The 63,515-nt window shown below is 46.0% G+C and overlaps 11 protein-coding genes and 3 non-coding genes across 18 annotated transcripts; 5 read left to right on the forward strand and 9 right to left on the reverse strand.

The window, feature by feature from the left end:
* Positions 1–4,197: 4,197 nt before the first annotated feature.
* On the reverse strand, positions 4,198–7,173 carry LOC127771323 (beta-fructofuranosidase, insoluble isoenzyme 6). Its single transcript, XM_052297213.1, has 6 exons — positions 6,990–7,173; positions 6,836–6,844; positions 5,831–6,723; positions 5,327–5,730; positions 5,097–5,190; positions 4,198–5,016 (listed from the first exon to the last, which is right to left on the reverse strand). Exons 1-6 carry the CDS (start codon positions 7,141–7,143, stop codon positions 4,780–4,782), a joined length of 1,791 nt encoding a protein of 596 aa, XP_052153173.1. The 5' UTR covers positions 7,144–7,173; the 3' UTR covers positions 4,198–4,779.
* A 596-nt stretch (positions 7,174–7,769) lies between these two features.
* Positions 7,770–10,285, reverse strand: LOC127771651 (beta-fructofuranosidase, insoluble isoenzyme 5). 2 transcript variants are annotated; one of them, XM_052297577.1, is made up of 6 exons: positions 10,186–10,285; positions 10,047–10,055; positions 8,920–9,794; positions 8,428–8,831; positions 8,230–8,323; positions 7,770–8,152 (listed from the first exon to the last, which is right to left on the reverse strand). In XM_052297577.1, the coding sequence occupies exons 1-6, from the start codon at positions 10,265–10,267 to the stop codon at positions 7,940–7,942; spliced, it is 1,677 nt and encodes a 558-aa protein (XP_052153537.1). In that variant the 5' UTR covers positions 10,268–10,285; the 3' UTR covers positions 7,770–7,939. The 2 variants fall into 2 exon arrangements, with proteins under 2 accessions (XP_052153537.1, XP_052153536.1); XM_052297576.1 differs by having other exon boundaries at positions 9,996–10,055.
* Positions 10,286–11,046: 761 nt separating this feature from the next.
* LOC127770964 (uncharacterized) lies at positions 11,047–13,523 on the forward strand. Its single transcript, XM_052296724.1, has 3 exons — positions 11,047–11,290; positions 11,439–11,512; positions 13,258–13,523. The coding sequence occupies exons 1-3, from the start codon at positions 11,047–11,049 to the stop codon at positions 13,303–13,305; spliced, it is 366 nt and encodes a 121-aa protein (XP_052152684.1). The 3' UTR covers positions 13,306–13,523.
* Positions 13,524–13,990: 467 nt separating this feature from the next.
* On the reverse strand, positions 13,991–18,926 carry LOC127771652 (indole-3-acetate O-methyltransferase 1). The gene is made up of 3 exons (XM_052297578.1): positions 18,727–18,926; positions 16,146–16,303; positions 13,991–15,328 (listed from the first exon to the last, which is right to left on the reverse strand). The coding sequence occupies exons 2-3, from the start codon at positions 16,287–16,289 to the stop codon at positions 14,237–14,239; spliced, it is 1,236 nt and encodes a 411-aa protein (XP_052153538.1). The 5' UTR covers positions 16,290–16,303; positions 18,727–18,926; the 3' UTR covers positions 13,991–14,236.
* A 1,845-nt stretch (positions 18,927–20,771) lies between these two features.
* Positions 20,772–20,890, reverse strand: LOC127772385 (U5 spliceosomal RNA). Its single transcript, XR_008017376.1, has one exon. It is a non-coding gene; the product is annotated as a U5 spliceosomal RNA (small nuclear RNA).
* A 3,502-nt stretch (positions 20,891–24,392) lies between these two features.
* LOC127772386 (U5 spliceosomal RNA) lies at positions 24,393–24,507 on the reverse strand. Its single transcript, XR_008017377.1, has one exon. It is a non-coding gene; the product is annotated as a U5 spliceosomal RNA (small nuclear RNA).
* Positions 24,508–25,709: 1,202 nt separating this feature from the next.
* Positions 25,710–25,827, reverse strand: LOC127772389 (U5 spliceosomal RNA). The gene has a single exon (XR_008017378.1). It is a non-coding gene; the product is annotated as a U5 spliceosomal RNA (small nuclear RNA).
* A 588-nt stretch (positions 25,828–26,415) lies between these two features.
* On the reverse strand, positions 26,416–29,245 carry LOC127770356 (cell division protein FtsZ homolog 1, chloroplastic). Its single transcript, XM_052296026.1, has 6 exons — positions 28,913–29,245; positions 28,458–28,557; positions 27,962–28,191; positions 27,323–27,490; positions 27,021–27,254; positions 26,416–26,828 (listed from the first exon to the last, which is right to left on the reverse strand). The coding sequence occupies exons 1-6, from the start codon at positions 29,126–29,128 to the stop codon at positions 26,568–26,570; spliced, it is 1,209 nt and encodes a 402-aa protein (XP_052151986.1). The 5' UTR covers positions 29,129–29,245; the 3' UTR covers positions 26,416–26,567.
* Positions 29,246–31,060: 1,815 nt separating this feature from the next.
* On the forward strand, positions 31,061–35,055 carry LOC127770357 (uncharacterized). Its single transcript, XM_052296027.1, has 6 exons — positions 31,061–31,825; positions 33,150–33,255; positions 33,366–33,534; positions 33,624–33,811; positions 34,366–34,502; positions 34,714–35,055. Exons 1-5 carry the CDS (start codon positions 31,233–31,235, stop codon positions 34,483–34,485), a joined length of 1,176 nt encoding a protein of 391 aa, XP_052151987.1. The 5' UTR covers positions 31,061–31,232; the 3' UTR covers positions 34,486–34,502; positions 34,714–35,055.
* A 352-nt stretch (positions 35,056–35,407) lies between these two features.
* LOC127770355 (uncharacterized) lies at positions 35,408–38,847 on the reverse strand. 4 transcript variants are annotated; one of them, XM_052296022.1, is made up of 8 exons: positions 38,539–38,847; positions 37,425–38,007; positions 37,087–37,303; positions 36,904–36,980; positions 36,661–36,700; positions 36,297–36,354; positions 36,088–36,157; positions 35,408–35,949 (listed from the first exon to the last, which is right to left on the reverse strand). In XM_052296022.1, exons 2-8 carry the CDS (start codon positions 38,001–38,003, stop codon positions 35,716–35,718), a joined length of 1,275 nt encoding a protein of 424 aa, XP_052151982.1. In that variant the 5' UTR covers positions 38,004–38,007; positions 38,539–38,847; the 3' UTR covers positions 35,408–35,715. The 4 variants fall into 4 exon arrangements, with proteins under 4 accessions (XP_052151982.1, XP_052151984.1, XP_052151985.1 ...); XM_052296024.1 differs by having other exon boundaries at positions 37,425–38,012; XM_052296025.1 differs by having other exon boundaries at positions 38,281–38,847.
* Positions 38,848–44,169: 5,322 nt separating this feature from the next.
* On the forward strand, positions 44,170–45,328 carry LOC127771381 (uncharacterized). The gene has a single exon (XM_052297281.1). It carries the CDS (start codon positions 44,170–44,172, stop codon positions 44,938–44,940), a length of 771 nt encoding a protein of 256 aa, XP_052153241.1. The 3' UTR covers positions 44,941–45,328.
* Positions 45,329–45,513: 185 nt separating this feature from the next.
* LOC127770731 (zinc finger CCCH domain-containing protein 31) lies at positions 45,514–48,692 on the forward strand. Its single transcript, XM_052296544.1, has 3 exons — positions 45,514–45,714; positions 46,670–46,730; positions 47,673–48,692. Exons 1-3 carry the CDS (start codon positions 45,633–45,635, stop codon positions 48,457–48,459), a joined length of 930 nt encoding a protein of 309 aa, XP_052152504.1. The 5' UTR covers positions 45,514–45,632; the 3' UTR covers positions 48,460–48,692.
* A 246-nt stretch (positions 48,693–48,938) lies between these two features.
* Positions 48,939–51,920, forward strand: LOC127770730 (probable plastid-lipid-associated protein 13, chloroplastic). The gene is made up of 7 exons (XM_052296543.1): positions 48,939–49,255; positions 49,822–49,943; positions 50,062–50,145; positions 50,361–50,457; positions 50,713–50,929; positions 51,180–51,232; positions 51,588–51,920. Exons 1-7 carry the CDS (start codon positions 49,034–49,036, stop codon positions 51,696–51,698), a joined length of 906 nt encoding a protein of 301 aa, XP_052152503.1. The 5' UTR covers positions 48,939–49,033; the 3' UTR covers positions 51,699–51,920.
* A 465-nt stretch (positions 51,921–52,385) lies between these two features.
* LOC127770733 (VQ motif-containing protein 17-like) lies at positions 52,386–53,185 on the reverse strand. Its single transcript, XM_052296545.1, has one exon. It carries the CDS (start codon positions 53,102–53,104, stop codon positions 52,640–52,642), a length of 465 nt encoding a protein of 154 aa, XP_052152505.1. The 5' UTR covers positions 53,105–53,185; the 3' UTR covers positions 52,386–52,639.
* Positions 53,186–63,515: the final 10,330 nt, after the last annotated feature.

The following is a 63,515-nucleotide window of genomic DNA, read 5'->3' on the forward strand; positions in this document are numbered from 1 at the left end:
GTCTCAGTAAATCAAGAAAAATGGTAGAATCCATTAAAAATGGTTTTGTTCTCTATTTCAGTAGTCTTATAGCCTGTTTGCATTGTTTGCTTTGTATGTCGCTTAGATTCCGGCTCTTCCGACGCTCCGGTGTACTTCGAAATAGTCGCCGAGGTTCCTCCAGCAGCAGAGCAAGGCAAGTCATGCTTGTCACTTGAACATGTTGATCCTATATTGCAAATGCTCTATTGTTTTTCTTCAAATACTGCATCGTTTTATAATGTTATTATGGGATGTTTACCTATTGTTACAGCCATGCTATTTTGGTACCTTGCTCCTTTGTTAGCTTGGGTTATAACATGAATAGACGTTGGACTAGGAGTTGCTTAGCCATGCTTAGTTCAACTAGTACACAGTGGGGAAAATCCTATTAATGTTTAGACTGTTGGTTCTAATGGTATTGTTGGATTAGTGCCACCGCTTTGGTGTTGGTTAATTAAAATAAATCACATGGTGGGGCTGTGGGTGCATGGTTTTGCTGGTCGCACCCATGGCAGTTAAGGACCGGTTCGCGGGATGCCCTGGAAGAACTTATCGTACTTACCACAAGCCAGCGTGGGCAACGGCTGGGCTTGTAGTGTAGCTTTCCTCTAACTGACGCATCCAGGCAAGGGTGGGCGTGATGGAGCGGGGCGGGCCCTACGACGGCCTCTGTCGCTTCCGGATTCACCTAGGCACGAGAGGGGACTGCCCGCTGCCTTGCGAGGAGTGGGGATGAAACCTGAGGTGTGGTGTGCTTGGTTAGAGGGGGTTATGCGAAGGGTCCTGTCACGGCCTCTTTCCGGTATGTCGTGGTGGCATGTCAGCGCACGGAAACGTGTCGTGGGGCTGTGTCTTGTGGGTACAGTTGTACACCTCTGATCAGAGTAAAACTATTCGAATAGCCGTGCCCGCGGTTATGGGCGGTCAACCAGATTCACTGTGATTAGTCTCACCCTAGTTTAGTCTATTGAAATTGGATAGTATAGGTGGATGGTTGGGCCTGTCGCAACGTGGTATAGCGTTGGACAGTGGATGATTAATATTGATTAATTATTATGACTGTTTTCTTCTTTAAACTTCTGTTTATAAATGCTCGCTTTATGCAAATGAACCACTCTAGCTCTCCTTTGATAATTCCCTGCATCATACCCCTATTCCGGTATGACTTGCTGAGTACAGTGGGTAGTACTCAGTCTTGCTCTATTTTTCCCAACCCCAGAGTACGAGTATGTGTCAGATGGAGGTTTCTCCGAGGAGTAGGCTTCGTCCGTGCCGTCGAGGATGCCTGTGGAGTGGTGTTCCCGCTGCAGTTCTAGTCAAGGCTTAGCTCCTGTTGTCTTTCGTTTTTCCGCTGCATTTATGTAAGACGTTTATGATGTTTGTAAGACGTGGATCTGAATGTCAACATTGTCGTTTGTGTACCCCGGCCGGTCCTGGATGGGGATTTTAATGCACATTCTGCTTGGAATTCTATTCGGGAATTTCTGTGCGTGACAGCTGACAATGCAACACACATAGACATATATATAAGTTAGCAAAACACCTTTGAAATTATGAATTTCTTTGGTGAGTTGGTTAGCATCATGTGATCCTTTCACTCTACAGGTTTGGGTTCGGATCACACAGAGCCCATTTTTTTCCTCCTTTTGAAAATATTCCTTTGTTTTATACTTTTTTTTCACTTCTGTTCTCAAAATTTCCTATAGCTCTTATAATGAAAACTTTTGTTTTATATTTTCCCCTTCATTTAGAACTTGTAGTTCAATTAATTAATACTCCCTCCGTTTCAAAATGTTTGACACTGTTGACTTTTTAGCACGTGTTTGACCGTTTGTCTTATTAAAAAAATTGTGAAATATGTAAAACCATATGTGTACATGAAAGTATATTTAACAATGAATGAAATGATATGAAAAGAATAAATAATTACTTAAATTTTTTAAATAAAACGAATGGTTAAACACGTACTTAAAAAGTCAACGGTGTCAAACATTTTGAAATTGAGGGAGTATTAGTGTTTCATTCCATAGAATTCCATGGAAGTTGGCCCCTTCTTGAATTTGTTTCAAGCTCCGCCGCTGATCGCCATAATTCTTCCTGGACGTTTATAGAGAAACTACAACACGAAAAATCTGCAAACACCTGTCAATCTGCAGCGCCTCGGGTAGATCCTCCTGTTTTTATTTGGAAAATATCATTTGATGTAGGCCAAGGATAGGTTGCATGTCTCAAGCTGTTGGTTGGTGAAGCCCATAGGCCGTGACGGTTGAAGAAAATGTTTGTGTTAGTTTGTCAAAATGTTCTTAACACCAAAATCTAATTAAGTTATAGAAGCATTATCAATATTTTGTCAACATATACATATGTGATGTAGGCAAGTCTGGATAGCAAGGTACCCTTCCGCCCAATAAAAAAAAACAACATCTCTAAGGGAGGCCTAATCCGTTTCCTAAAAGTTAAATTTTGGGAATTAAGGGTAAAACCAACCCTTCAACGGGTTTCCAAAGGAGGTTCCAATATTTAGGCATATCCAAAATCCAACCAAATAGGAGCTAGTTTTGGGTACCTCTACACACTCCCAATTAAAGAAAAATCAATTTAGGAGGACCCACCAGTGATGACATGGAAGATTTTAAAGTTTTCTTTGGAATCACGTATTGGGATACTCTTGGAGATGAGGGTGATTTTTTAGCCCGATATCTTTTGGGATACTCCCAATACAAGACATCTCTTGGAGATGCTCTAGGATTGTTTTTTTTTTAAAGAGTAGAACTACCTTTTCTGTTTCAAATTACTCATCGTTCTAAGTTTGTCTTAAGTCAAATATTTTAATCTTTGACCATCCAAGGCAGTATAGATGGTAGTTTTGTCCCCAAAGCAGTATAGTTGGTAGTTTTGTCTGACGTGACAGTTTGACACATATCAACAGTGTTGAGTTAGTGTGGGTCCCACATATCAAGGCCTCGTCACCTATCTCCCTTCCTCCCCCTTGTTCCCATCTCAACGGCCACCACAGTCCCGTTGTTGGAGGAGCCGGAGGAGGCCGACTGCGGTGCCAATGGTGGTTGGGACATCTGGCGGTGGGGGGTTCATGATAGGCGGAGGTGATCATATCGTGGTTGGAGCATGAAAGAGATAGCATATGTGAAGTATTCTTGTTAGATCTTCTTGGCTTCCTTCTCAGTCTAGTCCATCAGTGAGATTTCGCACTCGGCCTTGGAGAGCCTCTCCAACAACCGGCTCTCCATATGAGAATGCTTCTTCGGCATGGGAGCTCGATGAGGCTGGTTAGTGCAGAGCTCGAGAAGGTGCTCGCCACGCCATCCCTAAGCCACCGCCGTTACTTCAATCGGGAAGATGCAGAAAAGGGGGAGAGTGGTGAGGAGAAGGCCCGTGATGGGCGGTGAGGAGGCCGGCGGCCGACGGCGGGTGGTGAGGAGGACGGTCGGCTGGCGGAATCCACCAACAGGGATCCAACGGGACACTGGCGACAGTCCCTTACCCACATGCAGCAACTCCCATCCCAAGGGCCGCCGCTGCCCAAGGTCGGGACGGGACGAGGGGCGGTGATGACTGGGTCCAAGATCTACACCAAATCAGGATGGGAAGTTGCTGCGTCGTTATTGTCCTCCTCACCTCCAGATCTACACACAGATCGAAACGTCCGACAGCGGCGCACGGCCGTGGCGATGAGGGAAAGAGGAAGAGGTTGCCGTGAGCCTCTACCCGCCAACCGCCGTGAGCCTCCTTCGTCAGCCCCACCGTTCTCCCCGCTGGCTGCCGCCCTCAGCCGTCGAGCCTGCACCCGCCGTGCACCTCTCCACCGTCCTCTCTCGACGACCGCCGCGAGCCTCTCCCACTGAAATGGTTGCTCGTCGCTGGCCACCTCTCCCGTTGGCTACTAAGGTGGAGGCCTGGAGAGAAATGAGAAGAGAGGGAAGACGGTGAACTTAATTGATACGTGGGCCTACACTGACTCAGCGGCGCTGACCCAAGTCAAATTGCCACGTCGTACAAAACCACCGACTATACTACCTTAGGAGTTAGGACCTATATTGTATTGGTTTTGGTATTTCAGGGACCGTTGTATCAAAAACGTTTTTGTTAAAGAATGAAAATCGAATTCGTTGTCAAGTTAAAGGACCTTAGATGAACTTATTCCTTTGCTACCTGATTTAGATCGATGAGCCCATACATTGCACCCGGTCTCGCCGTCCCGGTGAGGATTGACAGGTCGCCGAGGCACGATCAATGCTCGCCATCTCCAACACAAGTACACAACACATCCTTGCGATTCCGCCTATCGATCACACGCAGCCGGCAACCCAACACCTATCTGTTATCCTGTTCCCAACTGAAGTCACTACTCACAGCAGGCCGCTCGCGCGCGTCCACCTCATCCGCGCCCGGTAGAAACACACTGCGTCCAATCAATGGCTATTTCCTATCAGAAGTTCAGAATGAATGGCCATCGTGCATGCTGGAGTAAACAGAGTACTCCCTCCGTTTCAAAATGTTTGACGCTGTTGACTTTTTATCACATGTTTGACCGTTCGTCTTATTCAAAAAATTTAAGTAATTATTAATTCTTTTCCTATCATTTGATTCATTGTTAAATATATTTTTATATAGGCATATAATTTTACATATCTCATAAAAGTTTTTGAATAAGACGAACGGTCAAACATGTGCTAAAAAGTCAACGGTGTCAAACATTTCGAAACGGAGGGAGTACTATAGAGCATATGCCAGCAACTATTACTGCACTTGAGCAGCACATACAGGACCACCATACGAAATCAGCCCGTCGTCTCCAGCATTGACACTAGCCGTCGCGAGCTCCCATGCCTCCAGCTTGGACACCTTCACCGCATCTGACGCATTGTTGAACACGTACAGGTGGCTGCTCCCCGTTGCTACATGTTCAGGGTACACTCGAGCCGTCATGCACGTCCGCCCCCCACCGCCAAAACTCTCCACGATCGAATGATCGATCTGCCCAATTCGTCAGGTCGAGCATGTTATCAGTGCCAAATGTTTGTCAGGTGAGCGCTCAAAATGTGAAGTGAACTCACCAGGGTTCGAAGCGATATAGCCCTGTCCTTCTCTATGTCTATGTCCACGAATCCTCCGTGGGATGGCTTGTACACCCCTGCTCTTGAAGTTGACCTGTACAAATAGAAAATTGGCCCAAGAACAGACATGAGATCTCGACTAAACGTTTCAGCCTTCAGGCGGCCTGGCCCAAAATACGGGGATTTCTCCTAGCCCAGCCCGAGTAAGATGTCAGTTTTTTTACACTTACCGTGTCAGGTCCGTGCACAAGAGGACCGTGTACCCGTGCGAGAGCCTGAACACCCTGAAGAAAACGGCGGTGCGCTCGCGCAGGTCGCCGGATGCCATGACGAGCAGCCCGAACGGGCCGATTCCGCCGTGCACCGCCGCGCCATTCTCCCCGCACAGCGCGTCGGGGTCACGCAAATGGTCGGGGTCGAGGCGGTCGGCGCCCGCGAGGCTCGCGATCTCGAACGCGACCTCCACGTCCGCCTGCGAGCCCGCGATGCCGCCGATCTCGCGCAGCCCGCCCGCCTCCACCTCGTTTCCGCCGAGCAGAACGCCGCGTTTCCGCCTCAGCGTCTCGATCTCCTCCACCGGCCACTGCACCAGCTGCCTCCCGCCCTCGTCCAGCCACACCGCCCGCGGAAACGACTGCATAAAACAGATCGCACGATCGAGCCAGTGAGCACTGAGCACACAGGTTGCGATTTGCGTTGCCATTGTATATGTTGATCGTGACGGGCGCGCTGACCTGAAGGCCGGACCAGCCCTTGGCGACGTCGTCGGCCTCGCTGTCGGACTCGTTCACCCACGCCCACAGCACGCGCCGTTTCTTGCCCGCGTCGTAGAACGTCTTGGACGCGTACAGGTGGCCGTGGTCGATCCGCCGCCACCGCCGGTAGTCGTCGCCGTGGGCTTCCAGGTCCTCCGGCGGCACGGTGAACGTGTCGTCCGCGTCGTCGTACCGGCCGACCATGTAGTAGTCCTCGAGGGTGTCCGGCATGCTGACCTTGAGGACGTGCCTCACGCCGGCTCCGGCGCCGCCGCTCGCCGACGCGTCGAGGTCGAGCCCGTCCTCGCCGTGCTCGGCGACGGGGAACAGGTCGGGGCACTCGGCCATGACCGCGTCCCGCGAGGCATGCAGCGGCGCCGCGTTGCGCTCCCACCGCAGGAAGTCGGCGCTCCGGTACACGAGCGTCGCGCCCACGCCGTCGGCCACGGCGGAGATGGCGAACCGCCACAGGCCGTCGCGGCCGAGCCAGGCGGTGGTGGGGTCCCGGAAATTGTCCGGCGAGACGTCGGCGGGGACAGGGATGACCGGGTTGTACCCGGGCTTGGTCCACTCGCGGAGGACCGGGTCGCGAGGGTTCTTGGGGAACGCGACGTTCTGGACCTGCCGGCGGCGGGCGTCGATGCCGGAGTACATGATGACGGGCACGCCGTCGGGGAGGATGGTGACTGACCCCGACGCGCAACCATTGGCGTCAAATGGCGCTGTGGGATTGAGCGCGTTGTCGAGGGCGGCCCAGTTCACGAGGTCGCCGGAGACGGAGTGCCCCCAGGAGAGGTTGCCGACGTCCCAGAGCGCGCCGTGCGGGTTGTACTGGTAGAAGAGGTGGTACATGCCATTGTAGTACACAGGCCCTGATCATATTAAGAACAACCTAATGGTCACTACGCCCTAATTAAGGTACAAATTACCATGGATTGAAGAAGACAGAAATATGAGCAGAGTATCAGTAAAAAAAACACGTACCATTCGGATCTAATTGGTTTCATCCGTTCCCACATGGTTCAGTTCATCCAGATATATCCAAATGAAAATACAGTATACACTATCAGAGTACGGGAATTGATAGTATTTTTGGGCAAGAATTCACAGAAACTCAGAGAGGTAATTGCATACGCACCGTTCTGCCAGTTCTTGGCGGGTTGGAAGTGGTACGCCGTTCGGTCACGGTGGCCGTTTGCAGCGCAAACCGGAGGAGAGGAGGAGGAGGAGAAAACAAGGCAAAAATGGACGGCGATGGCAAAGACGGAGAGGGGCAATCCAGCCAACGCCATGGCCGAACAGTAGAGTGAAGCAGCAGCTAGCAAAACTATCAAACAAAACAGTAGAGTTTGCAAATTTGAGAAGACTTACAAGTCTCCGAGTTTAATACATGTTAATTAAGCACCTGCCACCATGTGCGCACTAATGTTTTCTTAATCACTGATGACCATTAGGTCATATAAAATGCGACGATATTTGTACGTAAGCATGCGGACCAACCTGTGATCGGTGCTAATCAGATCAGCTCTGCTGAGTAATTCAATATTTGTTTACTTCGGTGCATCAACCTACCACCATTGTCTTTTGACTAAACCTTGGCTGTCACAATTCACAAGAGATCCATTTGCCTCTGCTGCACTCGATCGATCAAGCGGCTTCTTTTGCAGGTGATTAGAATTTTCAGAGCCAAATGAAAGATTAACAATTCTTCGCTTGGCTTATCCTTATAAATAGAGTGGTAAGCCTACGGAAAAAACTCTGTATATAACATCTTTTTCCTGTTTTTACGGGTAAGTATCTTCTCTCCTACTATATTCAATGAAATTGGTGTTAGTGTCGGTTCGTTTAAAAACTTAAGAGTAATATAATCTACAATAGCAACATCCATCACTGTGTGAACTTGAGAACCGATCAAACATTTGTAACATACAACCTTTATTTTATCCTGGGAATAAGGCAATAAACCTCCAGACAGGCAGGCTATGGCCTTGAAGGTCGTGTGACTGATGAATGATAAATGATAAAATCGATCGGCCACAGCACAGTAACCATTGATCGAACTAGCCAAGCCATGCATACTAAGACGTTTCAGCTACGCGTTATTGCGTCCAATGCATCTGCAGAGTTCACGGTCGCCGTGGCCATCTCCCACGCCTCGAGCTTGGACACATTCACCGTGCCTGACCCATTGTTGAACACGTACAGGTGACTGCTGCTTGTTGCTGCGTGCTCAGGGTATACCCGGGTTGTGATGCACGCTCGGCCACCGCCTCCGAAGCTCTCAATCACCGAGTGGTCAATCTGAATTTTCGTTCGATTTCAGTTCATGCGCATGGTTTACGTACTGAAGAACTAAGATTTTAGTGACAGAATTTTACCAGTGTTCTGAGTGATATGCTCTTGTCCTTCTGTATGTCCACATCAACGAATCCTCCGTAAGCGTCCTTGTACACATCTGCTTTTGTCGATGACCTACAAGTATGCAATTTCAGCGAAAATTGTGCAAAAATTGGTAATCGTTTGGGTCACAAATTTTAAGTTTTAATTGGCTTGGAGGAGTTTCAACTTTCAATTACCTTGTGAGGTCAGTGCACATGAAGACCTTGTACTTTCCATGGTGTTTGAACACTCTGAAGAAGACGGCGGTTTGCTCCTGCAGGTCGCCGGAGGCCATGACGATGAGCCCGAACGGGCCGACGCCGCCGTGCGCGGAGGCGGCGCCCTTGTCCTTGCACAGCTTGTGGGGATCCAGCCAGTCGGGATCGAAGCTCTCGGCCTCGTCCTCCAGGTTCGGGATCTCGAACACCACCTCGACGTCGGCCTGGGAGCTCGCGACGCCGACGATCTCGTGCAGGCCGCCGGCCTTCACCTCCGTGCCCTGCAGCCCGACACGCTTCGTCCTTAGCGTCTCGATCTCGTCGACGGGCCACTGCAGCAGCTGCTTCCCGTCGCCGTCCAGCCACACCTTCCTCGGGAACGCCTGCACGGCAGCTCAAGATATTCAGTTCGTCGCCGAATCAGATCGATGGCGACGTCGCCGGCGTGCATGGTGGCGAGCGGGAGGTGACCTGGACGCCGGCCCAGCCCTTGGCGACGTCGTCGGCCTTGCTGTCGTACTCGTTGACCCACAGCCACTGCACACGCCGATTCCTGCGCGCGTCGAAGAACGACTTGGCGGCGTACGCCTGGCCGTAGTCGAGGCAGCGCCATCTCCGGCAGTTGTCGCCGCGGTCAGGCTCCTCCGGCGAGAAGGTGTCCCCCTCGTCGTCGTACCGCCCCACCATGTAGAAGTCCTGGTGCGTGTCGAACTCGCTGAGCTTGAGCACGTGCTTCACGCCGGTGCCGGCGCCGTTCGCCGACGTGTCGAGGCCGTCGGTGCCGTGCTCCGCCACCGGGAAGAAGTCCGGGCACTCCAGGACGGGGACGGCCGCCGACGAGTGCATCGGCGCGGCGTTCCGCTCCCAGCGGAGGAAGTCGGCGCTCCGGTACACCAGGGCGGAGCCGGCGCCGGCGACCTCGGCGGCGACGACCATCCTCCACAGGCCGTCCCGGCCGAGCCACGCCGTCGTCGGGTCGCGGAAGTTGTTGTTGACGACGTCGGCGGGGAAGGCGATGATCGGGTTGCAGCTGGGCTTCTCCCACTCGCGGAGGAGCGGGTCGAGCGGGTTCTTGGCGAACGCCACGTTCTGCACCTGCACCCCGCCGGCGTCCCTGCCGGTGTAGAGGAAGGCGGGGCGGCCGCCGGGGAGGACGGTGGCGGAGCCCGACCAGCATCCGTTGACGTCGAACGGGTCGGTGGGGTCGATCGCCGTGCCGAGGAAGGCCCAGTTCACGAGGTCGCCGGAGACGGAGTGGCCCCAGGAGAGCTTGCCGGTGTCCCAGAGCGGGCCGTGCGGGTTGTACTGGTAGAAGAAATGGTACAAACCGTTGTGGTACAGAGGCCCTGCCATTTCAACGGAAAATTACTGCAATTACTGGGCAATTATGCTAATCATAAACAAGACTACCTGATGATTGGCAATGATCATCCAAACTTTATTGTGTATGGTAAAATATGCTTAATTATGTGGACTAATACCTTTCGATTACAGGTTTTTAAGCTCACAAGAGTGAAGAGTTCGTGCATGGACTCATTCTAACTTACTGAATAATGGAAGAAAAGAAAATGACGGAGGAGGAAGAAGGGGCATCGTACCATTTGGATCTGTTCAGTTTCGGCAGCGGCAGTGTCCATCCAAGTTCAGAGATCCAAACACGATTTGACAAACAAGTTATAAACTTTGCCGTGATTGAAACAGCCAATGATAGAACAATAAGTGCAAGGTGTACATTACCATTCTGCCAGAACTTGGCAGGCTGGAAGTGGTAGGCAGTTCTGCCATCGTGCAGCTGCAGCTTTCCGTTCACAGGGCACATTGGAGAAGATGAACAGGACGAGAATTTGCATTACTATGGACGAATGACGTTTATATATAGGAGCCAAAAGTTGGATAAAACCCTTTTTTTTATTGACCAAGTTGCACAAGACTGCAAAATTATTGCCGTCCAGGTCTCCAAAGTTTAATACTTTTGTAGAAGACTTTGCCTTGTCATTATGATAGCACTCCGTCGTTTTCTATTTAGTGCTTACACCTTATCGATTAGATGGCAGCTAATCAGACATATCCTGAGCAACTCGGGAGTAGTTTGCTTCGGAGGAACTCAACATCTCGTTTACTTCGACGAAATTTCAACTGCAGTAATCAACAAAGAAATAGTTATCTATGACGCAGTGACTCAGCTCTTGTACACAGTCTAATGGCCTCTATCTGTAGGCACAAGATGTCTATTGGAAGTGTATACAGTCATTGATTTTTTTTCTTCTTTTGTTCTGAAAACTGCGTATGCCTAAATTTGATCGTGTACTACATTTTTGCATGATATTTAGCTCATTGTACAAGGTTTTGTTCTGAAGCTAAATATCATGCCAACCAACCATGATATCATGCCAAGAATTGTTAACTTTGGCCGATTCCACTCTTCCAAATGACTTCTTTAGGACTTTAGGAATAACAAATGAACCCAAGTTTTCCCCATATATACGGTTAGTAACTCCCTGAAATAAAAATCATCTTGCAAGTGTTGGGCTGGATTCCGGCCCAAAACGAGTTGCTGCACGGCCCAACGTCTATAGATATTTCTGCCCATTACTGCCGATGTGGACTCTATTCAGGCCAAAGAAAAAAGAAAAAAAAATTCCAAAGCCCCGCAACGCTGAGCAGAGAGAGGAAGAGGAAGAGGAAGAGGAAGAGGAAGAAGGCATCATGGCGACGGCGAAGGCAGCCACGGCGCCCCCCACCCACCGCGCGTCGTCGCCGGCGGCGGCGTCCCCGCCGTACCCCAGCGCCGCCAGGATCGCCGACTCCGACTGCTTCCCCCAGTACACCGCCTCCCTGAAGTGTATGATGCATCCGTCCTAATCTTGATCTAACTACCCCATCTCCTCGCCGCCTCCTTGACCCCCTTCGCAGTCATCATACTATGTGGAGAGCTCGGATTTTCACGCGTGTGTGGTTGATCTCTGATTCTGTTCGTGTTGGTTCTTCAGGTTTGGAGGCCAACCAAGACAAGAGCAAGTGCCAGCAGCAGTTCGACGACTATAAGGAGTGCAAAAAGAGAGAGGTATTGCTATTATCCTATTTTCCCCTAATCTGTCTAAAGTAAATAGTGATGGTACTGTATGATTTACGACCCCAATCGATTGTGCAAGACAATATGTTTTGTTTTCTGTTCTTGTTGACGGTTTTTTGTCTGGCCACATGCCTTAAGCACTTTTGGTGGATCCTAAATTATAACTTTTGGCACAGTTTGGCCAAAGATGACCCTGATTACCTTACCGGTGGCATTGGCATATTCACCATATTGTCCTGTTCGTGTATGATAATTCCCCTCTACTGTCATCATGTCATGTGGTGCTAATATTAGTGACTATATATGCTCTTCATGTTCCTACATGATCAGTGGCGGAGCCAGAATAAAATTATAGTGGGGGCTACTCAGCCTTTTGGACCTTCTAACAATCTTAGATAAGGTCTATTTTAGCCCCCTTGCAATAGATATATGGATTTAAATTTTAGGGGGTCTTAATGGGGACACTAATGATTCATTAGGGGGTAGGGGGGGTCTACCCCCCAGCCCCCACGCTGACTCCGCCACTGTACATGATATTGAAAAAAACAAAACTATTCAGGAAATTGTGTAGATGTAGAATGGCTCGGTATACAGCAAGAATTAGGATGTGCTTACCCAAAGGGCAGCGCGACATGGTGTGCCACACCTTCATTCAGTTCACCAACAAGTACATTGTTGAGCGTCCCTGACTCCATGGGTGTACCATTGTTAATCCTTCAAACAAACATTAGTAGTTATTGTTTCACCAGAAAAACGCTTGGAAACTGTTTCTGTTTAGAGTTTAATTTTATGGCCCTCTTTTATCACTGTGATTGCTTTTGTTCTTATCCTATCTTACCAATGCTCTTGTCTGTTAATTTTCCTCCTTCCATGTGCTGATAAAAATCCGAGGCCATTATATAAGATTTCCATAGACTAGTAAGCACTATTGACTTGATCTACACTTCCTTTCTCCTCAGGTATAACCAATTGTTTGCACCGTAGAAGTAGATATTTACAGTAGTCAGTTATTGAACCCATTACGAACTCACCATAAATTATTGCCTCTAGGTGGCCTGAATATTTTATCATCTTATGCCTGTCTATCTGAACCTTCAGACTCTCCATCTTCCCCATCTTCCTGAGTTAAACCTTTTTTTTTCTGATTCCAAAGCGCCCTCAATGTGCAATTTTAGTGCTTGTATAAAAAACATCACTTTCACCTAGAATTTCTCTGTGATGTGTTCTTGTTTGTGATGGAATATTTGCCAGAACACATGAACAACAATCTGCTACATCAGAATTGTTAGTTGATAATTGAACTCCTGTTACATCTCTCTCAAACACATTAGCTGATTCAGTAGTAATATTTGAGTCTGAAAAATACCTATGTAGAGAAGCGATAATGGCGTACAGGTTTAAATATTTGATACATAATCTTGGGCCTCGGCCTCTGGTCCCAGTGCCCATGACAAATCTATTCAAGTAAAAACTGGTATATGATCTTTACGTGCAAGTTGCGAGCAAAGTTAACTTGACTATATATCATAAATATATTCAGATGCTGGGATGAGCTTTATTTGCAAGAATGTTTTTATTTATCTGGACTAATGCCTATCAAAATTTTTCTTTATATCATAAACAAGAATGACCAAGGAGTTCTATATATGCTTGATCAATGATCACAACATTTTACTTCTCATACTATTTCCTCCAGTTGAGTATGCTTCATTTCCTTTGTATTTTATTATTAACAGAGGGAGGCTCGGCTTGAACGAAACAAGGGTCGGTCATTATTTGGTTGAGCAGTACAGAGGACCGATGTGCGATAAGATGTTAGTCTGAAGCACGTGAACGGATGACTTTTATTTCCTGATGTTCCTTTAGCTTGTGAAGTTAGAAACAGTAGAGAATTCTCTGCCTCTCCGGGTTCAGTGTGAAATGTAAGGTTTGAGACGATAATTTACTGTTTGGTCGTGACCAAATTTCCCAAATAAATGGTATTTCCAGAACGATTGCATAATCCTGGATCTTTGACCCACATATTTTGCTGTATAGTCACAGAACTCCCCAACACACCATACAATACATGTACAGTGCCAAGCGAGACTGCGAGAGGGTACAGCAATTGCTTCTTCCGTAGAATATTTTTGCTGATTTTTTTTTTCACTTACAGAATTTCCCTATGTGAATCATATTTGCGTAGTTGCGTTTAACCATGGAATCAAGCGATCTGTTTCAAATACGCACGCTCACTAGTACTCCGTTCCGCTTCATATTATAAGTTGTTCCGCTTCATATTATAAGTTGTTCGATTTTTTTTCTTGATCTAAGTTTTCTTTTAGGTTTGATGAAGTTTATAAAAAAAATAGCAATATTTATAATATCAAATAAGTTTTATTAAATTTAACATTGAATATATTTAGATAATATGTTTGTTTTATATTGAAAGTGTTACTATATTTTTTCTAAAAACTTGATCATATTGAAAGTGTTACTATATTTTTTCTAAAAACTTGATCAAACTTAAACAAATTTAACTAAAAAATAATCAAACGAGCTATAATATAAAAGAGAGGGAATACAACTACAAATCACTGTGCACGTGGACGTGCGGTACAAACGTACACGTAGAACTCGTTTCATTGGAAGCCAAGGAAATGAAAGAAAGCTGCAGCAAATTCGTGTGCAACCACTCAAAACGGGTTCACCGAACCTACTACTATGCGGATGCTGCTATACGCATCCGTTTGCGATGCTGTTATGGCGCGAGAGCGAGCAAACCACGTGGAAGAAGTGCATCTTCTCCACGAGCTCCCTCGCGTGCCTCGCCGCGCGCCGCTCCAGCCGCTCGAACAGCTGCGCGCCGCGGCGCTCGCCGATGTGCGCGTCCACGAGCACCCCGGCCACGGCCTTGCAGCTGTTCGCCATGGCGCGGCCGACCTCCGCCGCGTCGTCCGGCCGGTCCACCACCAGCGGACTCCCTCCCCTCACCAGCTCGAGCCTGTCGATCGCGAACGCGCCGTCCGCGCGCACGACGTCGCGGAACTCCTGCAGGCTCGGCGCGTACACCGGGATGTTGAAGCTGTCCCTCTTCTCCCCCTCGACCACGCCCTCCTGGACGAGATCGTCCCACGCGTCCTGGAAGTGCGTGCCGAAGAGGAGGCCGGCGCCGCCTTGGTCGGCCGGGTCGCCGGAGCTCCGGCCGAGGCAGGCGAGGAACATGGCGCCGCCGCGCTTCATCTCGCGCGCCCGCGAACGCAGGAAGCGGGCGAGGTCGGCCTGGAACTGGCGCTTGTACGCGGCGGCGACGGCCTCCGTGGCGCGGTGGACGAACACCCGCCCGCCATTGTACGCCGGCGACGCGCTGTCACCGACCTCCTCCGGCACCTGCGAGAGCCAGTGCAAAGAGAAGGTGGAGGTGAACACGTCGATGGACTCGCCGGGGAAGAGGCGCCCGTAGAACGTCCCGGGGACGCCGGCCGCGTGGTACGGCCGCGTCGCCGTCGCCGCGCCTTCGCCCGCGGCGAGGCACCCCTCGAGGCTGCCGGCCACCGGCGCGAGGAGCGGCGGGAGCAGCTGGAACAGCGTGTTGAAGTCGTTGCTGGGGAGGTCGGAGAAGAAGACCTGGAACTCGGGGGCGTCGCGGCCGCGGGACTCGTACGCCTCGGAGACGCAGCGGACGATGACGTCGACGATGAAGAGGCTGTTGCTGCCGCAGGAGCAACCCAGGTCGGCCGCCGTGAAGAGCTTGTCGCTGGACGAACGTTCCATCATCGCGTCCAGTGTCTCCTCCAGAAAGTGAAGCATGCGCCGGGCGTGCAGAGCCTATTTATAGCCAGTTTACAGGTTAAAAACTGACGCTATCAATTCTTAACCTGTATTATAGTAACTACCATGCATTTACTTGTACAGTAAAGTAGGACTAAATATTGGATGGCTAGCTACATCTGATATCTTGTGCAGGACAAAAACACTCGTCGTTTTGCACACATCTTCAGAAAATTTTTGAGTTTTTGTACTTGTAAAAAAAAATTGTTGCAGTAACTGAAAGCCATATTCAATATATTAAACACAAGTGTTAGACGATTGAAACATCCACATGATCATTTCATAGAGCACAAGGGTTCAGTTCAGATCCTAACTTTTTCTTTGCTAAATGTATAGTTAAGAGGAGTGGATTCTAATCCCTCGAGGGGATATCCCCTCGTATACATTTTTCTTCTAAATTCGATGCTAATAGTTGTGAAAAATTCTAAAAAAATTGATAATGTAGAGTATAATGATACCTACTAGTCCACCAAAATTCATGTTCAAATTCGATCTACACATCGAGAAACAAAAAAGACAAATTTAGATATAAACAATACGCTACTATTCATACGCTGAATTTGTCTTTTTTTATATCTCGACGTGTGTGAGTTGAGTTTGGACTTAAGATTTTGTGAAGTTGTATATATGTGTTGTATGAATGTTGTCAATTTTTTTCAGAATTTTTCATAACCGTTTAGATGGTTTTTGAGCAAACGAGAGAACATCCCCTCGAGCGATTAGAATAGTTTCCCTAGTTAAGATCCCAGTGATTCATTTCACAGGATTTGCCCCTGCTTTCTGTAAAGCTCGTGTTTGGAAACGTCGTACGTACCTGAGCTTGGGAGTTGTTGAGATAGCTGCCATCGCCGTTCCCTCCCTTCATGCAAAGCATGCTCGCCAGCTTCTTCATCCGAGGAGCTGCTGCTGCAGATACAGTGACGTTCTCTCCCTTCACTGACGCCATGGCCATTGTCATGGTGATTATGGCGACTTGTGTGCAAAAACAGAATTAGTCAAACGGATTAGTTCTTAACTCAATGCAGAGGCTCTATTCAGAAGAGATGGATATGGGCAGTGTGCCAGTGTGGAGTGGAGTGTGAAGCATGGTGGTCTCCATGCATATTTATACAGGAAGTTTAACAGTTAGTTTGCTTAGTCTGATCAAGTATGGGATGATGATAAGCATATTGCATATAAAAATGGTGCTATCAGCAATGCGACCTTTTAACGATATTCGAATGCGACAAGTGACTAACACGCATTACTTTATGCCCTTGCACAATTTTCGATTAATTATTAATCAGAGTCCATGTGACCCCAAAAGTAACGGCCGATTGTCATTTTGTCCAGTGAAAAGGCAGGAGATACTGATTTTGTTAGGTGGCTAAGCTATACTGTTTGTCTCGTTGATGCATGATGCATGCTTAGCTCCTTAGTGTTTGGTTACAAGGATGGGATGGGTTGTAACGAACCCACTTTTAGAGGTGTTTAGTTTAGAGGTGAGTGGGATGGGTTGGTCCCCTGGAGAAGAATATTTCTCTCAGATCCAGGACCAACCGATCCGGCCAAATGTGGCGGATGAACTCGTCCCACCTGGGATGAGCGAACGGCGTGACTCGCCCTCAGGAGACGGCGGACTCGAGCGAAGCAAACGGCTCGGGCGATGGCGGCGGGCTCAGCAATGGTGGCAGCGGGGGCCTCGGCGATGGTGGATCCCGTGGTGGGGATGGCGGCGGCGGCGGCGGATTCGGCGATGGGGACGGGTGCGGCGGCGGATCCGGAGGCGGGGGACTCGGCGACAGCGGATCCACCCGCCCGTCCGTCGTCGCGCTCCTATGCCCGCCTACGGGGCCTAACGGCGACACGGCCACAGGAGGCGAAGGAGAGGGAGAGGGAGCCAAGGGAGGAGAGGAGGAGGCGCTTGCCACTGGCGGCGGCTGCTGTGGTGGAGAGGGAGGTCAGGGCAGAGGCGGCGACGGCGGCCATGGTTGCTCTGCCTGCTCACGCCTCTCCTCCGCCTTCTTGTTGCCAGGTTGTAGTCGCGCTCCTTCGCCCGGCCGGCCGTCATCGGTGGTTGCAAACGGCGTCCATCCCATCCCTCTCTAGTCCCTTCAACCAAATAAGAAAAAAACTGGGATGCGTCCTATTCTACAAACCAAACACACGAGTGGAATCGTCCCAACCCTAAAATCAGGGATGGTTTTATCCCATCCCAACCCTAATTTCCTGTAGAAGTCTGATAATCTTTTGCATATGGGAGAAAAGAAAATGTAGCTTCTAATCACATATAAGTTGTGCTCGTCAAAAGAGTGTAATTAAATTAATCTTTGATACGACTATAATAACAAATTTTCATAATGAATAGATCATATTAAACCTTGATTCACGGTCTAATAGCCGGCCTAGCTAGCAAGCTAGCGACGACATGAAAACGAGCCTAGTAGTGTATGCACAAGCCTAACATAGCTAGGTCAAGTCGTTCCCGGACCCCGTTGCCATGTTGTGTAGTTCTACAAGTTTGAAGCCCATGCTACATGAAACTGCGTGCAGCTTGCATGTGATTACTTGTACTACGATCAAGCCCTGAGACCTGAATATGGCATCCAATAATATGTGTCGCCAGATTGACCAGCAAGTTAGGGAATCAAACAAGGCTCATAATCTGTTTGATTGAAACAATGACACCAATCACATTACGAGGCAAGATATGTTTTTGCCTGAACGCATCAGGATTTCTATGGACAATAAGCATTCGGTCGGTTGGTGCTCCTGCACACCTATATATAGGGAACATGGAGACATTCTTTATCAGCATGGGTGACTGACATCTAATTCTCTATGTACCTGTATCTTTCTGCCTTGACTAGCATCTATTTGATGAATCATAGCTTCGATTCGTAGCCTGGCCCATTTGTCTAGTTCTCGTTCTTTTCACTCTTACAGTCTCACCATGGCAGCTTAATTAATTGGGTTTTTTGTTGTTATCCAATTATATATCATGATAAGGGCTTCAAGTCAGAACAGATTGGTCTTGACCAAGAGAACGCTGCCTTGCACATGCACCTTAGTAACTGATCACTTAAGAAATAAGGATCATTATTGGACCTAGCACACGGCGCTATATAATGGATAGCCATCCAATCTATCTATAGGCTGCTAGGATCAAATTCGGAAATCTGTAGCAGCAATCGTATACAGTTTTTAACTAGTTATGTGCATTTGTTTTGAGGAATTGTTCCCGCAGATGAATAGACCAGATCATCATGCATACTGCTAGGTGGAAGGAAGAGTTGAGATCAGATTACTGTACTATGTCATGGTATGCGCATGCGCGTTCGGGACTCCAGTGTTTGTAGGGGAGCATTTCGTCGAGCAGCTGGTGAGCGGGGAGAGGTAGGGGAGGAATGACTTACCGATGAGTCGGAGAGTCGGAGGTCGAGGTTAACGGCACGCACGAAGCGGATACCCTGGGAGTGCTCCTCCACCGTGCATAGCGTGGCCGGCGTGGCGAGAACGCGGCAGCGGCACCGTCTCCGGCAGGAGCGCGGCCACCACATGCCGCCTCCGGCGGCGGCGTTCTACGCTCAGAGCTGACCGTACGATCGCAGTTAGACGGGTCAGATCGGTCCGGAAAAGAAGTGCCACGAGAATTTTGCAAAAGAGACCCTAGCACTGTGACTTATGCCCAAACGTGCACCAAATGGTAGGGATCCGATTCAGGTCGATCTTAAACCGTCCGATCGGAGTTGGGCGGATCAGATCGATGGGAGAGATCCTAAAATTGGGCCTTCTTGGGCCGTTTCTGTTTGACACGCCGAGCCCCATCTCGCCTCAAGCTAATCTGGACCGCGCAAGACATGTCGAACGGTCGTAACAGGTCCGACGGGGTCGGGGTTTTTAACTCCGAACGCCACGTTCGTAGCAAAAACGCCGCCACCGCGTCATGGCTAGCCTCGCCGGAGCGCCGCCTCGTCCTCGCCGTCCCCAGCTCCCCGCTCCTTCCTCCTCTTTAGCCACGACGCCACTGCACGCACCAACGGCAGATTCCAGATGAATCTTCTTCCCTTTGGCCATCACCTTCTGACAAGTGACAACAATGGTGGAAGAGGCAATTTCATCGACACATTATCTAAAAGCATCTCCAACAGTCTCTTCATTCCACTCTCCAAACCAAAATTTAGCCATTCTAATAAAAAAAAACTTACTCCAACAGTCTCTCTAACCGAATTTAGCCATCCGGCTGGCCAAAACCCTCTCTTCACTAGCCAAATTTGGCAGACTATTTGGCTGGCCAATAGTGGGCCCCACACAGCCCATCCTCCATCCCACACGGCAACCGAGCACGAGGAGGCATGGCCGCATCGGAAGGAGCTCGAGCACGGGGAAGAGCACGGCAGCCGCCGGCCCTCGCGCGGCGCGGCCCGCCGCCTCCGCTCGCCGCCTCTGCCGGCCCCCCTACGCGGCGCGGCCCGCCGCCTCCCCTCGCCGCAGCTGTCGGCCCCCACCGCGCCCACCACCGCTGTCCCCTCGCCGCTTCGCCGCCGCCGCCGCCTGTATCCTGCGAACGTGAGAAAAGAGGAAGAGGGGAAGGAAAGGGAGAAAGAAGAAGGGAGAGGCTGACATATGGGTCCCGGTGTCATAGAGTCAAAGTAGAGAGAATAGATGGAGAGATTGTTGAAGTGAACAGTTAGTTTGACTAGCCAAATCAGATGGAGAGTTGGCTATATGGGTATTTAGATAGTTCGATTTGGAGAGGTTGTTAGAGATGCTCTAATGTAGCCCTTGTCTAGACTCTGGAGATAAAAAAAAGTGGATGAACAATTAATTAGATGCATCGTGATGTGAACCAAGATGTCATTATGTCAGGACCAAGTTACCTCGTTGAGATATGAACTGCACCTTTTGAGTGCAGAAGAGCCCACTTCCTGCAGTGACAAGGAGACTGATCTCCTGGTGTCATCTCGACTTAAAGCATGCATTGAGCTGCATATGTCTTTGTACTTACTACTAAAAAACTACGCTGTCTACCCACAAACAGATCAGTTTGCTCTGGACTGTGGATCAGTATTAGCCAACATTAGTGTAGTCACAGCGGATTTTGACTCTAACTTCAGTTTTGCAGGCCTCATTCTGATTCCATCAGACAGACGGTTTTGTCTACTTTCAGTTTTGCAAGCCTCATTCTGACTCCATCAGACAGATGGTCTTGTTTTGAGGACTGATCACCACCCGAAGCAAAACCTCCATTCGCCTCTGCACCAGCAAATCGGGACGCCATCAGCGAGTTGTGAATTTGGATACAATTCTGATCGACATATCGTGAGAGTAAAACAATTCTGATATCACGTGACAGCGTGAGCAACTGCAAAGGCCCTTCGTAGGCTTCAATTTAGGTGACCAGACATAAAAAAAAAGGAAAAATAAAAATAAGTTTAATTTCATTTTGATAATTGTTGGGGTTCTCCTTATATAGAAAATCCCCTCAAAAAATTAGAGTATGCTGCTATTTGCAGCGAGCACACGGTATTCTTTAGTAAAAGGCGAAAGAATAGTTCGCTCTGTGCCCACTGCGCAGCTGCCTGTTTTTAAACGGCGGCCTTGGCTCTTGTTTTATACTGTTCCCAGTATCGTTCCGCATCCAAAGCAGCGGTATGGGACTAATCACTGGTTGCGCGACTCTTTCCCGTGGTGCCGTGTGCTATCCGTGGATTCGGGCCAGGCAAGATACAAAACGGCGCAGCGTGCATGGCCCAGGCAGCCCAACGATGCTGGGCTGGTGACGCCGCTGGGCAAGAGAGAGGAATAAGTTCACTTAGTGACCCTCAAAAGTGATCAAAATCTAATCCGTAACCCTAAACTACAAAACCAGATATCTCGACCCTCAAACTCTTAAAACCGGTGCAATTTGACTCCCTTGACGGTTTTAGAGGACGGTTTTGCTGACGTGGCGGCTACGTGGCGGTATTGACCGGGTCTCCTTTACACGTGGCGTTGACATGGCGTTTAGGTGGCATTTAGAATTAAAAATATGTGTGGGACCCATTTGTCATTGAAACACAAAAGAAATTGTGGGACCCACGTGTCCCTTCTCTGTCCCCTCCCTCCAGTTCCTCCTCCTTGCCGCTCCCTCTCTCTCTCAAGCGGCGGCAGCGGTGAGCAGCGAAGGTGCGGGCGTGGCGCGGCGGCCTGCGAGCGGCGGAGGCGCGGGAGTGGCGGCGGCAGGCACTAGAGCGGCGACGGCTGCGGCATCAGTACGCCAGCCAAGCGGTGGCAAGCAACAGCCGTCATCCATGACCCGACCCAGTGGCGAATCCACTGTTGGGGCTGGTTGGGGCTCCAGCCCCAGCTCTGGCTGCCAAGAATAGACCCTAGATATCTATGCTTAGTGAGTTCACATTGCCAGCAAAATTGACAGCAAAAAGCAAACGGCCAAGCAGTGATGACTCTTTAGCTGGAGAAGTTCAGGGTGAAAGAAACGATGTGCACGAAAATTTAATAGATCATTTGTAATCATTAATTATATTGTGGATTATTTTTACTCTTGTGTTCCAGTAGCTGTTGCAGTCTGCAGCCCATGACCTATATATATCTTCCAATCAACTTGCTCCCTTTATTCTTTATTCCATTTTTCTACCCGCGCAGGATTTTAAAATATTGTTGATATAGTTCAAAGATACTCCCTCCGTTTCATATTATAAGACTTTCTATCATTATCCACATTCATATAGATGATATGTCTAGTTTCATTAACATCTATATGAATATAGACAATGCTAGAAAGTCTTATAATATAAAAGGAGGGAGTATATGATTATTTTGTATTATGACTTTAAATATAAAGCCCCACCTCTATTTTCATCCTAGATTCGCCACTGACCCGACCAAGCCGCACCAAGCAGGATCCGCGGCGAGCAAGAGGCAGTGAGCAAGCCCAGCGGCGTCGCCCTTGCTGGACCACAAGGATGTTTTCTTCTCAATTCCAAGCTTGCTCTGCTACTTCGTTGGATCCGGCGGCCATCTACACGCAGCGGTAGGCTAGTAGCTGTCGTCTTGCCAAATCTTTCTGTCCCACAAATGCACTGAATCTTGCTTGCTGCAAATGGGAGGTTTTGGTAGATGCATTTCATTTGGGGATCTCTTTCCTTTGTTCTCTTTCCTTTTCTCTTTTTGATGCATGCGAATGATTTGTCCATGGAAAGGTGAGGAGTAGATTTTGGTTTTGGATGAGGGGTGATGCAACTATGCTAAGATTAGTTTTTTTTCCAGTAAATGCGCAAGTTAGCAGTAACTATTTGATGTTAATACGGATGGCGATGAAGCGAGGAGGTGGAGAAGGAGGTTGCGTGACAGTGGGCGGCGACGGTGACGGTGGATGACGTCGTGTCAACCGCACCGCGTGTGCCTCCCGCTGTCGCCGACCGCCGTCCTCCTGCTGCTTGCAGGCCGCCGCGCCACGTCCGCGCCTCCGCCGCTCGCCGCCCGCCACGGGAGAGAGAGAGAGGGAGCAGCGAGGAGGAGAAGGAACTAGAGGGAGGGGAGAGAGAGAGAAAGGACATGTGGGTCCCACAATTTCTTTTGAGTGTCAATGACAAATGGATCCCGCATATATTTTTTTAATTCTAAATGCCACCTAAACGCCACGTCAATGCCACGTGTAGAGGAGACCCGGTCAATACCGCCATGTAGGCGCCACGTCAGCAAAACCGCCCTTCAAAACCGCCAAGGAAGTCAAATTACACCGGTTTTAAGAGTTTGGGGGTTGAGATATCCGGTTTTGTAGTTTAGGGTCACGGATTAGATTTTGATCACTTTTGAGGGTCACTAAGTGAACTTATTCCCAAGAGAGAAGTGCAAAATGCCAATATTTTCCCTCGCTCGCTAGTGGGCTTTGTCGCGTATCCAACACATATAGAAGTCTCGAGAAAAACAGAACGATCATTTCTCCACGCAGCGTTTCTACATCGAGTAAAATTAATCGAATACAGGGATGACACGTATGAATTCGATAGAACAGTGTTATGTCTCATGCAACGAAAGGTAGCCAGCAATTCCCATCCTACAACGAACAATACAACAAATACCACCTGGTGCCATCTTGAGCACAACGTGCTGAACCTGAACCCCTGAATATCGAAGGCCTGAACCCTGTCTAGATTGTACATAACTACATACAAGAAAAATGAAGCTAACCATTATGTGCAACTGTTCAGCGTTTACACGTCCAAAAGAAATAACACTGAGAAGCCCGATTGGAACGCCAACTCTCTAATTCCCCAAGAATCATAGCAAGAATATTGAAAGATTGAGAAGATACGCAAAACGAGATGGGCCATTAGCGTATATTGATATAATATTAATTATTTTAAACTTTAAAAATGGATTCACATTATCTAATCTAGAAGTTGTCAATTCACATCCACAAATGCTGTCTTTAGTTCACACCAAAATTAGAAGTTTGGTTGAAATTGGAACAATGTGACGGAAAAGTTGGAAGTTTGTGCGTAGGAAAGTTTTGATCTGATGAAAAAGTTGGAAGTTTGAAAAAAAACTTTGTAACTAAACACGGCGAAAACTGGATGAAAAATTAGTTGTACGCATTGACTTACACATGCCAAGATGGACCAAGCTACCTCATTGAAATGTGAACGGCAATCATCTTTCCAGAGAGAGAGAGAAGTGAACTGCAGCTGTAGGTTGCAGAAGAGCCCTGCTACTTGGACACAGGAGAAACCTGTGTTGCTATCTTAACTGAAGCATTGAGCTGCAAATTTCAGAGTACTAAAACCTACAACCAAACAAATCGGTTTGCTCTAGACCTGTATGAACCAGTATAGCGAATACGTGTGAAGTCACAGCAGATTCTGATTCTGATTTTAGTTTTGCAACGTCTCTCATTGCGGTTCTATGGAACAGATCGCCAGCAGCACATCGGATTGTGAATAATGGACAGTTGTATCTCTACGAGAGAGGGAATAAGATGAAATCTTAAAACCTGCAAAATTAGAAGCGTATCTATCACCATGCCTACGAACAGATGAACAGGAGGTAATCAAATCTTGTTTCAGAATTGTTGGGGTTCTCCAAATCCTGGAAATCCCGTCAAAAAATTTGAGTATACTGCTAATTGCAGCGAGCACACGGTATTCTTTAGTAAAAGGCGAAAGAATAGTTCGCTTTGTGCCCACTGCGCAGCTGCCTGCCTCTCAACGGTGGCCTTGGCACTTGTTTTATACTGTTCTGGGAAGTGTTCTGCACCCAAAGCAGCGGTATGGTACTAATCGCTTCTACCTGCCACGAGAGCTCTTCCTCATATTCCGCCACACAATTTTGGGCCTCGTTTCGGCCGACTGAAATGGGCCTTGCCCCCACTCCGCCTCAAGATAATGGGCCTCCGTTTAGTTGGCGATGAAGCCCCTGAATAATTTTCGGTTAATCTGGGGCGCAGAAGCCTGATCGAACGGTCGTTAGAGATCCAAGGGGGCTCGGAGTTTAAAACTCCGACTCCCACACTCGTCTCAAGAACGCCGCCACCTCCTCACGGCGTGCCTCGCCGGAGCGCCGCCGCATCTTGGCTGTCACTTGCTTCCCGCTCCTTCTTCCTCCAAAACTCCCGGATGTCACACGCATCCAAGTATCCAACAATCCTGGCAGCCTTAGGTGATTGACCATCACCTTCTCCTGACAACGATGGGGAAGAAGCGAATTTGTTAGCTCATTGTCCAATCTAGAACTCGTCTAGAGATTCATTCACCTTCACAAAACTGGATGAACAACTAGTTATATACTCAACAACCGAGAAGCCAGGTCCAAGCTACCTCGTTGAGATGTGAACTGAAGCCTAGTGTTGGTGCAGAAGAGCCCTGTTCCTGGGGGCTGGGGCAAAGGATACCTCTTGCTGTCATCTCAGCTAAAGCATGCAAATCTTGGTGGTGTTTGAATGTTCTAAAAATGAAGATGAAGATTAAGTATTTCACGTAAAATAAGGTGTTAATAACATATTATTAATTGAGTTTTAATTATTACAAACTTGAAAAATGGATTAATCTAATATTTTAGAACAACTTTCATATAGAAAGTTTTCCCACGGAACACACCCTTTAGCCGTTTGAAAAACATGTCATTTTAATCCAAAAGTTTATCTCCCAAAACGAGTAGGGCCGACAGCCGTCCAGAGTACTCAAAGAACAGATCAGTTTGCTGAAGTGTTTTTAGCGTAACGTCACAAAGGATTCTATCAGCAACTTGTGGATTTTGACGAAGTAAACAACTGTATATAAGATGGAGAAAGAGTGTAAGACGTCAATTCTCTATTTCATACATAATTGTTGAGGTTTCTCCTTAGACAGGAAACCCCTTGAAAAAAAATATCAAATTTCTATTTCAAAATTGTTGGGGTTTGTACTAAGTTAGGAAATCCCCTCAAAAAATTAGAGTATGCTGCTATTTGCAGCGTGCACACGGTATTCTTTAGTAAAAGGCGAAAGAATAGTTCGCTTTGTGCCCACTGCGCAGCTGCCTGCCTTTCAACAGCTGCCTTGGCACTTGTTTTATACTGTTCCGGGAGAACGTTCTGCATCCGAATCAGCGGTATGGTACTAATCGCTGGTTTCTGTGGCTATGGCTTATGTATGGGCCAGTGAAGAAAACGGCATGGCGTGACGCAGCCCAGACGTGCTGGGCCGGGCAAGCACACCTGTGGAAGTCACTGGGTGGAATAGTTCATGCCTGTTTGGTGTTTGGTAGACCTCTAACTGCCAGCTCCGCTTATTTTGTGAGAGAGCTCCACCCAGCTTCGTTCCTATTTTAGATGAAGCTTCTGAGATGTACCAAACAGGCCCTTCATCTGGCCTCTGGGTATCCAACAAGAATGAATAAATGGATTTCTCAAGACACCAGAGCGATCATGTAGTCACGTGGCGTCTCCGTATGAGTAAAAATGCAAGATCAGTCAAGTGCAAATTCATCCACATCTACAACTCAATAGATTTGGCCAGCAAGTCGCGCCTACAACGAACAACTACCAAGTGTCGTCTTGAACATACAATAAAAATTCGTGACGGCTGCTGAACTCCTGAAGACCTCAACCCCATCTAGATGATACATACAATAAAAGTGAAGCTAATCACTATGTGTAACTGTTAAGTGTTTACATATCCAAAAAGAATAACACATAGAAGCCTGATTGGAGCGCCAACTCAGTAATTCCATGAGAATCTAAGGTACACAAACTACTAGTTTTCCTATTGAACCGTGTTCAGGAAAAGAGCCTCCGAGACCAAGTGGCGGCGGGCGCTGGTTGTACCGTCGCCGCTGCCACTGCTTTATGGGTGAGGTTCGCTGCCTTTTCTTTGGCCTCCATTATTCTTGCACCCTTGGGATCGGCCAAAAGGGACTTCTGAAAGGATTGTGGAAACCCTGTGGCAATGATCGTCACATGAATCTCACCAGTGTACCGGTCATCAACAACAGCCCCGAAAATTATATTTGCAGAAGGATCGGCCAAGCTTGTCACAATCTGCAAAAAGTGCATAAGCATTGGTCAAAACAAAGCACTTCAATCACCTAGGCCACATAATTCCAGTAGCCCTAAATTGTGGAGTATGATCGCGATAATAGCATCTTAAGTTTTTCAACTTAACATATTACAGTGCTATATCATACTTCTTCAAAGACAGTTCAAGACAATGGCAAGAAATATTACACGCACCTGAGAGACTTTGTTTACTTCTTGCAAGGTTATGTCCTTTCCACCAGTGATATTGTACACAACACCAGTAGCCGCCTCAATAGACGACCCGATTAAAGGAGCAAGTGTTGCCTGCTCTGCAGCTTCTTGGGCCCGATTTTTGCTGGAAGAAACACCAACACCAAGCATTGCAGTTCCAGAGTTTTTCATAACAGCTTTCACATCAGCAAAATCAACATTGACAAGTCCAGGTATCTGCAAAGTTTTCAGATGAGTATTGTGTGATCACAAGTTACAGCAGCATAGATAAGAAGAATACTTACTGTAATAATATCTGATATTCCTTGGACACCTTGACGAAGAACATCATCTGCAAGAAGAAACGCATCTTGCAAGGGCGTGTTTTCATCAACAACATCTAATAATCGATCATTTGGAATAACAATAAGTGTGTCTACACTCCTTTCCAGCTTCTCTAATGCTTCCAACGCCTGAAATGGAGAAAGACCAGATAAATTAGCTAGACAAAAGCAAAACAGCTTTAACAGACAATTATTTTAAGAAAAATACAAACAGCTAGTGTATAGAAACTAAAGTCCAACAGAACCAAATGGGTTCACATAGGGCAAATAACTACAAACTGTGTATAGCAACAGCAACTCAAACAAATATTACTTCGTTAAAAAATGCTAAATATTATTCTAAAGATCCTCTGCTACAAAAATTGAAGAGAGCTAGCAGAGGACAGGGCACCAGACCTTGAACTGAAAAAACAACAAAACACAGGTATCATACGTTGGCACATTATAACTACCAGTCCAATGATTAAAACGTGTTTAATCATCATCTTAAATTACTCACAGCTCCCCTAAGGAAATGTTTGTTCCATGCTTAACCAAAACTATTTATCAAATGTAACGCCACATTAATTGTATATGGGTGGAGAAGACTCAAACACTTGCCTGAAGAGAGCGCTTGCGTCCTTCAAAACTGAATGGATAGGTAACAACTCCAACGGTGAGATAACCGGCTTCCTTTGATATCTGAGCAACAACTGGAGCAGCACCAGATCCAGTACCCCCTCCCATTCCAGCTGTTATGAAGACAAGGTCAGAATCCTTCAGGGCATTGGCTATGGCTTCTTTTGATTCCTCAGCAGCTTGCTCTCCCAAATTAGGATTTCCACCAGTACCTGTATGCATGGAATAAATTAGCGACTGCAGTCAACATTTTGCTATTTTGAATCGAAATTTGCTGCCCTTAAAATATGTCATACTCATACATTTCCCACAGTTTATTAGTGCATGGAGACATGTGAATCATGTTATCGATACATCGTAGACAACCATCAGATATCAATATGTTCTTGTAGGCAGACTAATCAGCATGAAAGATGTAACATTTACATACAGAACGTTTCATAATTGTGTCAGTTCAGCAGAGAACAACAAATATTACCTAGTCCACGAGTTAACTGCTCTCCAATTTGTAGCGGGTATTGCGCTTGCGAATTCAAAAGCGCCTGGGAATCTGTGTTTATGGCATAAAATTCGATGCCCTGAAATTGTACAGTCCAGATGTTACTATTTGAGAAAACAAACAACGGTCATGCTGGAATTTCAGGCTAAACAATGCACTGGGTTCGCATTTCGTAGATGCTGATATAATTCAAAAGTATGATAAGTATACCACGGACACCAGCATTAATAGCGAATAATAACCCAACAAAGGTGCTCGTACGCTTAACTAGATAGGGGTATTACGCGAATGGCAGCATGGGATTGCACGGAAGGACGGAAATAAAGTCGTAGATCAACTTGTTCATCAGTCCTATGCTCAAATATAACTACCAAATGGATCTAGATGCCAACCGAGGAAGCCCAATTCCGTCAAGAAGGTTAGGCCCGCCCTACCTGGAGGCCGCTGCCGATCATGCGGTTGACAGCGTTGTTCCCGCCGCCGCCGACGCCCACGACCTTTATCCTCGCCGTCTCCACCGGCGCGAACGAGCACCGCACGGAAGCGTGGCGCCGCCGCGCGCACCCACGGGGCGGGGCGCTGCACAGATGGATCGGGCCGGTGAGGCGGACGAGGGCGGAAGCCGACGAGGAGCACGCCGCCGACGCCATTTGCTCCCCTCTTTTGGGGGAAATGCGCGCCGGAGATGAGGAGGGAAATGGGGGATCTACCGTGCTCTCCTCCTAGGGTTTTGAGGATTCGGGGGGTTTTTAGACGGGTTTTATCTTCTTGGCTAATCTCTCTAGCTCGAGGATGATTTGATGCGGATTAAAGCACATGATACGGTTGTTATGCTACTTCGCCCACCCTTGTTAGGTTAGCGTCAAGGTTAATACTCTAAATAAAATAACAATGTCGATTTGTATAGTATTCTGTTTTTTAATAGAGTAAGATTGACCAGCGGTACTAACTTGTCACGAGGTTTCACTTAAGTCCACAAATTTGCAAAGTGTACATTGAGGTCTCTAAACTTGGTTTATTGTATCATCCCGGTCCAATGCCTCGTTTGACTGTGGTCTTACCTATGTGGCACACCACGTGAACAATGACATGGATTTTTTTTATTTTTTCTCCCTTCTTCCTTCTTTTTTCTCTTTCTTCCTTCTTTTTTCTCGGTGGTGAGAAGTGGCACGAGGGGAGGGGTTGTCGCAGTGGTGAAAAAAGAAGGAAGAAGGGAGAAAAAATTCCGTCATCGTTCACGTGGCGTGCCACGTAGGCAAGACCACGGTCAAACGCAGCTTTGGACCGAGATGATATAATAAACCAATTTTAGGGACCTCGATATGCATTTTGCAGGTTCGTGGACCTAAGTGAAACCTACTGACAAGTTTAAGGACCGCTGGTGCATTTTACTCTTTTCAATATATTACGCTATTTTCCAGTTATTTCAGAGGTTCGATTATATCTCAGATTTATTCATTTTTCACTTAAACTTCAACAACCATGTGCGAAATGTAATTGTGTTGCTCAGTGCTCTCCCGTCCAATTTTAAATGTGGTTGTGAGTTTATCTTCGTCTTATTTAAAAAAATTATAAAAAATAAAAATAAGTCAGACATAAAATACTATTCAAATTTATCATATACTAAAAATAAAAATACTAGCCATAAAATTTTTTCAAATAAAACAGATTGTCAAATGTTGAATATAAAAAAGTAAGGATGGTTTATACAAGGATGTGCCATCACTACAGCAAAAGTAAGTTAGGTATCAAATATAACGCGAGACAATGAACATATTTATGTGTGTTACACGCTAATAAACAACTCATCGGGATTGAAGACTATGAGTTCAATATTAAGGTTTGACCTAGTTATGCCTCGTGGCTTTAGGATAAGAAAAACATTTTCAAGGTCACAATGCAATCTAAAAAAAAAGTCGCAATGCCACATATTAGTTTGACATAGATGGCATATGAAAATGATAATCAGTAAGATCCAATGTTCGTGTAACAAACTTCAATTCATCTTAAGTTTTTTTTCTTAAAAAATCACCTGTAAAATTTTTGGTTATTTTTTAAAAAATGACGAGTTATTTTTTTGAAACTAAAATCATGTTCGATATATGTGGAATTTTATTTTTAAGAACACTTTATTTCTTGGGCCGTCACTCCCAGGCAAGGCGCAGCCTGACATTATTTAGCCCGGCCCATCAGCCCATGAGCCCATGATATCTCTGCCCCACGATCCCTTCTACTCCCCGGAGCCGAAGAGACGTCCATGGAGACCCCACCAGCGCAGAAAAACCGCACACCCCCTCACCCACTCAACAACCGCATCCAAAACCATGGGCACTTCCGTAATTCCACGACTCCTCGTCTGCAGACTTTCCATCCGCACGGGCCTCGTACCTAGCCCCTCCCATGACAAGTGGGCCCATAGCCAACGTTATCCAATCCATGTCCCCACCCGTCATCATTAGGATAACAAAATCTAAGGTAACCTTAGCGAGTTGTCCTTTTCCCATCTTTTCCTCCCCTCCCCGACGAAACGCTCCCCTCTGCTTAACAATAGATTAGACCCCAAGAGGAGAGAGAGAGAGAGAGAGAGGCCGGAGGAGAGAGAGACAAAGGGGAGAGAGACCAGGCGGCAGAGACACAGAGAGGAGAGGGGAGAGAGAGAGAGAGAGAGAGGGGAGGGGGGGGGGGGGGGGAATCGTGCGAGGGAGGTGAGGGGTTTTTGGGCGAGATTTGAGTTTTGGCACCCTCCCGCGCGCCATGGTGTCCGACCAGGAGATCGCCAGCTGCGTCGAGTCCGTCCTCCGCTCGTCGGGGGGCGCCGCCGGGGAGGCCTCGCTCGCCGCCGTGCTGTCGCAGGCGGAGGCCAAGCTCGGCGTCGACCTCGCACACAAGGCGACCTTCATCCGCGACCAGATGGACCTCTTCTTCGGCCCGCGCCTCCAGCCGCCGCTCGTCGCCAAGGCCCAGGCGGCGGCGGCGGCTGCTCCTAATCCTCCTCCTCTGGTCGCCGCTCCCGCGCCTGCCATGCCGCAGGTGCAGGTGCAGGCGCAGTTGCAGCAGATGCAGCAGCAGCAGCAGCAGCTCGCGGTGCTCCAGCCCCAGCTCATATTCCAGGCCATGCCGCAGCTCCCCGCTGGTGTACCAGGCGGCGCCGCTGGGGCGGTCTCCCCGCAGCCTCCCGTGCCGGCCATGGCGTTCTACCCGCCGCCTCCTCTGGCCTTCCGCGTCACCAGCGGCTTGGCTGGGGTCGCCACTGGTGGGACCGTCTCCTTCCAGCAGCCAGCCCCTGGAACCGGCGGCACTGCTTCCCCCACCGCCGCAGTACAGGCCGCGGGCGACAACAAGGAAAGGTGAGCCACCGGATGAAATTAGGGTTCATTCCCCCAATCGAATCGAGATATATATGGGCAGAATATTTCCGATTCGCTCTTAAATCTAGTTTGGTTGGACAATTAGTTGGTTGTTTCGTTTAATTAGGGCTGCTAATAATAATGACTTTGACTTGAGATTACCTGTTTGCACTCGTGAATTGGCACCTCTAGCTGAGTGGGGTTAGGGTTTAGGGTTCAGTCTCCTAGCAAAGTGATTTTGGTTCCAACTCGTGTACACCAATTTATATACACTATAGCTTTTAGGACACATGCTTGGGATGCCGGTATGGTGGTATCTACTTTTTGACCATATACTATGTTGGTTGTGTAACCATCCATTTGTAGTTATGTTAGTTAGTTTCTATCTCATTTAGTTAACTGGTTGAATATAGTGGAATTTAGGCATGTTTTGTTTGACTGGTGTATTCTGTGTTGAGCTTCAGAAGGTTATAATTAAAAGAAAAGCACAATAGTCCGTTTTATATGTATTTTGTTTGATTGTGGTACCAAGTGCTTGAAGGATATTACAGCTGTTATCCTAGAATGTACAAAATGCTAAATTGGGCTTGCTTTATTTCCTAAGAAGTGAATCTGATAGTTTGGACTTGTGGAATCGTCAGCTTTCTTGCAAGCCACTAAATAGAACTTCCTGCTTTTCCCCCCTGTCTGGATACTGTTTTCTGCCCAGACTGCTCAGCGTGAACTTTTATCTTTTTTCAAACAATGACATTTTGATCCTGCAAACAAAAGGTACAGTCAATTAATTTTGGTTTGTGTCCTTTGGTAGTATGTTGAAAAGCTTTCTTTTTCTTGTATGTGTGTGAATCATAGTATTTGTAATAAAAAAAACATGATCGTTAACATTAGATTCATTGGATCTGTATGCTACATCTATTTTTCATGATGGGATTCTGTACACTGTATAGCTTGTACTGTTGACCTGTTGTAGTGTATTTCCCCTATGAACCAAAGAAATATGTTCCCACTTATTGTATACCAAAACAGAGCTCAATGTTATATAGGTTATAGTTCTTAGTTTTTGCACATTTTCTTATTCACAATCAGTTAAGATTTCTTAGGCCATATAAGTATTATCGCATGATATTATTCTCACTGGATAATATGCAAATGTCACGCTGAATCTATTTTGAAGCTGATATAAAGGTTATTTTGTTCTGCTTGAAGATATACTGGTTTAACCATTAGATTCATGTGTCCTTGGATTGTACATTGATTCAAACCTGTGGAATTTACTCATGCATGCAAACTGATTGGTTTATCATATCTGTATTATTTCCTCTAGTGCTTCAAAGCGGAAACGAGGTGGGCCTGGTGGTTTAAATAAAGTTTGTGCAATCTCACCTGAACTTCAGACTATTGTTGGTGAGACTGTCATGTCAAGAACTCAGGTAATCTCAGCTTTCCCCAATTGTATTAGAGAAAATGGCATCCAATTTAATCCTGTGATAAACTCTTTAATGAATCAACCGAGACAAAGTAACTTGCTTCCTCCATTCAGATTGTCAAGCAGCTTTGGCAATATATTCGGCAGAATAATCTTCAAGATCCTGATGACAAAAGGAAGATAATCTGCAATGATGAACTTCGTGTGGTTTTTGGAACTGACACAACTGACATGTTTAAGATGAATAAATTGTTGGCGAAACATATAACTCCACTTGACCCAAGTACGTTCTTCTGCTTCTTTTGGTCTAGATGTCGCTGCTAATGTTTTGTTCTGATGGAAGTTCCTAATTATGTTTTCTTGGTTCTGCAGAGGATCAAATTCGGGAAGCAAAGAAATTTAAGCCCTCCAATGTAGCCACTCAGCCTATGCCTCTGATTAATCAACCCTCTGTGGTGATTTCTGATGCACTAGCCAAGTTTATTGGAATGGAAGGCACAGTGCCTCAAGATGATGCTTTGAGGTACCTTTGGGATTACATAAAAGCAAACCAACTTGAGGTATGAATATGTTTTAACTTTATATTTATTGTTGCACGATATCGATTTGCTCTTTGCTTCTGATGGATGCAAGTTGGAGCTAAGTATTGGCTGCAAACGCTGGAAAACTTTCAATGTTTTGAAACATCATTGTATTATATATAGTTATAATTGTCCATAAGCAATAGTAGTATTATGGCAGAGACTGAAGAATAATCTGCTGGCTTGTAATTCACCACATTCCTGTTAATGTTAGAGACAACTGAAATAGTGTATTTTGTGTCAAGTTAAAGTGCTAATGTTTTATTACTACGTCTGTCTTTTGGGGGGGGGGGGGGGGGGGGGAAGCTGATTGCTTACAGACCTTATCTGATATGTAACACGGTTACTGGATATCTGTTACGCACTACCAGTGTAATTCTTGTTTTATTCTTTTATCCTAGATTAACCTGCCAAGTATCTTAGCAAAGTTGTGTTCTTTCTGTCTCCCTTGTAATCGTTCCAATCTTGAGAATGTGATCCTTAAAGTTGGCCAACTGATATGTGCTTTTTATTCATTTACTGATTTTACACAGGATGCTATTACTGGCTCAATATTATGTGACTCAAAACTTCAGGAGCTGTTCGGCTGCGAGAGCATTCCTAGTTCTGGATTATCAGAGTTGCTTGCTCACCACTTCATTAAGGAAACATAGCATATCCTCATTAACTGGTTAGTTTTCCTTTGTCAAGTGCCATAGCCACTAAATTCTTTGTTAGGTTACACCCGGCGAAAATTTTTCTTTGTTAGGTTACAATATATAAAATATTAATTCTCTACTAGTTTGACATTCCCAGTATGATGCTAGTACATCAGAGATTTATCTATTATCTGCTAAATTGATTTGATTTGTTTCGTTCTGTTCTGTTACCTGTCCATGCAGATCTAGGATTGCAGTGGTGCCAGATAGGCCTAACTTTACAATATGGTGTTCTTGACAAAAAAATGGACAGCTAGCTTATGTATCTTTTCTATGCTCTGGATTATGAAGTTTGTCAGAGAAAACCAGATTATTTGTGGTAGCCTGTAATTTTAATTCTACGTAGTGGCTACTGCCGCAGTACTTTGGTGTAACCTCTACAGAATTCGTAGCGTTAGTTTCTAAATGTCAAAATGTCTTTGGCTGACTATGTAAAGTTAAGCTTTTTATTTGAGTGCCAGGTTGAACTTTTTAAAAAGCTGTAATGGATTCACGACCTCTTGGTTATTGAATGTGTGCCCCCTATATTGGTGTATGTCTTTTAAGGCCAGCGCTGATTTATCTTTACATTCCCCTTTGGTAAAGAAGGGGAAAAGGAGAGCATTTCGGTGCTTGCATTATGAAGATGCGCGTGAGGACCATGTCCATATTCTTGATGATACTTCTACTGTTGAACATCAGTCCAGGTTGCTGCTGAAAGTTAAGTGCAAATCATTAAGGTCTTATTTCTTAACTATTGACAAATTAATTCAAGGTATCTAGTAGACAATCCACAACAGCATTATTGCGTTCTGTGGTTGATATCCATTTTGTAATTTCCATTTTCTGCGTAGGATGGTGTCATGGTGGTACACGTAGAGCATCCCAAGCCCATATGTGAATGTGACATGAGCAATATATTGCCACTTGAACTTAACCTGTTTTTTGCCTGCTAAGACCTAATTAAAACCATTAAGAAATGCAGTGCAGGCCAATTGAATAAGCCTAAATTTTACAACTCTGATCAAACTAGCTACAAAAAAAAAAAAATAAGCGCGAATCTGTGGATCCCACTCTCTTTCTTAAAATATCTTTTTGAAACTTTCGCCAACTACACGGGCAAAAAATAGCATTGTGCGTATCATACGTCGAAGAACCAGAACAATATTTGTCAAATCAAAGTGCCAAAACACAAAACGCAAAAAACTAGCTTATTTTGGACTGGAACCCGGCGTCGTCATAGCCGCTGCCAGCGACGGCCAGCAGCTGCACGTCGACGTCATCGAACGCGTCGTCGTCTCCGTCGCCGGCGGCGAAGGCGACGACGTCGTCCAGCTCCTGCGGTTCCATCACGCTCCTGCTCGCCTTCAGCTGGTCCTCGAACATCTTCTGCAGCCTCTTCCCCTGCTCCTCTATCCTCAGCTGCAGATTTCTCTGAATCTAGCGAGGCACACAAAATTCAGGCATAAAGAAGTTAGTTACATGATTATCAATGATGGCTATATAATTAAGCCGTTCCTTTTCTGAAAATTGTAAAGTATCTAGTGTCAAAGTGTTGGCAAATGATGGAGCTAGCACCTCTAGCTGTTCATGGAGGCGCCTCTGCACGTCGAGCTGAACACGCAGTGCTTCCGTGATTTGCATTCCACTACAGCAAAAAGGCGATTCTTGTTAATATATGCACGCATGATTTGACAGTAGATAGCTAGCAGCACTTGCACTCCATTGGGATTTGGGACTGGTTCGCAAAGCTATTACTACTAGCAGACAGAGAGAAAGAGAGATACGTTTTGGGGTCCAGATTCTGCATGTCATTTCCTGTTGCTCTTTTCTCCAGTTGCTTCCCTGAAAAAATTCGACAGTATAGCAGCAGAATGAGGACATGTGTCAGTGGATGAATGGATAGCGAAGCATACCAAACAACAGTAGTAGGATAAAAGCACGGCGTTGAAATGACCTAGAATAAAGCAACACAACGAACGAACGAATCCAGATCCTCCTGAACTCAGGGGATCTGGAATTTATGCTTATCTCTTACAAATGCTGCTACTAATGGAGGATTAACTTCTCTATTTCAGGATTCAGCTTAGACCCCCCCCCCCCTCCCAACCAAAAAAAAAAAAAAACAGTAACGAAGTTGTGATGGCTTACCTTCAGATGACGCTGGCATGTACTTCGCTATGCGATATTTCTGCACAGAAAGAAGATGAGAGAAAATTGTTAGATAACTACAGCTCGTTAATTAAACAAACTTCAACTAGATCAACCAATCCCTAGCTACAAATCGACATTAATACGATATCTGTTTGGTTACACATCTATGTCATCTGTTTAAAATCTTTCGTGTGTAGTTGATCAAGTGACCCTGCTTTCCAGTTTCAGAATTTCAGTTACCTGGAGATGGCTCTTGATGTGGTAGATCGTCAGGCCATCCGAATTCATCAGCTTCAGAATCCCCTTCGGAGTTGCCTCTGCATGCAAGAAGAAGAAAGAACTATGCGCCATGAGAAATCGTCATGCATGACAAAAGCTTCTCTGTTTTTTTTGTTTTGTTTTTTGCTGATCAAGAACACTCACTGTCTGCGCCGCCGAGCTGATTGACGCAGTCGACGAACCGCTCGTGCAGGTCCTGCGTCCACCTGATCCGCGTCTTGCTCGGCGCACCTGATCCGGCGAGGTTTCCGGTGGGGGTCACCGGAGTTGCCGCGCCGATGCAGTTCCTTGTCAGCTGATTCTCCATCTGGTTCTGCAGACTCGGCGCATCCATCGCCGGCAGAATCGGCTTCGCCGCCACCTTCATCGGAGTTAATTTTCAGATTACGATAAAAAAAATTCACAGGCATCTCAAAGAAAAGAATTAAAGACAAACAGTAGAATTCTTAGTAGAGTTCTGTTCATGATTGTTCCATGCTTACTTGAGGTGGAAACGAGTGGATTTTGGGTTCGCCGCTGAGAAGCCGAGTGGTGGGAGCGCCGGCGAAGAGCCCGTGGATTCTGTCCTGATGCTGTTGCTGCGACGGCGGCGGCAATGGTGTCCTCTCGCCGGAATCCCGCTTCTGCGGCCGGACGTAGTACGTCCTCACCGAGTGGTCCGCACGGAGGAGCAGCGGGTCGACCGGCCGGTACAGCTCGCTCTCCGACGACCGGAACGGCGCCTTGGCCGCCGCCGCCGCCGCCGTACCGAGAGCTGGGAAGTCGAACTGCGGCAGGTTCTCGGCGGCGTAGAACGCGGTCGCGTTGGAGCCGACGCAGGTCTGCGCGAGAAGCGACGACGGCGGCGACGACCTCGGCGCGTAGTACTCCTCGTGCAGCCAGCCGCCCGCGCCGTGCTGCTGGTGCTGCGCCGCCGAGCTCACGAGCCCCGGGTGGAACGACAGCCCGGCGGCGGCGGCGGAGCTCAGCAGGTGCGGCGCCGGCGAAGGGTCACATAGCGGCGAGCCGAAGTGGCAGTCGTGCAGCTTAATCTTCTTGGTGTTCATGATATCTTGCAACATTTAACTGAACTAACAACAACCGAATCACCATCAATCCAACGATTTCACAACCAACTCCATTAATTCAATTTACACATAGAACATTACGGTTACGTGAAGAGGCCAGATCAAACAGCGAAATTCCCACCAGAAATTAAAACAGAATTAGGATGAGATTAATTTGGAGGAGGAAAGAGGGATTAACGCGGCGGCGAAGCTTAAATAGGCTCTCGATCGAACGAACGGGAAGCTAATGGCACATACGATAGATCAATGGGAATTAATTGGGAATCCGCACCGGCCTATATTCGCAGGGAGGGAAGGAGGGGAGGCGTGGCACGCAACAACGGCGAGAATAATTCGACGGCGGTGCATGTCCCCGGATACGCACAAAAGTACAAAACCAATCTCCAGAATCGCAAAACAGCCGACGACGACGACGACCACCACCACCATCACACCATGCAGCAGCAGCAGCCGCCGGAGAAGGAGAGGACGCAATGCAATGCATGGCAAAAAGTAAGCATTATTACACACATGGTTGAGATGAACTTACAACTTGAAGGGCATCACATGTGCAGCAAAGCAAACACCACTGGAAACTTCCTGGTAAAACCAGCCCAATCTCTCTCTCTCTGATCTCACCTCAGCTAGATCACTTTCTGTATGCAGGGAAGGATTGGAATAATCTGAAGGAGTCCTGATAATCCCAAATGGAATATGAACTTCTCACAGTGGGGGCCTCAGCAAACAACTGACAAGAATATAAATATGCAAAGAGATGTATATATGTGTATGTATATAAATCCAACTGCTACATATATATAGCAGAGCATAAATTATCTCGCATGTCGGACAAGGCTAAGGTGACAAATAGCCACTTTGGTGCCCTCACCCTCGCTATCATTTTCTTTGCTTATCTGGTTCTTTTTAGTCTCCAGCTCTAGCTGAACATAATTTGCAAGCTTCAAACATATTACAGTTAGGATCAGAGGGGACATCTCTATGCTCCATAATTTGTGTGTTGCTTGTCTTTTGATGTCCCAACAAGGGTAGATAACCTGACGAATCATACAATGTTTCTAGTTTGAATCTTCTTGGACGTGATGTTTATTGGCCAAACGAAGCGGGTAAATTTTAGATCCATAGATAATCAAGTAAACAACTCTCTGTGTCACCATGAGGTAGACAAAGTAGTCAAAATAGAGCAGTAACTTCATCATCAGCAAAATAAACTGATCTTTTTCTTTTTTTTTTTGTGAACGCACAAGAGCCTTGTACGCTAATATATTAGAAAGAGCAATTCTACGGTCCTTGAGGAGATACCACGAGGTACCAAAATTTTAGTACCTCATGGTACCTCGTAGTACCTAGGTACCAAGAGGTACCAAATTTACAATAGAAAAAATAGTACCTCATGGTACCTCCTCAAGGAAAAAAGTTTGTACAACCGTGACCTACCGTAGCGGTCATGTGGAGTTTAAACGGGGAGAAAAGGGGATCAATGACCAGTTAAGCTAGGCAAAACCAGCCCCGAACAAGCAAAAAGGCAGGAAAAAGGACTATGGACAAGAAGAACTCCAAGAGGACTCGGCTTCGCTTCCACCCAGATCCTTTATTCTTGCACGATGCGATCAACCACTCTATCCACCTGGGAGATGAACCCATCGAAGACACGAGCATTCCTTTCCAACATGATATTCTAGGTAACAAAGAGGATGAAGGAGTCGAATCCTCTCCTAAGGTGATCAGGCAGCTACCGGTGAGTGCACTCCCACCAGAGTACCGGACTTGGGGGGTGGACTGTCGACTGGGCGAAGATAAGGGCAGTCCGACCTTGGCCAGTAACTTGTGCAAAACTTACTTTGTGAAGACACACTCCAACAAGATATGATTGGTTGTTTTCTGCTCCTGTGCACACATAGGGCACATGGAGTGACTATCCATCCCGTGACGGCACATTTGATCGGTGATCCAATATCGTCGCCGAAGTGCAAACTAAAGGAAAAGCTTGCACTTCATAGGACCAACACTATGCCATAGGAAGTCATCACATGTTAACACGATAACATCGATGCTTTTTTGTTTCATCTAATTCAATTGTCGTATAAGGCACCATTTTCTTTCTCGTTTGATCCTGTCATCTTTAAAAAAGGCTAGCATCCGTAAATTCAAATCTAAGTGATGACTTCTAGGTCCATATCATCTCACTCCTTCTAAGTTGCAATACACATCTGCATCGTCAGTCATTTTAGGCCCCCTTTATCAATGCAGATTTTAATCAGATGTTTTTCATTTTACTGTTAGGACTTAGGAGGATGCTGTACTGAAGCAAGATTCTAGTAATCAAAATTTTCAAGGTGTGTTGAATTTACACGTTGGCATTTCACCACCGCTTCACCTGATAACAAGTTCTCTTGAAAAGAAAGAATAGATGGAGATCAGCTTTGACATTCTCAGGGGTATCAGAAATTACATGCACTAGTACAACTGACAGATCAAATAATTTTCTTGAGCAAAGTTGTGCACCGATCCCTAACTAAAAACAAAGTCAAACCATAATAAAATCTTCTAACCATATTTTTTTTAGTGTTATGGGGAATCTACCGGGTCCACACATCCCTTCAGAAGAAATACAGGTGTTTGATGAGCATTGGACTACTCTTGTCTTTGGAATCTCCCTGATCAGAAACAAGAACGATAAATCAAGGTCGAAGCTGTCATCCTGAATTCCTGATCCTACCCAACAACAGACACGGACACTGTCAATTGTGAAACTGTCAATCGTAACGTCGATCGATCAAAACTGTATGCACGCACACATATAATCGTTATCTGTATATACAGTATACATGTAGCTGAACTCTGTATGCTCAAGTTGGTCAGGGTTTTACAGGAGTCTGACAAAAGAGGTGATAAAAAATGGGATTCGTCAATTCGATCAACGACAATACTTATGCAGTTGCAGATTTGGACATGCTGGTGTGCCAACGTGGAAAGATTAAGAAAGAATCTTATCTGGATAGGTATGTACATATACTGATATACATATACCTGGCTTTAATTTTCTGGTCTTTTGCTGCGCGCCGGTTGGTGCTTCGTGGGTGGAGGGGGATGGAATTCGCAAGCTCGTCTTCTGAAACCCTGAAGGGGCAGCAGAACATGCTCGCCTCATTGGCTCCTCGAAGGCTCGAACCTTGTTTAATCCCGTGGATTTAGGCCTTGACTCAGCTTCAAAAACGACATGGAAAGCCAAAATGCGTTTGTGTCAATCCCTGGCACTGCATCTTGGGCGTAGTTTAATCCCTGGTTTTATCGAAGATTTGGCAAATTGTGAGTAGTTAATGATGTTCTGTTGGAGGATTACTTCACCTGTCTCCAAGTTGTTCCAATCTGTCGGGATGAATGCACTGTACGCGAGGTTTATCTGAACTGGACGCACGCGGCTCGCCGAGTAATTTTCTTGTGGCTGCAGAAACAAAAAATGCACATCAGTTGTCAATGCCGCATCCGATTAGTTCGCCGCGCCGCGCGTGAACAGGAGTGAACTCCGGCCACCCACGCACCGGGGCTCCGCTCCGCCGCATATTCCCCTCTCCTAAACCAAAAAAAAAAAAAAACAAATTGGGCCTAACGACAGTTGCTGCTGATTTCAGATGGGCTATATTACTATAGAATTCTGTATGGCCCAAACGGCCTACGCGAATAGTGATGGGCTAGATACTCCGTGTCCCTGCAGGCCCACGGCCCGAGGACTACCTATGTATTTATTACTGACAAATTCCTTCTAAAAATTTCGATAGATGTAACTATAGTATATAGTTATTGTGGAGTTATATTGTAACTTGCATAGGAAACACACTATTTCCGGTAAGCAGACATCGTGGAACTGACTCTCCTCACATATGTGCACTGTGATTTTTTCCTTTCTCGCGTGCACAAATCTTGAAGCAAATCTAACAGTTTAAAATCATGTGAAGGTGCATACAAGTTATAATGTAACTATAGCAGGATAGTAATTTTACAGTCTTTGAGAGGTACTGGAACTGGAAGGTACCAATATTTTTAGTGAAAACTTGGTACCTCATAGTACCAGAGATACTAAATTTACATTAGAAAATATGGTACCTTCTTAATAGCCATAAAATCAATCATAGTAGGATTATACTTTATTTAATTTATATATGTTAATTCTTTAAAAAAATTATCTGACAAATATATAGCAAAATTGGAGCGGATTGCATCCAAGTCCTATTTTTTTCCTCCATTGCATTCTCTCCTTCGCGTAATAGGAAAAATTTTCATAAACACGCAAAATGATTACACATCAATATGGCAATAGGAGAAAAAAAACAATACCATTAACAGCGGCTTTATTGACATTCTAGAAGGAATTATCCTCGCTCATCCCCAGCACCTCGCCGTGCAAGTGGGCACGTCAAACTTACGCACGCGCACGCAGACGCATGCCGCACACAGACACAGGCTGCAGGCTCCAATCCAGCGGCAAGCGAGCGAGCGATCGAGCGCTTTGCATCATCTTATGATCGCATGATCTGCTGATGAGCACATTGATCCGGTACGAGTCCACGTCGTGTATCTCCTGCGATCTCCTCCGGTTACAATCACAACACCAGCCTCTGCGAATGATTGCCATTGCCATTTCCTCAAGTCTTCTTCCTCGCATATCTCCAATTCTCCACGGATGCAACGCGTGGTGTGTCACTGTTCCTTTGCAATTGCAATTTGCAAAGTATCCCAACAACTAGATTCCTACGACGACACAGAACTGGGCCTCACACCATCTCTATCTCCTACTGCTGCTGCAAGGGATGCACACGGCGAATGCATGAGCAGCCAGGTGCATGAATGCATCATCCACACCATCCATGTCAAGTGCGTACACAGTTCATCGCTCCATCTCTCTCTTGTCTGTTATCCAGCTGAACAATTGTAAGTCATGGACAATTATGTGGTGCGCTTTCTCATGGATCACCAACTTGGGAGTCTTGGACGCAACAAAACCGGGAAGAGAATTAGACCGGAGCTCCTGCTGTGTCCTACTGTCCTTCACTGAAACTGACTAGGTTGAGATACCACGCAACATTTACGTGGAGAAGTCTATGGGATTTCTTGATTTGGTTCTGCCACTCCTAAGTGGGAGGACTATCATCTGCAAGGATGACAATTTGATGTACTAATATTTGCTTCGTTTCCAGCTGTTCCCAGCTCGGTTCTGGTAATTAAGTGAGCCAGTACTAATCCATATTGCAGCTAGTCAGTGGCGTGCAGAAAGAATCAAACAACAGATTAAGGTCCATTTTTGTGCCAACAGGTACTGCGATTGTATTTCTGAATTTCTATAGCAGGCTTGCTCACAGAAAGTTGTTCGTCGCTTCTCTTTCCTTTGAGAAGGACATGACTGGAGTAAGTAATTAGGCAGTTAAGTCGTCAGAATAGTAAGAATACACTGAAAAGACCATGACTAGCTATGATACATCCAGTACTCTTTGTTTTCTTCGGATTCTCCAATTGATGATTTGTAACATTCATCCTACTTTGTTGCTGCTTGGAACGCTCCATGCATGTCAGCACTTGTCACTGCTCTGCATGCCTCCAGGGGCAGAGTAATTCAGTTAATTTTGACTTTTTTTCCATCAATCATCAAGATGAATATAATGTATATGACTATCACGTGACAGGCTAACAAACGATGTTCAGGGAATATTTTGACTTGAAGAATTACAACCAACGTACTAATATCTTCGTAAACATTGTGGGGACAAGATTCAGAAACAAAGATGAAATGTCTTCTTCGACGGGCCTAGAGCATAGCAGGCTGGTCCACTTATCGGAAGCATGCTCAGTTACTGACAGGCACCTCCTGAGCCTTGCTGATTTCTGTTCCCTAAACCCCTCAAGCACTGCTGTAATATTGCTCGGATGAAACAGTAACAACCTGCTGAATTATCTGAATCATTGACATTGTTCAGTGCTCCATTTGTCTGTTGCAGAACAAAAGCTTCATGGAGCCAAGGTTTTTTGGCCCCAAAGTCTTGAGACAGGCAAAGCATCCGATGAGACATGCAGTGCATCATTTTTTTACTTTTCTTTTTGACTACAAGTATTCAGTAATCAGAGTTTTACAGAACGAAAACGACGTAAGCTGTAGTCAGAGTTTCAGACTATGCAATGGTATTGTCGCAATTTATTTGAACTATGGTGGTATTTGGATACATGTAAGCTTTATAAGCCCAAGAGCTCACGCCGTCTAGCTCCACCGCATTCACCACCCCGATCCATGGCTCCATTGTTTCACATGGAAGCTCTGCTTCCGAGCTCGATCTCTCCCAAGCTCAATTCCATTCTCCACTCCCACATCTACCCGCAGGTCGGCCATGTCTTCCGTGCCCTCGCCAAGTTCAAGTCGCTGCTCCTCGACGTCGTCCGCAAGAAGAGGGCGCCGACGAGAGGCGGCGGCGGCAAGAAGTACGCCATCGGCTACCGCTCGAGACCGGAGAAGAGCAAGAAGAGGATCGCCAGCTTCATGAAGCTGCTGCGCTTCAACTGGGCCGCCGCCGCCGCCGTCACGCCGGCTCGCGCCAAGGATCTCGAGCTGCACTACCACCCGTACTACTACGACTACGACGACTCGACGTGGAACGTGGTGGTTCCGGCCGACGGCGCGGCGGAGGAGCTGCGCGGCGGCGGCGGCGACGACGGGGAGGACTGCGGGTACCTGTGCTGGCTGGAGGAGGAGACGTCGGCCGATGCATTGCCGGCTGCCGGAGAAGGAGAAGACGGCGGCAACGGCAACGGCGACGGCGACGGCAATGGTGCGGTGAACGAGATCGACAGGCTCGCGGAGAGGTTCATCGCGAGGTGCCATGCCAAGTTCTTGCTGGAGAAGCAGGAGTCGTACCGGAGGTACCAGGAGATGATGGCCAGGAGCATGTGAGTTCCTTTGTCCATGGAGGATTCACTGCACAGCTTGGTTTTGTGAAATAACTCTCTGTAACTTCTGAATTTGATCGACGACATTATGCAAGTACAAATGCAGTGTTAGCAGTGGGCAAGTTCATGTTGCAGCCTGTGCCCTGAATTGAATTTAGAGGGTTGCTTTTCGATCTGGAAGGCATACTTGCGTTAATGGTGGGGGTAATGTAAAACTCGAGTTAGGATAGCCCAAGAATTTCTGTCCCGAAAAGGCAACAATTATCAATCAGATTGTAAGTAGTTTGTTACCATCGCAATTCACAAGCAGTGAATTGTTTTTTTTTTCAAGAAATCAAGCAGTGAAGTGGCAGACAATGAGAAACTACGCAGTGAGGAAATCTCGAACCAAAATTCGATCTACACTGTCCAATACGAATTGTGGCCCAAAGCCCAAGACGTACACGACATGACGAAGACAAAGCTCTCCTCGAGATCCAATAAATATCTGACTCGGTGGAGGCCCAAAGCCCAACTACCCCATATGAACCAGCCGTTCCCCACGTCTCTCCTCTCTCTCGTCGTTAACCCTCTCGATTCCGCGGCTGGTCGCTTCCCCTTCCGCTTCCCTCCGCCAACCACGAGCTAGGGTTTCGATCTCGCCCCCGACCGGCTTCCCCTCCCTTCCCTCCTCCTCCCTCCGCGCGAAGGCTCGCCATGGAGGGAGCCGGCGCCGCCCGCAAGAGATCCCGGCCGGACACGGCCAACGGAGGCGCCGCCGGAGGGAAGCGCTCGAGAGGTACCCTTCTCTCTCTATCGCCTCATTATCCCCTTCTGCATTTGCTTGTGCGTACTAGATTTTTCGATGTCTTCTGTGCGCTATGCTGCTGGATCTGCAAGCCTCGACGCTCTCCTGGTAATTTTAGGGTTTGTTCCGCGAGCATCGAGCGAGTGCGCCGGGCTGATGAGCCCCAGTAATAAGATTAGAATAGTCAATCTTGTGCTCGGACTTACTATGATGAACCGTGATCATGAGTATGCACGTGTTTTCGTCAACAAGGACTTCGTAACCTAGCAGTTTGTGCTGATTCGGATGGTTTGATGGGCTATTTGAGTTTAATTTGTGAGTGAAATTCATTCAAAATACAACAGAACGTTTCTGAGGGGAGTTAGGGAAAGTACCCATGTTAAGTGTGTAGGATTACTCAGATGATTACATAGTCCAGGACAGCCAGTTAGATTGGTGTTTCCCTTCAAGAAGCAAAAGAAAACTGCTTAATAATTTGGAAAGGTAGTTTATAGATAGAACAGGTGAGCCCTTACTGCTTAAAATAAAGTACAAGAAATGGTGTATGGTTTGAGCTGTGGGCCTGTCTGTAGAAACTAAGGACCATAGTGCTAGCGAGGCCCTATTCATATATAGACAAGAAATATGTAGCACTATTGATCGAAACTATCTGCAAAAGCATAGTACCTTGTGGCTCTTATAATCAGAATGGGGCCTGAGGATGCTCCAAATGAGGTTACAAGAAGAAACACCTGGACAAATGATATTTACCATCTGCGAAGCGGTTGAATGTAAATGTGAATGATTTCTGCAGGATAAATCACTGTGAAATATCATCAATATCATATCAAAATTATTGTTTATTCATCACATTCATTGGACACAAATTTTATATGTTTACTTCATTAGAAGATTAACAATGCAACTTCTAACAAGTGAGAAGATGTAACAAAATTTTATGCAACAGAAACGGAGTCATTTCAAACTGGTCTATCAAGCAAATCGAAGCCTTGCACCAAGTTTTTCAGGTTACAATCTTAACCTATCCAAGATAACATCAGAATAGTAGCTTCTAATATTCACTATTTATTACAGTTACGAATTAATTTACCCTTGCAAGTTTTTTTTTATTCAGAAGCTGTACGTCTAACACTAGACATATTGGTCCCCCCTTTTCTAAGATAGTGTATAGATGCATGGGTGCCTTAAATTCAGTTTTTTGCTGATTGAATCGTATTTTCAGTAGATCTTGCTTGCCTATTAAATGTCCAATGACTTATGGATTATTAGATATAATTTCTAACATGATAAAATGGTTATTATTCTGAGTTATGTTTCTGCATATTGAAAACGGTTATTATTATCATCTGCTCCCAGAACAGCCCCTGGGGAAGTTTGATGTGTAGACCTTGAATGGAATGGAATCCTTGTTTTAATTAAACATCAACAAGCCTTACAAACGTGATGGCCATTGCCACTGACATGGAGTCTTTTAGGCGATGACTCCCATTTCCAAATGCACTTGTATTTATAAAAATTGCACAGGACAAGCATTGAAATTGATCGTCTTAGTATAAGTTTAAACTAAACTTGTTATGCAGTTATGCTGTTTCCAGGTTTAGCTTATGTATCTATAAGAAAGCTATGCTGCTGCTTATTGGTGAAATACTAAATCTGTGATATAATGGAATGTTGAATTTAAGTTACAGATTCTAACCAACCTACTGTCCTATGCTTCCACATGCACTATTTTGTGTCTCAATACAGTTCCACGATTGATTGATTGATTTGGTTCTCTCTGATTTTTATTTTACTTTTTAGGAAGTTTGTTGGCACTAGTCAATGTCTGACTTTCTATGTAATTATGTATCTCAAGATGCTTTGTGTTTATGCAACTTGGACTGAAGCTACACTGTAATTTTGTCTTTTGGAATGTAGAAGATTAACATGTTATGTTTTGATTTATGCAGCACTATCGGATGCCCTTTTGGCGAGGGTTGTCATTTCTCGCACTTTGTCCCTGGTGGGTATCAAGCAGTAGCAAAAACACTCAATCTAGGCAACCCAGCTGTGCCTGCACCGGCAAGAGCTCCTATGGATCATGCTGCTGGTGGTAATTCTCATCCAGCTTCTTCTGGCAAGACACGCATGTGCACCAAGTATAACACTGCAGAAGGCTGCAAATTTGGTGACAAGTGCCATTTCGCCCATGGTGAGAGGGAACTTGGCAAGCCAGCTTACATGTCCCATGAGAGTGCCATGGCTCCTCCTATGGGTGGTCGATATGGAGGCCGACCTGAACCACCTCCACCAGCCGCTATGGGTCCTCCAGCAGGAAACTTTGGTGCATCTGCTACTGCCAAGATCAGCGTTGATGCCTCGCTTGCTGGTGGCATAATTGGGAAGGGTGGAGTCAACACGAAGCAGATATGCCGAGTAACTGGGGTCAAGCTCTCAATACGTGACCATGAATCAGATCCAAACCTGAAGAACATTGAGCTCGAAGGCAATTTCGACCAGATAAAGCAGGCAAGCAACATGGTGGGTGAGCTCATTGCAACAATCAGCGCGAGCACACCAGCCAAGAAACCTGCTGGTTCAGCAGCAGGAGCAGCACCAGCAGGCCGAGGTGGCCCCGGGGGCAGGAGCAACTACAAGACCAAGCTGTGCGAGAACTTCGTGAAGGGAACCTGCACGTTCGGCGACCGATGCCACTTCGCTCATGGCGAGAACGAGCAGCGGAAGGGCGCTGCTTGAGAGCCGAAACGCATCTTGGGCGCGGCGCACTAATTCTCCATTGCCTTTTGTGACTATATATATCTCTGCATCTTTAGGTGATTAGCCTGTTGTATTGCGATTTTATATATGGATTGTTACGTTTTCGGTTCAGCTTTTGATAGATGTCTAAGAAGCAAATAACTTAGTCTTTCTGGGGTGTATGCCAGTGTAGAGCTCCCTCTTTCAGTATCTTCACCCTCACTTTATTCATCTATAGTAGTTTCATCAGTTGAGGACAGTGGAGTTCATTTTGCCCAAAACTGAGACCCTTGAACAACTTGTTGGATGATGCTACGCTTCTCTGAACCTGTGCCAAAAGATAAACTAGCACGATTGAATATGCGTACTAGTATGACTTGGAAGTAGCCAAAAAAATATTCAGGAATCCTGCGAGTTTGAGGAAATCGGGAATAAAATGTCAGCCCCATATTTGATTTTTCCGCTATTTTCTCCCACGGTTTCCACGTCGCGTGTGCATCTGCAACTCATCTCGGCACCACCACGCCGCTCTTCTCCTCTCTCTCTCTCTCTCTCTCTCTCACTCAGGTCCCGCATGGCCGCCGCCGCCGCCGCGGCGCTCATCACCGCCGCCTCCACTCCTTTCCCGCTGGTCTCCTTCCGCAGCCGGCGGGATGGCCACCTGAGCCTTTCGCCTCCTCGCCGCCCCGGCGCCGGGCGCTGCAGGGCCTCGGCGCCGACGTTCCAGGGGGGACCCGCCGCCAGCTACGCCCGCGAGATGGAGCGCCTCTCCGCCAAGGAGTCCCTCCTCCTCGCCGTGAGCTCCTCTCTACCCTCGTCTTCTACTTGGGAATCCGCTAGTTCTGACCTACCCTTGCTCGTACTACCTGGTACACGCAGGAGTATCAATTCCATTTTCCTAGCAAGTGCCATTTCAACTAGCAACATGATTGATTAGTGTGTACACGGAACAAGTATTGATCCATGCATTTACTTATCTCATTCCACTGCCGTGTCTAATTGGAGATGTTTGTAATTCCACAACTTGCTAATTTGCCATCATGCCTTCAGCGTTCAAGCGTCTTTGGAGAAGTGCCAACAAGAAAATAGCGTATAAGTACCAACAAGTACTTATGAAAAAATAAAAAAAAACACTTACTAATGAAAACCTCGATTCCACAGACCCACCAATGAGTATATGTATTGAATTGTGCATTCTCAACATTCTAAAGATGAATTGTGCATTCTCGAGTTATCTAAGAAGAGCTGTGCATTCCCATCTTTTCAGAAGAGTTGTGCAATATCAGTTTGTATCAATATTATAGCCAATTGTGAGCTTCATGTTAATTTCTGAACTAGGATATGTAAAATTGCAAATTTCAGTTCAGAGATGCTGGAGGGTTTGAATCCTTGGTTAGTGGAAAGACTACAGGGATGCAGAAGATTGATGTCAATGAGCGGATTGTTGGGCTCGAGCGTCTAAACCCCACTCCACGGCCCACAACGTAAGTGTCCAGCTCAGAAAATTTATCATGTTCTGCAGATCATTTGTAGTTTGATGACCATGCTTTTGGTTGCATGTCTCCAGGAGAACTTCCATAATTTGTCTGTTTCACTTCACAGATCTCCCTTTCTGGAAGGTCGATGGAACTTTGAATGGTTTGGTGACAGCAGTCCTGGAGCACTTGCAGCCCGTCTTCTGTTTGAGTATGTCCTATTGCTGGATGCAATTGATATTTGCAAATTGAAATTTACATAATGTTCTGAAATTAAGTTGCCAGTTACTTATTTTTCTGATTATGAGTTATGTATTATGTATAAAATTGTCTTATGTTATGATGATCAAAATGCATAATTCCATGATGATCTTCCTCTTAATAACATAAAAATCTAACTACATAACAAATATCATCTATCTGTAGGAGGTCACCTACAACTGTTGCACACTTTACAGGACTTGATGTCCTGATCAAGGATGGATACTCCAAAATTTCTTCCAACGTGAAGTTCTTAAATACGGTAATTTCAAAAGATGAAGCAGTTTAAATTTAACAATTACACATTTTACAGGACTTACCATAATTTATCAACATGCAGGATTGATATTTTGCACAGACTCTTCTTGTTGCATTTATTTGTAGTAGATTACATGGAATATCTTCAATAATCTTGCAAGATTAATTGATAACTGGGATTTGTATGTTTCTGTTTTTGGCAAACTCTTTTGTCACACTCATGTTGTCACAATTAACTAGCAGCCTTTGATGTATGCAGGTGCAAAGCAAGTTCCTGCTGACTACTCAGTTGTCTGTGGAGGGTCCTATTAGGATGAAAGAGGAATATGTCGAGGGCCTAATAGAGATCCCTAGGATCAGAGAAGAAACACTGCCTGATCAACTAAAGGGTTTCTTTGGACAAACTGCAGGTGCTCTGCAACAACTCCCTGCCCCCATAAGGGACGCTGTTTCAGAGGGGATTAAATTGCCACTTAGTAAGGAGTACACTTCTCATTTCCATCTGCAGTATTTCGCTTATGCTAAAAGAGTTATAACTTTACCTTTAGTTTATATTTTTTTCTCATTTAAGTTTGACACAGCTTGCCATATTTTCTTAGCTGAAGCTCGGTATAAACAACGGTTTGATATTTTTTGTTCTGGTCATGCTGGCATTGGTCAACGTGATAACTGCGGAAAACACTTGGATTAGTTACTTAGAGTTGATGCCTTGTTTTCTTATGGCAGATGGGATGTTCCAGCGCCTATTCATGATTTCTTACTTGGATGAGGAAATACTGGTACGTTTCTATGCACACATCCGGTGAAGACCGCAATCATATTGTATGACATTTAGTTTGTACTAGTGTGCATTCAGAGTCAAACAAAATATGATCCTTATCCCTTTGATCTAAAACCCAATTTACACTTAATTAGTAGGCTGCCTTAGCTCTCATGTACACAAAAGTGTGAAATCAATTATATAATCCACACTGTATCATATATCCTGCACGTTTACAAGTCTGGTTTGAATGAATCCTTTAATATAGGTAGTATAATCATGTCTCCTGAGCATACAATGGATGGTTTTAAGTCTTAACTGTTTCAGCTAATGTTAATGATAACTCATCGTCTTCACAATATCTTCTCTTGCAGATTATCAGAGATGCATCTGGAGCACCTGATGTCCTAACAAGATTGGAAGGGCCACAGCCAAATTCAATTGATGGCACATCAGACGCAGTGCTGTCAGAATATGAAAGCTAGTGTTAATTGGGTGCACTAATTAGAACGTCGTGATTAGTTTTTTGTTCTTCTGTTCAGCCACTTTTCACGCTTGCACATACATAATAACTGTAGTGCGTAACAGCATCCACTTGAATGGATTAACTTACCTCCTTTCTTGTGAGCAGAGTACATACTGATACTGCTCTTCAGGATTTGTTATGGCTGTCAGCTCATGGAATAAGATGAATATCTCGACATAAACATTGGACTGGCAAACCACTTTGAGCAGGCCTCCTCCCAGATATGAACAGGCAAACAAATCTGTCTCTGATTTCCAATAGCACAAACTAAAGCCTGCTCTGCTCGTATCAGCAGTTGCAGGCTTGCAGCATCAGTGGGGTCTACAGCAACCACTCCACACGTCAATGACGCAAACATTTGAAACAGCCAACTGTTAATGAGATCGATTTACAAGCATAGAGGGTTCTTTCTTTTTAGTCAAGGGCAATGTTCTACAGAGATCACTGGGTAATTCTCCAAGAAATGATGTTTACTTTCTAATAATGAGAAACCATTAGGCTTCTCCCCATTGCATTGCAGGTCCTAATTTTGGTTCTATGCACGACAGGTTAGCCCCAGACACTTTATCAGAAAAATTCTGCCGTGTCAGACAAAAGCTGGAAGCTACTAAAACCCATCTAAATAAACGAAGAAATGGGTGTTTCTATTCCATTTTCACTCTATCAGTTATGTAGTGTATTTCAAAGAGTCTTCAAAAGACAAAAATGCAAAGAAACTGAGGAAGATAATATTTGACGCTTCATCAACGCAAACAAGGAAAATAGGAGATCTCCATTATATATTAATCAAATCTAAAATCATGTCAGGAAAGGCGAAATCATCTAAACGCGAGGGATCCGGATCAATGATCTGGAGAATTCAAGGCTATGAACTCCAATGCATGGATCACCTGATCGGATTCATGAGAAACCAACAGCATCCATGTCGATGCAAGAGCCACTCTGTAGCCACTGTAAGAACATGTCGTTCCTGTCGTCTTCCCCGAGCGCGTGCAGTAATCCTCCCGACGCCTCCGCCTCCGCCTCCGCCACGGCCTCCTCCACCTTTATTTCCGCCTTGATCGTCGCCGCCGCCGCCGCCGCCGCCGCACCGGCGCCGTCGGCGACAAAGCCACCCTCGTCGCCAGCGGTGTCGCACGGGTCCGGCTGCGACGACGCCGCGGCGGGCCCGTCGGCGGCCGGCTTCCCGGTGAGCCGCTGGACGAGGTCGCGGAAGTGCCTCGCGTCCGTCTTGATGACCTCCGGCGCCAGGACGTGCACGATCTTGATCTTCCTCGGCGGCGCCTTCGCGATGGCGTGGGAGAGCTTGTGCGTCGCCGACGACGACGAGGCGCGGGACTGGGACTTCATGGCGTGGTGCTTCATGCCGAGGGGAGTGGCGTCTCAGCGGCTCGCCTCTGGAGAGAGATGCAAGAAGGCAGAAACGGAAATGGCGGTCGGTGCTTGTGACAGACGAGAGGTGGCAGAGCCAGAGCACATGCCGAAAGGGTTTGGCTTATATAGGCAACCCTTGTGGATTTTTAGCCGTTGGATGAGGTGAGCCTGCGATCCAATGGTCCATATATAAAAAGTTTTTTATATATATTTCGGTGGTACAAAGATAAGCATGATTTTAATTGGTATGGTTTCAAAAGAGGAGTTCAGAATATTTTTTCCAAGGAACAGCTCATCTGATTTTCAATTTTTGAATGACATGATAGAGGGATTTTCATACCTAGAGTTTCACCTAAACGAGTATGGTGGCCCACGTAGATTGCGCGGCTAGCATCATTATATTTTTTCTCTCTCATATAATAGCGTATATGTTTTCTCAATTTATTATTAAAATATATTAAAATGACAACATAATTTTAAATTTTGTCCTAACTTTATGAAACTACTAATGTGTAATATTTATATTTTATATACGTGTTAGTTATTAATTATTTTTAATATCAAATTTTAGTTATTTCTAAATTATATTCATATATGGACTCTGACTCGGCTTTCAATACTTATTATTTTTTAATTCCAAATTTCATTATCTGTAAATTGTATTTCTATATAGACTATATAGAATCTTCTTCCAATATTATTTATTTTTAATTCTGAATTTTTATTATTTTTAATTGTATTTCTATTTGCACTCTAAACTCATCTTTTAATATTCTTTAATTTTTAATTTCGAATTTTAGTTACTTCTAAATTGTATTCCTATATTGACTTTTGACTCTTCTTCTCATGTTTTTTTTTATTTTTAATTTTAGTTATTTGTAAATTGCATTTTTATACGGACTCTAAACTCTACTTTAAATTTTGTTATGTTTATGTTTATTTCGAATTTTAGTTTATTTTAAATTCCTATATAGACTCTATACTCTAGTTCTAATATTCCTTATTTTTAATTTCGAATTTCTATTATTTCTTAATTATATTTCTATATGGACTCTATACTCTTCTTATAATATTCTTTATTTTTTAATTTCTAATTTCAGTTATTTCTAAATTGTATTTCTATATGGAGTCTGTCAGGGTTACGGGTTAGGTATACCCCTTACCCTTTGATATGCGCCACATATCGACATGGCATACCCGCGCATACACGGACATTATCTGCATATACTAAGGAAATCTTCCACAGTATTTAAGTCCTACTCGGACAAGACAGGGTCATCGGTATATCGTGTAGTGTCCGATGTCTCCGAGTTCTACTTGGAGACCACTTGATCTGCGATATAAAAGGGACCCCCTGGGAGGACCTAAGGCATCGAATCTCATAGCCAACACAACCTCCACAGCCTACAAAGTCGGAGCTTGCAAGAGCCACATTGCCGGGGATCTAGTCGAATCAACTCGATTACGATCCCGCAGGTTTCATCGAGTTCCATTATTCCCTTTGTAATCTGTGGTTTTCCATCATATAATCCCATATCAACTGGATTAGGGCTATTACCTATCAAGGGGCCTGAACCAGTATAATCTTTGTCTTTTGTTGCTTGATGTCGTACTACGTAGATCCTTGCACCAACGTACCCCAATACCCTCTATATCCGGTCTACGGGTATCGCTCGTCGACAGAATCTAGTTTCCTCTTCCAATATTCCTTATTTTTTAATTCCGAATTTCAACTATTTCTAAATTGTATTTCTATACATGGACTCTGTTTTTCTTTTTCTTCGATTAATATTAGAATTTCTAGTCCGTGAGAGCAAACGTGGAGGTTTTTTTTCTATTCCTCTAATAAGTTAATAGATAGTTATTGAAAAATTTTAGAAAATGTTGACAAGATAAATTAACATGGACATACCGCTCCACAAACATACATATTAAAACTCAACACCTACAAGTTATAAAAAAATACAAGTTAAGGCCTTATTCGTTTTGAAGGATTCCTAAAGGAAATCTCAATTCCTTTGGAATAAACACTGTTCATGTATTCGGTTTGTAGGATTCAAAGGAAAATTTTCCATAGGAACACTATGCCAATCCTCCAAAAATCCTCCAAAATATACTAATTCCATAGGAATGAAAACATCCACTCCAACCTCTTTTGTTTAGCTCAGTGTAGGAAAAATTCATGTGTTCCAATCCATTGTTTTGCACGTGCATTCCTACACTATTCCTATGTTTTTTCTATTCCTGTGATTTGAAAATCCTGTGAACCGAATAGGCCCTAAACTTAAACTTATACGTACCATCATAGTCATATTTGATATTTTTTGTAGATGAATTTTGCTACAGGACATTGCAACTTCACGGTTTTACTTGTATGACACTGCGTGAAGTGACTTTTGGGGGAAGACACACTCAAAAGTTGGATATTTGCTGGTGGACACCGCGCTTATTAAAACAATAATTTCTGGTTGAACAGAGAAAAAAATCACGTGAAATATCAAAAATGCCCTTTGGTCCACATGTCAGCTTTCCCATCTCTCTTTCCGGTTTGGGATCATGCAGGAGTCGATCTTGCAGGCGGCGCGCGGAGGTGTGGTGCTCGGCGCGGCATTCTTCGGAGCTCGTGGAGGAGTTTGCGGCGGCAGTGGCGATTCCATGTGGAGGAATCGACGCCGGACTTTGATGATGGCGGCATCCGGTGGAGGAGTCGACACTGAGGGCTCCGGAGGCGACAACGTTCCCAGGCGATTCCTGAGGTTGGCGGCGTGGTGACATCTTTGCAGCGACATAGAGCCGGTTGTGCGCGCGAGGTCACCCGCCACAGCCACAGCCGGTATCATCAACAACAACGCAGGTGGATCGAGGCAATGGTGACTTGGGAAGGGCCGCCAGTGACACAGTACTACGCCACCTCCATCTTCGCCGCGCGCGCTCCGCCCACTGGTTGCCCGCCGCTCGCGGGTCCTATGGCTCGCCGGAGAAGAGAGAAAGGAGACAGAGGTAAGGAAGAAGACAAGAGAGGAAGAGGAGCAATTTGGTCACACCGTGTAAAAATGTGGGTCCCCTCTCGCCTTGTCAGTACAAATACTAATTTAGTGGATGCAGTGTCCTGTTGCAAATAACTATATTTACATAGTGTATTCCCCAAAAATTATTTCGTGCGGTGTACTATAGTTAAAACCATGAAGTCGAGATATCCTGTAGCAAAATTTATCTTTTTTTATAACTTCTATAAGTCGAATTTAAACTTGTATGTTTATTGAGTAATATTTTTCATATAATCTATTTTATCATTTTTATTTTAAAGTGATATTCCCTACTAGGACATCTTTACTTCTATGATTGATTCTACATCTTGCATTGTGTCATTGTGTGATGTGTATAAATATATATTTATATGTTAACAATCTCTTTTCCAAAAAAAAAAATATCTATGTACACGCGCATGTATAGATGATCCATCTCTTTGTTTCCGTCACTAATTTCCTCGTAATATATTTCGCACAATTATGATCCGGCGCGCCGCGTGAGAGGGGAGCAGGTGAGGGCGCCGGCCGAGGCTAATTGGCTCGAACAGTACCCGCGTACGGCGTACCACGGTGACGCAAGCCGCCCGCTGAGCCATGGCGACGCCCCACCTGCAGACCTGCAGACGCTTTTGGTGTGAGCGATCAGCTGGAGACCTGGAGTGCAGCAGCCGCGATGCAACCTGCCGCGCTTGGCGCCGATCCGAAGGCGACCGTGGGCGAGCGAGCGGAGACGGGTCGTGGTGACGCCCGCGCGCTCGTGCGCGCTTGGACGGAGAGGAGACGAGAAAAGCAATCCGCTCACGCTCGTGTGGGCTAGCTATGCATGCTATACTGCCCTGCCCTGCGGGCAGTGCGGCTAGCACGACGTGAGGGCGTGAGGCGGTGGTTGGTTGCAGACTTGCAGTCCTCTGCGGCCCAAAACTCGTGTTCTCTCGGGGTATCCGATCATGTACACCACACAGCTAGCGAGCAATACTACACTAGACAAGCTGGTGAATCTTCTCAGGATAATGCAGAATCATTTCGTTTGGAGGAGGGACTAATCTCAGCACCCGATCAATCACAGAGCCTCGATCAAGCGGAAGTGGGTTTTCGTCCCTCGAGGTGACATCTATAGATGGCCAAATGGGCCGCCCGGCACGGCCCAGCCCAAGCACGGCCGTGCCTGGGCCAAGGCTTGTCGGGCTGGCACGGCCCGACCGACACACCGGGCCGTGTCGTGCCAGCCCACGGGCGGCATCCACGGCCCAAACACGGCCCAATACTACTCGGGCCGTGCCGGGTCGGCCCGAAGGCACGATGGCCCATCGTGCTTCCTCACAGAAAAAGTATATTTTTGGTCCCTCAACTCTGTGGGCTGTGTTTAAATGGCTGGAAAATAAGTCTATTTTGTATACCTCTTATCTTGGGCTTTGCCTTATATGATTATTTAAGTCTATTTTAAATTCCTATATTTTTTTATTTGACCGGGCCGTGCTGTGCCGGCCTAGCGTGCCGAAGGTGCGGCCCAAGCACGGCCTATCTGTTGGGCCGTGCCGTGCTTGGGCCGGGCCAAACAGCCATGCTTTGGGCCAGGCCGTGGGCCACGGACCATATGGCCATCTACAGTGACATCATCTCGTTTTATGCATATCGTTTAAAAGGTTTTATAAAAAAAATTAAAAAAAATCGTCAAGATAGATCAATATATGATATATCTTTTTACAAACATGCGATCTAAAATTCGACTTATACAATTTTTAAAAAAACAAATTTGACCGTAAATAACTCATTCTATGCATAGTAAAATTTGTTATTTTTGTTTCTAATTGTATAAGTTGAATTTGAATTTGCATATTTGTGAAGTGACATATCACATATTGATCTATCCTACAATTTTTTTTAAAAAAATTGATAACTCTATAAGTGATATGCAAAAATGAGAGAATATCCCTTTTAAGGGATGAATTGGGTTTTCCCGATCAAGCCGAGAACACAGTACCTCACGAAAAGCCCCGGGGCGCACTAGGACAGCAGGACTCTACACATGCGTCATGCATGGTCGGGAATACGTATAATGGAGGATCAGGACATCCACGGCAACGACCACCGGAGAGCGGATATATTTCGCACAATTACCCGGCGTGCAGTGCCACGTGAGAGCGGAGCAGGTGACGCCGGCCGGGGCTAGTTGGCTCGAGCAGCAACGGTGACGCAAAGCCGCCCGCGGGCGGCGGGGCCATTGCAACGCCACCACATAGACGCGACAATTTTGGTGTGAGTGAGCTGCAGACATGTGTGCAGTGCAGTGCAAGCAGCCGAGGTGCAACCTGCCGTGCTTGACGCCGATCCGAGTCGTCTCGTCCGAGAGCGCGCACACTCGCGGAGACCGTGAGCGACCGAGACGAGTCGCGGTGACGCCCGCGCGCTCGTGTATGATGGAGAGGAGAGAACTTATCATACACTTTTGTGACTTGCGGGGCGCGTCTCACCGCGGAAGTGTTTTTATTCATGAAGGCCCTATTTAGTATCCCAAACTTCTCCCGTACTCCTAACTTTCTATCACATCTAAAACTTTCCTACTCACATAAACTTCTAACTTTTTTTTCAAACTATCAAATTTTTCTAAACTTCTCCCCAATTTCAATAACTAAATACAACTGAAGTGTTTTTCCCAATTTTGTCATCTCTGGAACTTGATCCAGAATTGTGTTCTCTATACTTTTCTTTCCACTGCATGTCTGCTACTCTGTCAATGTATCAGCATCTTCGCCCCAGATGGGTAGGGAGTAGGACTGCTTTAGGACGGAGGCAGATATGTGCGAGGAGTCCAAAGTTCAGGGGTGTTTGAACTTTAGGACTTATGTTTTTAAGAGAGTGGCTAAAGTTTAGCCCCTCTCTCCCAAACACTCCTGATATGTACGACGAGTCCGAAGTTATGTCTTATGTGTGGGGGCTTACGCGTTATGTTGAGCTCGTTTGAAGGAGATGGATACAAATCTCCTGTGCATGAAAAACGAAATGGCCCATTAACATATAATTAATTAAGTAGTAACTATTATTTTAAAAAATAGATCAATATAATTTTTAAATTAGATCAATATAATTTTTAAATTAACTTTCGTACATAAATTTTTTGTAAAAAAAACGTACTGTTTAACCATTCGAAAAACGTACATGCGGATCACGAGAGAGACGGGTTAGAAACACACACTGCCGAACACAACCATGGGATTTTAATCTAAACATGTATGCCTAGTAGTACGTAAAAATATATGCTGCGCATAACTTGTACACGGGCATTTATGACTAGTAGTATGTATGCGTGCAAGTATGCTAGTAGATATAGGTAGTGTTCTTTTCTTCTAAAGATAAAGATAAAGATAAAAATAAAGTGTTTTACGCAAAACGATACGGTATTAACGTATGATTAAATGAGTTTTATTTATTATAAACTTGAAAAATAGATTAATATGATATTTTAGAGCAATTTTCATATAGAAAGTTTTCGCATGAAACACACTGTTTAGCAGTTTCAAAAGCGTGGCAAAAATATCTAAAATTTTATCCACTCTTTGTATTGGAAACGAACCGGACCATAACTTGCATGCACACAATGTGATTTTGTTTTAATCTAAACATATATGACTACTTCACCCATTGTAACGCACGGGTATTTATGCTAGTAGGAGTAAAAAGAGTAATAAAAGGGTTTTATATGGTCTTATGATCGAACTGGTGGTGCGGCCAGTCGTTCCTAATCCGGTCCAATAACATATAGGCTTAAATTAAGATCGTTTCTTATATGGATATATATCCAACATGGAGTGTATATATATTCGATCTACTCTCCAAGACAACGTACACTTTCGAAACAGGACGACTCGACGACAGCGGAACAGTGCAAGCCCTCCTAAATCCATCCATCAACCTGCCCGAGTGCTGGTATATAGAGAGCTGATCTTTCCACGCTATAGTCGTTGTTAGAGATATACTCTCATAGGAGTAGATTAATTTGGTCTCCCATATGTTCTTTTATACATGATATACTACAGTCCTCTGATATATATATCCAGGTGAAGCAATTATTAGGGATTGCGATATATCATGGAGAACAACCGAAGCTGCAGGTACGTATGTGTGTGCGTGTTAAAATCTGTCACGTGGATTTTCTAAAGCTATATATATAGAGAGACTTATATTAGTGTGCTTATATACTCCAACCTAGCTTATTGATCCATGGTCGCAGGAAAACACAAAAGAAAGATAGAGCCAACTTCTTTATGAAAACAACGGTTATCAACGATGCCGCTACTCGTAGGAGATCAATAAAGAAAAATAAATTCTTCGTGGGAACAAAAATATTGACCTTTTGCCGCCGTGATGAGTATGGTATTACCGACATGCCTAGGCAAGTTATGATCAAACAAACATATTTGTTCCGTGAACTGAAGCTACGCTTTGCTGGAAGAAGAATTGATAATGAGATGAAAATCTTACATGAACAAGGGATGTACGATTGGGAAGAATATAATGAACATAAAACAAATATCGAAGTGTCGATTGCTGCTATTCGAAATGCTTTGAAGAAGTATCGGGAACGGCGGATTAAAGCCAGGGTTTTTTATCTAGTTCCCCACCTTACTGAAATTTCATACTTTGTGCGTAGCCATTTGAAAACTATGCCACGAGAAGAAGCCCTAAAGAAGATCATGCTTGATCGTCAGAGGAGTGAAGCTTGTGAGCGTGCAAAGATGGAAAGTATTTCTTCATCCAAGAAGTACATTGGAACGCATACAACCACCCATACGGCGTTAGTCTATCTCGTTGTGCTAATGTTAGCCTATATGATAGTGCTTCTATGATTCTGTAACCATGCCGGTCAATAAGATCCAAATGTTCCTATGATCTTCTCCCTCTTCTGGAATGTTTATTTTCATGCTTAGATGGAGTACATATGCGTGATATATGCATGACTTGTCAGAACTTGTGCGTGGCGCGCGCCCATTGCCGACGACGAGGCGCGGGACTGGGACTTCATGGCGTGGTGCTTCATGCCGAGGGGAGTGGCGCCGTCTCAGCGGCTCGCCTCTGGAGAGAGATGCAAGAAGGGAGAAACGGAAATGGCGATCTGTGCTTGTGAGATAAGGCAAACCTTGGGATTTTTAGCCGTTGCGACGCCCCACCACATATACCCGACACTTTTGGTGTGAGCGAGCTGCAACCTGCCGCGCTCGGCGCGACGGCGCCGATCCGAGGGCGCGCACACTCGGCGACCGTGAGCGAGCGAGACGGGTCACGGTGACGCCCGCGCGCTCGTGCATATGGATGGAGAGGAGACGAGAAAAGCAACCCGCTTACGCCGGTGTGGGCTGCATGCCCTGCCCGGGAGCTAGCACGACGTGAGGCGGTGGTTGGTTGCAGACTTGCAGTCCCCCGCGGCGGCCCAAAGCTCGTGTTCTTCCCTCGGGGTATCCGATCATGTGCACCACACAGCTAGCGCTAGCAATACTACACTAGACAAGCTGGTGAATCTTCTCAGGAAAAAAGACGAAGAAAATAATGCAGAATCGTTTCGTTTGGAGGAGGTACATGAGTAATCTCAGCACTCAGAGAGCCTCGATCAAGCCGAGATCACACAACACCTCACGAAAGGCCCCGGGATGCACTATGACAGTAGGACTCTACACATGCGTCATGCATGCATGGTCGGGAATACGAATACTGATGAGGATCAGGACGCGCACGGGGACGACTACCGGAGGAAATGACGGCGGTTCTACCGCGGGCAAGACGGTCTTCGGCGCTGTGCATGTAGGTCGAGCCACGGCACGTTCGCAAAAGGTTCGTAAGCCGGGGGTCCGTCACCATATATAGGCGTTGTTCGACGCGCGCAAGGGGCGTATTGTGATCGATATATATGAGCGTGAGTGAACGTGGACAACAGCGAGTCGTCGGCAAGGGCTGGTCCGGCCTGTGCCCGCGCGCATCATGATCGATCAAACATGAGATTACTCGTAACTCATCTCTCTCTGTATCTGTTGGAATGTTCATTTGTTGCTTGATCTTCCGTTCAGATAAGATTTGCCTTTGTTATTTACTAATTAAAGTTTAGATTTAATTTTCTTGATTCTCGTTGCCCTTGTCCTTTGACGTGGCATGTGGCCAGCGTATGTGTACACCGAGACAATAGTGCTCCATCCATAGTTTTGAAGGACATAAAGTGAACTTGTAAATTTATGCCTGCCGATGTCTGTTCCAACGGGCCAAACGTGCGGATGCGGCCCAGCAGCGTGGCCAGAGAGCTGAGCTGCCGATATACGCGCCGTACGTGAAGCCACCTCGACGCGTACGTGTGCACGGACATTCCTGAATACCACCACCTAGCTCCCTGATCAACCACGACGCCGGGTTGAGTACTTATTTGCCGGAACAAGGACGAGTTCCGATCCTCTACGACTGAGGTGATATGTATGCATGCAGGGGCGCGTCATGCATACGTTGTGTGTGCCGCACGTCGATCTCGTGGAAGTAGAAGCGGAGGCTTTTGCCGGGAGCCGGAGCAGGAAGGGAAACAAGCAGAGAATGAGTACAGCTTTGGATCGTGATCGGACGGACGCCAGACGCAGCAAGACGAGGGGCCGAAACGACCGTTGGATGACGATCCGAGGGCCATCGAGACGAGCAACCAGAAGGCAGAAAAACCAGCTGGTTAATTCCCCCCGCGCGCCGCTGATGGGTCGGCACACCGCAATGGCCGCAACAGCGAAAATTAACGCAATGAAGAAGGGGATTTCCAACAGGTTTGAAGATTTAAGATTGAGCCCCCGGAATTGCAAGGTACAGCAGTACCATAGAGTGTAATTTGATCGCCTTCCTATTTGTTCTCAAGCTCTTCTTAGGGTTGTCATTGTGGGTGCATTACTGGAATTGATCAAAGGGACTGGTTTGGACCAAATACCAGTCCTCCAAGCAGGCCTTAAATAAACTCGTGATCCGGTGTGATCGTAAACAGACCACCCCAAGCATCCTTGTCATCTCATTTTTAAACCCTGAAGACGCCCCCATGCATCCCACCGCCTTTCTAATCTAAATCTACATAGTCGTTGCAATGAACTGAGTAGCACCTAAATGTCATGATTTTAAATTTTTATAGAAACTAATTTTAGATTGAGTTATTTCAGAGACTAAGTTCATAATTTAAAAATACTACACAAACCCTTCTCTATTTTTTTTAAAAGAAGCGACCTGAACATTACTAGTCAACTGGGCCACTGAGAGCTAGCGTAGCATCTATGGACTCACGGCGCACGTGCCGCCCACCGGCCACCGCGTGACCTCGTCGGTACCACGCGTGAGTCGTCTTTTCCTCTTTTGCTCTACTCCTGATTTTT

The sequence above is a fragment of the Oryza glaberrima genome, chromosome 4, assembly GCF_000147395.1.
Source record: "Oryza glaberrima chromosome 4, OglaRS2, whole genome shotgun sequence".
In the NCBI taxonomy this organism is placed as follows: Eukaryota; Viridiplantae; Streptophyta; class Magnoliopsida; order Poales; family Poaceae; genus Oryza; species Oryza glaberrima.

Coding starts and splice junctions, on each gene's coding strand:
- LOC127771323 (XM_052297213.1), bottom strand. CDS start 7,143: ATGGCGTTGGCTGGATTGCCCCTCTCCGTCTTTGCCATCGCCGTCCAT. Junction 5,731..5,830: donor AGGGCTGGTCCGGCCTTCAG/GTCAGCGCGCCC, acceptor TGTTTTATGCAG/TCGTTTCCGCGGGCGGTGTG. Junction 5,191..5,326: donor TTGTGCACGGACCTGACACG/GTAAGTGTAAAA, acceptor CTATTTGTACAG/GTCAACTTCAAGAGCAGGGG.
- LOC127771651 (XM_052297576.1), bottom strand. CDS start 10,267: ATGTGCCCTGTGAACGGAAAGCTGCAGCTGCACGATGGCAGAACTGCC. Junction 10,056..10,185: donor TGCCAAGTTCTGGCAGAATG/GTAATGTACACC, acceptor GAAACTGAACAG/ATCCAAATGGTACGATGCCC. Junction 8,832..8,919: donor AGGGCTGGGCCGGCGTCCAG/GTCACCTCCCGC, acceptor GCTGCCGTGCAG/GCGTTCCCGAGGAAGGTGTG.
- LOC127770964 (XM_052296724.1), top strand. CDS start 11,047: ATGTGGACTCTATTCAGGCCAAAGAAAAAAGAAAAAAAAATTCCAAAG. Junction 11,291..11,438: donor GTACACCGCCTCCCTGAAGT/GTATGATGCATC, acceptor TTGGTTCTTCAG/GTTTGGAGGCCAACCAAGAC. Junction 11,513..13,257: donor AGGAGTGCAAAAAGAGAGAG/GTATTGCTATTA, acceptor TATTATTAACAG/AGGGAGGCTCGGCTTGAACG.
- LOC127771652 (XM_052297578.1), bottom strand. CDS start 16,289: ATGACAATGGCCATGGCGTCAGTGAAGGGAGAGAACGTCACTGTATCT. Junction 15,329..16,145: donor TCAACAACTCCCAAGCTCAG/GTACGTACGACG, acceptor GGCTATAAATAG/GCTCTGCACGCCCGGCGCAT.
- LOC127770356 (XM_052296026.1), bottom strand. CDS start 29,128: ATGGCGTCGGCGGCGTGCTCCTCGTCGGCTTCCGCCCTCGTCCGCCTC. Junction 27,491..27,961: donor GACGCAAGCGCTCTCTTCAG/GCAAGTGTTTGA, acceptor TCTCCATTTCAG/GCGTTGGAAGCATTAGAGAA. Junction 26,829..27,020: donor AAGTAAACAAAGTCTCTCAG/GTGCGTGTAATA, acceptor CACTTTTTGCAG/ATTGTGACAAGCTTGGCCGA.
- LOC127770357 (XM_052296027.1), top strand. CDS start 31,233: ATGGTGTCCGACCAGGAGATCGCCAGCTGCGTCGAGTCCGTCCTCCGC. Junction 31,826..33,149: donor GCGGGCGACAACAAGGAAAG/GTGAGCCACCGG, acceptor TATTTCCTCTAG/TGCTTCAAAGCGGAAACGAG. Junction 33,256..33,365: donor CTGTCATGTCAAGAACTCAG/GTAATCTCAGCT, acceptor TCCTCCATTCAG/ATTGTCAAGCAGCTTTGGCA.
- LOC127770355 (XM_052296022.1), bottom strand. CDS start 38,003: ATGTTGCAAGATATCATGAACACCAAGAAGATTAAGCTGCACGACTGC. Junction 37,304..37,424: donor TCCACTCGTTTCCACCTCAA/GTAAGCATGGAA, acceptor ACTCCGATGAAG/GTGGCGGCGAAGCCGATTCT. Junction 36,158..36,296: donor CAGAATCTGGACCCCAAAAC/GTATCTCTCTTT, acceptor TTTTTGCTGTAG/TGGAATGCAAATCACGGAAG.
- LOC127771381 (XM_052297281.1), top strand. CDS start 44,170: ATGCAATGGTATTGTCGCAATTTATTTGAACTATGGTGGTATTTGGAT.
- LOC127770731 (XM_052296544.1), top strand. CDS start 45,633: ATGGAGGGAGCCGGCGCCGCCCGCAAGAGATCCCGGCCGGACACGGCC. Junction 45,715..46,669: donor CGGAGGGAAGCGCTCGAGAG/GTACCCTTCTCT, acceptor TTTATGCAACAG/AAACGGAGTCATTTCAAACT. Junction 46,731..47,672: donor CCTTGCACCAAGTTTTTCAG/GTTACAATCTTA, acceptor TGATTTATGCAG/CACTATCGGATGCCCTTTTG.
- LOC127770730 (XM_052296543.1), top strand. CDS start 49,034: ATGGCCGCCGCCGCCGCCGCGGCGCTCATCACCGCCGCCTCCACTCCT. Junction 50,458..50,712: donor ACGTGAAGTTCTTAAATACG/GTAATTTCAAAA, acceptor TGATGTATGCAG/GTGCAAAGCAAGTTCCTGCT. Junction 50,930..51,179: donor GGGGATTAAATTGCCACTTA/GTAAGGAGTACA, acceptor TTCTTATGGCAG/ATGGGATGTTCCAGCGCCTA.
- LOC127770733 (XM_052296545.1), bottom strand. CDS start 53,104: ATGAAGCACCACGCCATGAAGTCCCAGTCCCGCGCCTCGTCGTCGTCG.